Genomic DNA, 69957 nt, shown 5'->3' with positions numbered 1-69957 from the left:
CCTGGAGGTGCCTGGAAGAGGGTGGGGAGCTCTCTGGTTCATTGATCCCATCTCTCCAAGGCACAGGAGGCGCCTCGGCACCGTCAGCGTGGCCGGTTGTTATTGTCGCCGCTGCTTTCTGTGCTCTCCTGCCTCTTTCTCCCTGACTGGTTTGGTGGCCCTGTCATTACCAGGTTTCTCCAGCTGCCTGTCAGGGTCCTACTGGCCTCAGCGTTGCCTCAGGCTCCTGGATAACAAATAAGGCACAGAAGAGTCCTTGGGCTTCCACGGCCTTAATTAGCTGGTGTCGTTTTAGGGATGTGTGTCCTGCTGGAGACACAGACAGCTCAGGAGGCATCTTTAAATGCATCCAATTAGAGGGGGCTTCAGAGACAAGCAGGCAGCTCCTGAGCACAGGGGCTGCTGTAAGGCCTCTTGTCCTCACTGGAGGCTGGAGGTGAGTTGTTCTCCCCCTGGCAAACACCAGTCTCTCCTCGGTGGGACCTGTCACTGCTGTGGCCCTGGTGGCATTCACAGTGTCCTGCCTGGTTTTTCTCCAAGAAACCTGCCAGCCAATCCTGTCATACTCAAAGCTTGGGTGGATGTTGGCATAAAATCAGTCAGTGTTTCCTCCGGTTTTCAGCAGCCCTGGATCTCCAAAGGAGCTGCTGCCCGGTGTCTTTGGACACAGCACAACTCCCCTGTCCCTTCCCCACTGTCAGGTTCTGCTGTGTGTGACAGGCTGATGTGCCAATTCTCAGCATGACCACAGTCAAGGAGTTGGACTTGATGAAGGATGTCCTGAGTTGGTCCCTCCCAACTCAGGATATTCTATGATTCTTCAACAATCTGTGGCTGAGGTGCAGCCCAAGGAGATCCTTTATTCCTAAGGATGGCTCCTTAGGAAGTCTAAGGAGGCACATTCATGGACACATGAATTCCTCTGCAGGCCGTGACTGAGGGGTGCCTCCACAAGCACCCCCTCACCACTCCAACGAGCTTGTGCCCAATGGGATCCATAGGGAGAAGCCACCCTGAGGTGCCACTGAGAGGCAGTGGCTTGGTGACTTCACACAGAACCTCCACTGGCATGGAAGTGACCTGAGTTACCTTGAAATCAAATGAGAGGCAAATGGAGTGAGGATGTGAATCACAGAACCACACAAAGGTTTGGGTGGGAAAGGACCTTTAAAGCCCACCCAGTTCCACCCCTCCCTGCAAGGGGCAGGGTCACCTTCCGCTAGACCAGACTCCTTCTAGCACTCTCCAACCTGGCCTTGAGCACTTCCAGGGATGGGGCAGCCACAGCTTCTCTGGGCACCCTGTGCCAGGGCTTCACCATCCTTATTGCAAAAAACTTATTTATATCCTACCTAAATCCCCCCTCTTTCAGTTTAAAACCATCACCCTTCATCCTAACACATCAGGCCCTGCTAAAAGGCTCATCTTTGTACCATGAGTGTTATAGGATGCTTTCTGGGATGTGTTTGTTCTTTAACATCTGCACGCAGCTGTTTGCAAAGCCCTCATGGGGAACTCTGCATTCCAATCAACCATGAACATCTCCAGCCAAACACGAACACGCTCAGACTGCCAGAGTCTTCCTGTACAAGGTGAGCTCATCCCTTCTCCCTGCCCACATCCTGGCTGTGACAGGTCACCTCTGGCACCTGCCTTTCCCCCAGGGAGGTCCCTCGGCGTCCCCATCCTCCCCTCCTGCCCCAAGCCTCGCTGCTGCTCAGGTAGCAGCACCCACCACCATCCCTTCAGCCTCCACCTCAGCTCCCTCAGCCTCTTCAGCAGCAGGCAGCTGGGTCAATTCCCTCACCAGGGCTCAAAAATTATTAAATCGATTAAAATCTTATGGAAGCAGGTCCCCATCCCAGCCCCAGTCCCGGATGTGGTGCTGAGGAGTCTGGGCTCTGCTGTGGCCGGGCTCAGTGGCAGAGGCTGCCCAGCTCTGGCCTCTCAAAGAGTTAACGCCGAGCAGCACCATTAATATTCTCACTGATAACCCCAAATACCAGCCCTGCACGGCTGTCGCTTTCATTAGCGCCGGGAAAATGAGCCCTTCAAAATAGGACAGGCGGCTGGGGGGGGGGCGTGGGGAGGAGGGCTCTGGGGCCAAACATGCGATTTTCCGTGCGATTGACGGATATTAAACCGCCTTCCAGTGACGTCAGGGGTCGCTTGGCTGATGGCGAAGGATTCCCCAGCCCCCTCGGCCCCGAGCCCCCCCGGCCGTCCCCGGGTGGGTGCCCCCCGCCCCGGTGCCCCGCACCGGGTGCCGCGCTGGCCGTGGCCCCGAGCGCCGCGTTCGGGAGGTGTGCGGGCGGCTGTCACATCGCATCAGCTCCCGGCCCCGGCGCGGTGACTCGATTAAGGTCCTTTGCCGCAGAACCGGTTAAAGAGTCAGCGATTCACTCAACCGGCTGGGCAGAGCCAGGGGTGGCCGGGCACCGCCGGGCACGGGGACCTCCCGGGGATGGGGCAGGGCGGGGAGATGAGGGCTGGGGATTTTTCCTTTTCCGATGTGGAAGGGGAGCGAGAACCCCGCTCGGTGTGTGGGAAAGTTCGTCTTCCACGTAACCTGTCGAGGAGGTGCAGTGCCCGCGGCACCTCAGACCTCCTAAATTTTGCTTTACCACGTGTATTCCCAACAAATCTGAGCCCTAGGGGCACTGGGAAAGGACGGCTCAGGCAGGGGCTGGATCCATTCTGCTCTCCACCGCAGCCTTCAAGGGGATCCCGGGGAAGTTGCCAGAGCATGGATTGGTTGTCTCCCAGTGTTTTGGCTGCAGTTGTCCAGCTCCTTTGGGATGCTGCTGTGGCCAGGGAAAGGGATCTGATGAGATGGGGAAACTGAGGCAGGGGCCAGGTGCTTGAGCACACATGCTGATGGATGGATGGGGTTTAGGGCTGGGGTTGTGCTGCTGTTGGCATCACAGGGAGCCACAGAAGGAGCTGCAGCAATGGGAAGCACAGCCTGTGGCTGGGCAGAGGCAGCTGGGGCAGTCTGGGAGGACCACACCAATTTGTGGCACCGTGTCCCCAACCAGGTCCCACGGTCCGTAGTGAGAAACAAGTCTTGCAAGATGCAGAGTGTGTGCCAAAGCCCCTCAAAGAATCAGAACCGTTCAGAAGGGACCTCAAAGCCCATCTCATTCCACCCCCTGCCATGGGCAGGGACACCTTCCCCTATCCCAGGCTGCTCCAAACCCCGTCCAACCTGGCCTTGGACAATTCCAGGGATCCAGAGGCAGCCACAACTTCATCCTTCTCTTCCTAAAAGAAGGCCCTGAAGCAGCTTATGTTCAAGCCAGGCACTAACTGGGAAATGAAGATCCACTTTGACCCATGCCCAGAGAGGGTGATGACCAAGACAAACCTTCCCCTTGGCCCAGAGGCATCTCTGAGAGTACCAGGACCCAGTCACGATTCAAGGTTTCTGGTCTACACAGTCCTGGGGGACACTGCCATGGGTGCTTGTGCAGGGACTGTAGCAGAGCTCCATCCCGTTTGGTATGGACCTCGTGGTCCTGGGGCTGTCCAGGCACAGAGCTGCCCCCCTGCCAGGCCCCAGCCTGCTCCTGATGGGCAGAAGGGTGCCCTGGAGATGGGTGCCCCACTTTGTGCCCTGCACGTGCCAGGGTGACAGCACATTCCTCGGCCCATGGTGCTCCCCCTGCACGGCACCAGCTGCATCCCCACAGAGCCCCAGCACTCCTGGGACTGGAAGGGCCTCTGGAGATGTTCTGGTCCAACCCCCTGCTCACAGCCTGCCCCCTCCCTGACCTTTGGGGTGCCCTGTTCGGCTTGTCTTCTGATCTGCCCAGGCTGTCCCCAGAGGTCTCCTGGCACCCAGGCATGGGATCTAGCATGGGACAACCCCGGCAGCATCCTGTGAAGAGGGACCGGGATGTCCTCGCCCGGCTACAGCACAGCTGGGGGTCACTGGTGGAGAAGAGGCACTAACACCAAAGTCAGCAGCAGGGTGGCACAGCTGAGAGAAGAGGGGCTGCATCTCTCTCCCCACCTCTGCTGCTTTCAGGCCGATGTCCCTGGTGCTGGGAGGGACCAAACCTGGGGCCGAGGGAGCCAAATCCCAGTGTGTCACACACGTGTGGCCGGGGAGGCTGTGCCGGGCTCAGCCCTCGCCGCGGAGCAGGCGGCAGCCTGTGTGACAAGCCAGACCAGCATGGTGGATGGCAGTAATTATCGTGCCGCCCACAGCTGAAGGGGAGCATATGGTAAGGAAAAGGAAACTAACTTGTATTTTTCCGCACCCCCGGGCTCAGCCTTTCTGGGGCTGTCACAGTCGATTTGTGCTGCCTGAGCTGTTTCGCCCCGGCCGCCTCTGCATCCGGCAGCTCCCTCGCAGGCAGCGGCGGGGCTGGTGCTCGGCGCCCGCTGCTCCCGCAGCCCCCCGTGCCGGGGACGCGGCCGGCGGCTCCGCGGGGTGCGACAGCCACGGCCCCGCTCCCTGTCCCTGCTGGGACACGGCAGTGCCGGGGCGGCGGCGGGAGCTGGATGGGCCAGGGGTGCTGCCATGGATGCGTTTGGAGCCACAGGGTTGAAGGGGCACCTTGGGATGCAGAAGCCCTGAGGAACCCTGGACAGAGCCGGACACGCACCCCGGCAGGGGGCTGGATTTGGGGAGGTCTCTGCAGCAGCCCTGGGTGATCCATCAGCTCTGAGCTGTCTCTGCTTTCCAAACACACCAGGCTTTCCTGAAGATGGGTTATTCCCCACAGGAGCTCCAAGGCAGCCCCTAAAAGCCACCACAAGTCCTACACAGAGCCCTCCCTGAGCCACTGCGTGTGCCACAGGCAGCCATTTGTAGGGTCCTGCAATGGTTTGGGTTGGAAAGGACCTCAAAGATCATCCAGTCCCACCCCCTGCCATGGGCAGGGACACCTTCCCCTATCCCAGGCTGCTCCAAGCCCCATCCAACCTGGCCTGGGACACTTCCAGGGATCCAGGGGCAGCCACAGCTTCTCTGGGCACCCTGTGCCAGGGCCTCCCCACCCTCACAGGGATGAATTTTTCCCTACTACCCAATCTAACCCTGCTCTCAGAGTGTCTCCATTGCACTGACACCCTGGCACGATGTGGTCTCTCAGGTGGCCTCTCAGGTGGCCCCAAGGTGGCCAGGATCTAGCTGAGAGGGAAAGCTGCTGCCTCACTCCATACTCTCTCCTGGTCTGTCCAAATCCTCTTGCCAAAAGCAAGCCAGGAAGAGGTAGATGCAGCGGGCAGCTGTCCCTGTTGGAAGCACGGTGTTTTCTACACCAGTTCATGGCCAGTGGGGATTTCTTGGGTATGGGAAGAAGTGGGATCTCTCCATGGAGCTGCCAAGAGGCGTTGGGGTGTGCGAATCCTGCTGATATTGGCATTGTCATGACAAGGAGGGTCCGATGCTGGAACTGAGCTCGTTCAAGGGTCATGATCCCCTCCATGGCACAGCGCTGTGTAGGCACCACCTGGGCATCCTTGCCAGCATCACCACAGACTGGTTCATCTCCCAGTTGGGCATGGATTCACCCCTGGAAGGTAAACTTCCAGTTTTCATTGAGAAAGGGGACGTGGGAGTTTCCAGATCCTTTCCAGACCTGCTGCCAAGGGGCTCCTGGAAGAGGCTGGACCAGGACACTGTTTCTATGCAATGGGATATAGAATCGGTTTTCTCACTATTGCTGGTGTCTCACTGGTACAGGGTAACATCTCAGGGGTCGGATTTGGGTACAGAATCTCTGAAAACAGCACTGAGCCTTGTGGGAGGTGGGGACCAGGATCTGGCTGGTTTGAGACCTCAGAACTCTTCAGGATGAAACACCAAATCAGGTCACCCAGGCACCCTGCTTGACCCAAAGAGGGAGGATTTTGCAGGGGAGTCTCCACCCAGGTGGTTGCTGGTCACAGGATGCAACACCAGCACCCCCAGCATCTGGGGGAGGTTATTTCTTTACGAATAAACTCAATGAGCAGGAGAGCTCGGCCCCTCACAGAGCCCTCAGCAAACACCAATAGAAAGAGGGGACATGAGGAGAAGAGGGCTGCACCCCTGTGCCCTGGAGCTGCCCTTCCCACAGCCAGGGTCACCTTCCTGGGCTGGTTTCCAGCCCCTGGCAGCCACACAGCCTGGAGAGCAGGACTGAGGACAGCAGCCACCGATGGAGCTCCTTCCCCTGCTCCAGGAGGTGCCTGTCTCCATCCAGCTCCATCCTGGGCAAACCGGCTGCAGTGCCTGGATGCCAGAGGAGGGTGGCACGGGCAGAGGCTGCTGGTTTTTAGCACACGGCCCGGAGAGCCGCTGACCCCCGGGCACGGCGCGGGGCCCATCTGTCGCGCCAGCCTCTGGCCCAGGGACAGCTTGCACGCCATGGTCCTGAGCATTGCTCAACGCCGGGGCCGCGGCCCTCGGGCACGGCCAGCTCTGGATGCTCCCTCCACAGCCGGTGCCCCCAGCCCCTCCAGCAGTGCTGGGCCCCCCCATCTGACCAACATCCCAGGGATACAGATGGAGAAGTAAAAGGGGGCTGTGCAGCCCCTTGGCTCATCGATCACCCGGGGTGGAGGGATTATGATGTGCACAGAGAATGGGAGCATCAATTAGTTTCTCTCTAATGGCAGGGGGAGGATGGGGGCTCTTGAGGGGGTGGGGAGCATCCTGAAATGCAGAGCTGAATTCCCAGGCTCGAGGAGCCAAAGGATGCGGCCGGGGTGCAGGGAACTCTTTCTACGTTCCCTCCTCGTGCTGGATCCCTTGAGTTTGCCTGTAGGACCCCAAAAGTGTAACCCCCCACCCTTGGACTCCCCACCTACTCCAAGAGGCCTTTTTTGGGGAAAATTTGGTTTGAGGGGAAAAAACACCAAACCCGAGCTTAACTCCTCCAGCCAGGGCTGAGTGAACGGGAGTGGTGGGGTGGGCTAGGAAGGAGAAGACCCCCGGGAAGCTGCGGCTCGGTGCCTCCTCCCCCTGCGGGTCTCTGACCTCCCGTTTGCCTGTCAAGAGCGAGCTCCGCCACCGAAACACCCCCTGTCAAATTAGTGAGTCAGAAGACGTAAGAGAGACCACCGCTGCTAATTTGTACATTAACTGGTTCTGACAGAAATATTTCACAAGTGAAAAAACAGAAAATGTGCCTCAAGACAATGTGCAACTTCCGTACCAGCAAACTTCTGCTTAACTGTGCGGTGCCCGAGGAGGGGGGACCCCCCGCCCCGCCGCGCCCCGCCGGGAGCAGCGGGATGGGTTTAGCCCCGGGAGATGCTCCTGGAAGGCTGGATCAGGCCCTGAGCCGTGGGAGTGGGGCGGGCGGCCGCAGATTCCCCAAAATGGGGGGGGGATGAGGGGGGTGAGGCGGGGAGGGCAAGGGATCCTGGCACCGTTCCCCATCGGGAAAAGGGAAAGGGACTGACAGGGTGGAAGGAGCTTGGTGAGAGCCCCCTCCTCGCCCCACGATAGAGGGGTGCTGCCCCTCCACAGCACCCCTCTATCACCCACCCTGCTTCCAGCAGCTGCCGACATCGGGGTCTGCTGCTTTTTGCCCCCAGCCCAGGATACGACCTGCTGGGGCTGTCCCCGTTGTCACCATGTGGGACTAGCGTGGGTCACAAGCTATGGCCACTCTGTCGGGAAAATCCAGGGGTGCAGGCAGCTGCCAGCTGTCCCCACGGGAGAGCAGCAGGGTGCAAACCCTCCCCGGGACCCACGGGAACCCTGAGCCACCGCAGCACCGCCAGCTCCTTGTCGCCACAAGCGGCCCTGACCAAAGCCGGTGGCCAAAGCCGGTGGCCGAGTCCCTCTGCCGAGCCCCCGGGCAGCAGAACCCCATGGAGAGGAAGCAAGAACGAGGCGGCTGCCGGGGCTGCCTTGTGGCCCCTCACGGTGGCCTCACGCCCTGGCCGGGCCCGTCCCCCCCGCGCGGGGCTGGCACCGGTGCGTGTCGGGGCGCGGGTGGGAGCAGGTCCTCGGGCCAGCAGCATCGAGCACATGATCTGTTGTGGCAGGTTCCCTGCAGCCTGGAGCCAGCCCCGAGCGAGCGCTGGTGATGGCTTTAATTGCTTTCAGATTCGATAGCCCAGCCCGTGACAGCCCGGGCGGCGCGGCCCCAGCTGTGCTGGCCCGGACCCTGCGCGGCCCCGCGCCCGCTGCCCTCGGATGGAGAGCCCGGGAGGAGGAGGAGAGGAGCCGTCCTGGGATGGGATCTTCATCCCGGCAAAGTCTTCTCCTTCCTCATGTGTGTCTGGGTGACCCCCTGAGCCTGGTCCCTGGGGAGACCCAGCCGAGGGACAGCGTGGCAGCCCAGGATGCCATGGCAGCCCTGCTGTGAAGCCACCCGACCATGTGCCACCGTGACCCCCAGGTGAGCACCCCAGAGCAGCTCCACCCCCACCCTCAGGGTGCAGCTCTGCCCCATTCGGAGGTGGTGGGGGGGATGTTGGAGGGCTCTGCTCCCCCATCAGAGCTGGGGACGTGGGAGGTGGAGGGTCCGGGATGCCGCTGGGGCACAGGCTGGTCCTCTCCGTTGGCTGCTTGTGCCCTCCCAACCTGCAGGGCCCTGTCGGGGGACGGGGGACTGCTCTCTAGGTAGTCTGGGCCTGACCCAGATCTTGGGGGGTTTCTCCCCCATCCGAAGGGGGAAGAAACTGACCCTAAGCATCAGGCTCCCACCCCAGTGGGTGGTGGCTGTGGGGGGTCAGCTGGGGATCTCCGGGGTGGGAGGATAAAGGGCTGCTCACCACCTACAGCGGCACCCGTGGGCTGGCCCTGACCCACTGGTGCCTGTGCCTACATCCTCCTCCTCTTTCCCGCTGGTGCCATGGTCCGAGGTACCTCCCCCGGCTCCAGCCCAGCCCAGGTGGGTGCAGGCAGTTGCAGGATCCCTGTTTCCCTGCCTGGCACTGGAGTGTGCGCGAGAGAAGCAGGATGAGCCCCCTGGCACCCAGAGCTCACCCACGCACGCACGGCCCGCAGCAAGGCGGGGGGTGCCAGCCCGAGCCTCCCTCCTGGCACACGGTGGCAGTGATGACCGTGCCATGTGTCCTTCCTGAGTGCGACCAGCCGGGAGCCCCGGCCCCAGCGGCGCCCGCTCCCTCCGGGGGTGCTGGGGTGGGGATGGGGCTGCCTGCAAGGAACCCCCGCCCGTGTGCCTGCAGGCTGGGCAGCAGCAGCAGCGGCTGGTGCCGGTGAAGGTGAAGGCTCCTCCGTGGCTCGTCAGCTCCTGGCAGAGCGCGGGACGCAGCGGAGGATGAGGAGGGGGCCGCTCGCATCCCGATCCATTATTGCGGGCAGCGCCGGCGGGCGCCCGGGGCAGGGGCTGCATTATTGACGAAGGGGAAGGCAGGCCGGGGCGCAGGCAGGGACCCTCCTGCAGGGCTCAGCCCCGGGCAAAGCACTTCGCCTGCGCCGCAGAGCCGCAGAGCTGCCAGGCCTGGCCCGGGGCAGCGGCCGCAGCCGCCGCAGCCACCCACCGCAGCCTGGTCCTGCGGCCGCAGAGCATCCCCCGTGCCCGGGCCGGCTCAGGGCACCCATCGGGACCCCCAGGGAGGGTGATAGAGGTGGGCAACAACACCCTTGCGATGCTCACGCTGGCACTGGTGCTGCAGCTCTGCCCCCCTCAACCCAGCGCAGCGCTGGTGCTGCTCTTTTTTAAGCTTCACTCTGTCTCCAGGCGGAGATTTGTGGCGTAAAATGCACAATATGTTCTATCTGCCCTGTGGGAGCCATAAAATATTCACCAGCAGCTCCCATTATAGTCAGAGTGAATCACAGAGAGCGCTCGAGCCCTCGCTCCCTGACATGCCCCTTCCCCGAGCAGCCCCGGCGCAGCCGCGGGGTCCCGGCGGTGCCAGGGCCTGAGGAGCGGCCAGAGTCCGGCCGGATCCCACGGCAAGGAGCCACATTCCCACCTCTGCCCCCGGGAGATACTTCCCCGGGCTCAGCAGGTCAAGGGGTGGTGACCGTGCTGATGAGACGGCGACTGCCTTAGAGAATCCCGGACTGGTTTGGGATGGAAAGGGCATTAAAGTCCATCCCGTTCCACCCCCTGCCGTGGGCAGGGACACCTCCCACTGTCCCAGGCTGCTCCAAGCCCCGTCCAACCTGGCCTTGGACAATTCCAGGGGTCCAGGGGCAGCCACAGCTTCTCTGGACACCTGTGCCAGGACCCTTCATGTTCACCTTCCCGAGCACCCTCCAGCGTGCCCAGGGAGGAGCAGCACCGGCCCTGCGGGTGGAGGGGACCAGCGGGACGGCAGCAGCAGTGGGGTGGGCTCACATGGCCCTGGCAGCCTGCCCTGCTCACGCCGTCCCACCAGATGAGCTGGGGTGCGGACATCCCTGGGGTGACTTGTGCTGTAATTTTTGCAGCCACAGCCCCTTGGGTGAGGTGTCACAGCCGTGCCAGTGCAGTGGGACAGCCCTGCCTGCTCCCTGCCCCAGCTGTCACACCTGTGCCTCTGCTCTTCATGCGGCTCGGTACAAGAGCGCTCCTCCTCCATCTCCCCTCCCCAGTGTCCTGCTGTCCATCCTTCCCTTCCATCCGTCCTTCCCTTGACCCACTGCTCCCTCTGCCCATCCCCATCTCCCCATTTAGACCTCAGGCTTAAGACTGACAGAGCCAAGGGATGACAAATTTCCTGACGAAGCAACACCCTCCTCCAGAGCTGATGTGTCAAACACAATTCTATCTTTTGCCACACAATTATTTGTAATTATAAAGCAGTTAATGTTGCCTCAGCCCTCGGGAATTGGGCACAATTAGGGTTGGATTTCACCTCCACCCCTTCCACGGCTACACTGCAGCTCTCAGCCCGGTCCGTGATGCTGGGGGTGTTCTGAGGGCTCCCAAAGTGTCCAGACAGGATCATTGTCCTCCACTGATATCCACGTGCCTGCTCCTGCGAGATGGTGTCCCCTCCACCCACCAGCCCACGCGAGTGTCCCCGGCTGCACCGGGCACTGCCGTGCCAAGCTCCTGGCACAGGAGGATTTGCTCCCAGTGCGTCGTCAGGCACGGGGCTCACCAGGACGTGGCTCCAGAGAGCCGTGGCCGTGGGAAGGCGGGACACGATCACCACTCGGGCCGGTCATCACGACAAGATCCACCACCAGGTCACTGAGATGTCCCAGCGTGTCCTTGGCACTGAGCAGCGCAGAGCGGGACGGGGGGACCCGTGGTGGCCCCACAACCCACCGGGATCGCCAGGAGGCGGCAGCGAGGGGCTGCACGGCCGCGAGGGTTAAACCCGGCTCCTCTCCCCGAACAGACCGAGGCAGAGGAAGGAGCCTGGCAGTGCCCTCCCCGCCAAAATTAACTCTCCATCTGTTTCTCCCCGGCTGAGGCTGATGGCTTGTGACAGGGCCTCCTGAATGCAAAGATGTTTCGCCCGGAAAAATCTATTACAAGTTGCTGTAAGAAAGACCGAAATCCCCTCCTTCTGTCTCTCCCTACTGGTCTCAAGGTGCCCACCCCGGGCGAGAGCGGGCTGGCAGCCGGCCGCCTCCGCTCAGCCGGAAAGTTCTCCCTGCGCCAGGCGGCCTCGCCGCCGGACAAAGGGCACGGCAGGGAGCAGGGGTGCTGCCCTGGGTGCTGCGGCAACCAGAGCTGCTCCTGCATCCCCAGCCCGGGCACGGTGCCGGGGATGCAGCGGGCACGGCCATGGCGCTGCCCGGCATGGAGCGGGTGGGGAAACTGAGGCAGGAGGAGCGGGAGCGCATCCAGGCGGATGGTGGGTGCCCTCTCCCGGCCACGGCACAGCCCTGCTCGGCCCTGCGAGAGAACACCGCGCATTTTATGGGAATTTCTGGACTTGGCTTCTGTTTGGCTTTATTTCCGCTCCTTTCTGTGCCCCCGTGCCCCGAAGTGCAGCTAAACAACAACTTCGAATTCCCCTTTTTTTTGGTGCTCAGCTCTCCCCCCCAGCACACCACCGACTGTCACTGCTCCACGGAAATGCCTTCAAGACCCATTGCTTTGACCCCCAAACCTGCCCCCTCATCCCTTTCGTCTCTTCCACAGCAAAACCAGGCAGCTTCAGTAAAAAACAAAACTTTATTTGGTCCGTCAGAACCTGAGTTTGAAAACCACCCATGGATAATTCGTATCATACAGGGATTACTGATCTGATTTACAATTGATAAAATATCCTATGATTCTGAAGAGCTGGACAGTATTTACAGGGTTAAAAATATTCACAGCTCAGAAAGACAGAAAGAGAGAGGAGAAAAAAAAAAGTGAAGGACAAATCATCCCAAGGAGGAAGGAGCTGGAAAGAGAGAAAACGGAACAACAAACAAAAATACGGACAGAGCTTGGCTCAGCAGCCCTGGCTGGGGGGGCTGGGAGGGTGCCAGGGCAGCCCACCCCCCTGCCACCCCTCAATCCCTGGGGGACACAGAGGGACAGGCTGGGCAGAGCCCCCCACACCCCCTGCCCAGCCCAGCCGCTGGTGCAGGGTTTGGGGTGCAGGATTTGGGGTTCTAGACCCCCCAGCACAGTCCCTGCCAGAACAGGGTCCAGTATTGCCCATCACCCCCCCTCAGCTGAAGGTCCACACAGCTCAGGAAGGAGAGGGCACACAGGGGGACCCCCAAAACACACACACACACACACACACATACGTCGAGTCGGAGAGCCACGATGCCCTGAAAACGTGGGGTGCAGCTCCCCCCAGGATCAGCCCCCACCTCGGAGCACCCACGGGGCCAGCAACACCCCGAGGTGCAGCCCTCACCTTGTGCTCACTGCCTCCTGCAGCACTCGGGCTCTGGAGGAGGGGGCTCTCCCCTTCCCCCCAAAACCCGCCCTCCCCAGCACACGGACTCGTGGTAACTCCAGGGAACTGCTCCCCGAGCCCGGGTCTGTACCTGCTGCCCCCCCTTCCTCCATGGGGCACGGGGGGGCCCACAGGGCAGTGCCCGGGGGGCTGAGCCCAGCTCGGGCCATGGCTTCTCTGCAGGCACTGCTCCCCCCGGCCGCCTTTGCATAGTGACACTTGTGTGACAGGGTGAGCGGGCCCGGGGCCGCAGCCCCCGCGAGCAGCACCCCAAGGCCTCGCTCCCCACCTGGAGCCGAGGAGGAGGTGCTGAAACCTCCGAGTTTCACCCCAATTACAGCGAAAACCCCTCAGCAGCAGCTTTCTGCAACAACCCTGTGCCCTCTCCCCCGCTCCAGCCCTGGCACCTGGGATGGGTGGGGTAGGTGGGGGTCCCCGGCATGGGTGGCACCATGGCAGCATGACCCTAGCACCCTCCGGCCTGACCTCAGCGCCACGCAGGTCCTGGCAGCAGACAAAGGGGGCAACGAGACAGCGGGAAGGGCCCGGGGACAGACGGAGGGTCACACAGACGGACAGACATCAGAGGTATATTCTTCTTTTTGCAGCGCCAGCACCCTGGCGCTGCGGGAAGGGGCAGAGTCCTGAGCGTGGTGCCTGGGAAGGGCCTTGACAGCAACCTCCAGCCCCTCCCTCTCCCACAGCCCCTGGGGCGGGCAGAGGGCACCGGGCCCAGCACAGGTACGGGGCAGGTGGGATCCTGAGATGGCCCCGTGCCCCCAGCCGCTCCTCGTAAAGTGCGTGGGGGCAGCAGTGCCAGGGCGGGGGGCAGCGGGCAGGGCTGGTGCTGGCCCTGAGAACTCGCCCCGGCCCCGTGGTGTGGGGCAAAGTGCTGGGGGTGCCAGTCCGGCTCTGCCCCACGGCTCAGCGCTGGCGGCTCGGGGGGCACCCCGGGCCAGAGGCTCGGTGACAGGAACGGGCAGCAGGGTGGGGAGGGGAAGGCGCTTCGTCATAGGGGCCGGGGGCCGTGCAGCCCGGCGACCTCGGGCGTGAGCAGCGGGTTGTGGGTGCCCTTCGTCAGCATCCAGTCATTGAGGAAGGCCTGGGTGGCTTTGCGGTGTGCCAGGCGGTGCGTGATGGAGAAGCCAGCATTACCCTCCAGCTGGGACAGGATCACCAACACCTGCCTGTGGAGGGAGCCACGGGCTCAGGGCAGCAGCCTCCAGCCCGGCAATCCCTGACCTCTGCCCCACAATCCCATCTCTGCCCCAGGAATCCCACCAGTGCCCCAGCAATCCCATCTCTACCCTGACAATCCCACCTCTGTCCTGACAATCCCACCTCTGTCCTGACAATCCCCCCTCTGTCCTGGCAATCCCATCTCTACCCTGACAATCCCACCTCTGTCCTGACAATCCCACCTCTGCCCTGGCAATCCCACCTCTGCCTCGACAATCCCACCTCTGCCTCGACAATCCCACCCTGTCCATGCCCCCCTGCCAGCCCCTCTGCCTCACTCCCAGCCTCCTGCCAGCCCCGTGGCAGCCCCCAGAACCCACCCCTGCCTACCCCGGACCTGTGCAGGGGTGGGACGCTGTCCTGCGTCTTGAGGCTGCCGCGTGTGGACACCACGTTGAAGCTGTCGGTGCAGTCGCACTGCACGTGCAGGTAGGACTTGGGGTGCCGGTTCTCCACCACCACGATGAGCCCCGCCCAGCCGTGGGTCAGGTAGTAGCAGGTCATCCCCTCACGGCCCTGGGGCAGACAGCAGGGAAAGGGATGAAGCCTCTGGGCACCCCCGGCCCCAAATCAAAAGCCCTGCACTGGCATCTTCCACTCTAGCCAAGGGCTGCCCATCTGCTGGGGTGCCCCACGCTGCCCCAGGGAGCAAAGGGGGTGGGGATCCAGGGGTGGCAGCCAGAGCCTGACCGAGGACACCACAGGCCCAGGCTCCCTCTGGCAGCATCATCCCCCTCCCCACTGCAGCCCCTGCCCTGTGCCCCCCACCCACCTCATGGCGCTCGCCCTTGTTCTCGGTCAGCAGGATGATGGCATCTGCCAGTGTTGTGGGCTGTGCCTCCACCTGCTCCACCATCACCAGGCGGGAGCTGTAGATGGCCAGGATGTAGCTGGAATAATCAGTGGCTGGTCGGCTGCTGGTGGGACTGGAAGCTGCAGAGACACCCGGAGGAAGGGGGATCAGGGAGACTGTCACCAAGCCCACAGTGACAGTCCCCGGGAGCACGGTGCTCCTGAGCTGATGCATGTGCAACATGCAACCTCCACCCTCAGGAAGATCCCCATGATGAGGACCAAGGGCTTTGGCACCTCTCCCTCCCCCAGGGCCCCTCCATCCCCTCACCCTGGGCAGCAGGGCCGGCCAGGGCAGCGCTCCAGTGGTTGAAGGCACAGCACACGACGGCGTATTCGCCCGGCTCCAGCATCACGTCGCAGTTGACGAACTTCTTGACGGCTCGTTTGCTGTGGGCCATCAGCCGGCCCAGGCTCAGCTTGTTCCCACTGGTGAAGGTGGCCCGGAAAACCATGATGCACAGGTCCAGCAAGTGGCTGTCCACTGTGTCCGACCTCCTGGGTCAGGAAGGAAGGGTCACACGTCACCCAGGACACAGGCAGCAGATCCAGGGAAGAGCTATCCCACTGCCCCAGATATCCAGCCCCGGGAGCAGCCCTGGATTCAGGGGTTGGTTTCCAGCTAAACATGAGCAGTTCCCAAGATCTGGAGAGATGGTGATGGCGGCCCATCTCTGAGCTCTGTGACCCTGGGGGATGCCATGTGGTGAGAGACCAATGTATTTGGATTTCTTCTTGGCCCACAGAATCACAGAGCTGTGGAATCATTAATGCTGGGAAAGTCCTCTAAGATCATCGAGTCCAACCGTTCCCCCAGCACTGCCAAGTCACCACTAAACCATGTCCCCACATCCATAAAGCTTTCAAATCCTTCCACGGATGGGGGCTCCACCACTGCCCTGGGCAGCTGTGCCAGTGCCTGACCACCCTTCCAGTGAAAAAATTTTCCCAATATCCAACCTAATCCTCCCATGGTGCAACTTGAGGCCGTTTCCCCTTGTCCTGCCTGAAAGCAGAGCCTGACCCCACCCCCGGCTGCCCCCTCCTGTCAGGGACTTGTGCAGAGCCACAAGGTCCCCCCTGAGCCTCCTTTTCTCCAGGCTGAGCCCCCCCAGTTTCGCTGCCCTGCCCAGCTCACCTGCTGCCCTCCTGGAAGAGGGCAAACTCCAGGGCTGCGCGCTCCAACACCGTCAGCGACGTCACCGTCACCGGCCCGTTGGCCTTGTTGGGGAACATGCCCTGCACACGCACCTCGTGCCAGTCCGAATGGAGCTTGCAGATATCCACAGAGTCAAAATACCTGTGGGGAAGCTGGGCTCAGTCCCAATGGGGCACGCTGGATGCTGCAGGACACCCACATTCCCTAGGGATGACCGGTCCCACCTCCCCCATTGTGACCCTGTGTCCCGTTTTCTGTCCCTGCCCTGTTCTCCACCCCACAGCTCTGCCTCTGGCAGTGCCATACTTGATGAAGTCGCTGTACTCCATCCAGAAGACGCCCTCACTGCTGCCATGGGGCATCAGGTCGTGGCGCAGGGGGAGCGGCCAGTGCGGCCACTCGTCCGACCAGCTGCCGTTCCAGGAGAAGCGGCCCCAGGGGTTCCGGAGACGCAGTAACCTGGGGGAAAGGGAGAAGTGTCAGAGACCCAGGAGGGAGGGGAGACCCAGGCAGCCCCCCACAAAGGACACCCCATCACTCCTGCCTTCCCAGAACTAATGTGTGACCCCAGATGTCCCTGTCCTGCAGCTCTGGACCTGCTGCTGCTCCCTTTGCCCTTCCCTGCCCAAAGGGGCTCAGCTGGGTGCTGTGGGGAAAGGCTCAGCAGGGCAGAGGCTGCTGAGAGTGACATGGCTGAAAATACAGCATCCTACAGCAGCTCAGCTGTCAGGGTGGCACCAATTTCTATCCCCCCTCCATCCAAAGGTGAACGGGATGCTCTGAGTACCTCACTGAAGTGAGAGAGCAACTCCATCCTGTGTGTCTTGTAAACCAGGTGAAACATTCTACCCCTGGACATGGAGCCAGCAGCAGGCAAGGACAGCTTCTATGACAACAGCATTTATGTGACACTCTAGGATGGTGTCATCCTTGCTGGCCATGAGGAGGGGACACCAGAGTCCCCAGGGTCCTGTCCACCATGCCCTCAGTTGTCCGTCCCCAGGGTTTCTGCTGGGACTGCTGGCAGGAGCAGCTGCTGTGCCACGGCAGACTCCAGCCCGAGCTCACCTGAAGCCCTGCACATCCCGCACGTCCAGGATGGAGTAGGCGTGCCGGGGCCGGAGCCCCATGCTCTCGTAGGCCACATCATCCACCTTCATGTTGCCTCCGCCACAGGATGCGCCCATGAGGAACCTGCACAGGGACAGCAAACCCTCGGGGTCCTGCCAGGCCTGGCATGGGGGGAAGCTCGTCCCTGCCACTCAAGGCATGGGACAGCTTTCCCCCAGGAGGCTGCTGGATGCTCCCTCTCTGCAACAACACAGTTGGGATCAACACCACTCCCCAGGCAGTGGCCAACCCCTCTGGCCAGAGCTCCCTCTCCTTGCCCACGGGCACGCCAAGCCCAGGCTCCAAGGAGAGCTGCTCTGCACTGGGGAGCTTTGCCCAAACCTCCCCCAATTTCTGCCAGGCCCTAGGGTCTTGCCCACTTCTGCTGGCTGGCAGAAAGCCACAGAGAAGGCAGGTGGTCTATCAGCTAGACAAGTTGGCAGGGGTGAGGACACTATTTGGGGCAGGAGGCCTGCACCAGTCAGGGGGACACCATGTGCTGGGAGCTATCCATCCATGTGGCCCCATACCCCAGCCTTCAGCCAACCCAGCTGCCCTCCTGGCAGAGTGATGAGCAGGGGGTCTCTGCTTTGGCTGTGCCCCCTCTAGACTGGCACTAGCAAAGATGTCACATATGGGTGGGGGACATGTGCAGGGTCAAGCATTCACACAACAAAAAAGCTCAAAGCAAAGCAAGTGGGCTCAGTGCCACTTCCTAACTCCTGCAAGACAGCAGCAACGTGCAGGGAAGTTCACCAGGCTCTTAATTTTGTATGAGAATTACTCACAGGAGAAATAATGTCTTAGAGCTTCGAGTGGGAGCTCCACCAATGCTCCAGATGAGTGGCAAGGGTGGAGGACTCCGCCCCAGCTAATGCAGTAACCCCTCTCCTGAGCCTCCAAAGACAAGAATGCTCCCCCTCACCCCCCTCTCCAGTGTCCCTGCTCCTGCCTCGTCTTACCCAGCCTCCTTAGAACTCAGCATTTTGGCCCAGATGAGGTCAGTGTCAATGGGCTCCTCGCGAGGGTTAGTGGAGCTGACCTGCAGCATCAGGCTCTCGCAGGGGGCCCCCGTGAGCGTGGCCAGGCCTTCGATGGCACGCCCGGCCTGGAGGGCGAAGTACGAACCGTGCAGCTTGGCCAGCGCCTTCTCGATGAGGGCCACCCACAGCTGCTTCCTCTGGGCCTGCAGAGAGAGGGAGGGACACATCACCACCCTGGGCAGCAGGTGGGAAAGCCCCTCACACCCACCTCTGCCAGCCTTCCTGGGGCTGGAGAGGCAGGAGTAGCAAGGCCATGCCAGGGGTTTGTCACCTTGGTCATGGGTGATTCATTCGCTCTCTGCTCAGTTTTGTTTGCACAGTTTAATTCCCCTTGGGAAAAAGTCCTGGAAGAGGCCTGGATGCTGACAGAGCTGCACCCTGGGGTGCCCAGGAGTTGGGCTGGCAGGGTGGGCGCCCAGCCTGAGCCCCTTCTGTCCACTTCAACCTGGACCAAGGCTTCCAGAGCTCCAGGAGTGTTTGGACAATGCTCTCAGGCACAGGGTGGGATTGCTGGGGTGTCCTGTGCAGGGCCAGGAGCTGGACTCATGATCCTTGTGGGTCCCTTCCCAGTGAGGACATTCTAGGATTCTGTGATGTGGAGCACATCTGGAACAGCTGCCTTTAACTCACACACCTCTGCAAACCCAAACCAACACCCCTCTGGCAGAGGAGGTTGCCCAGAGCGCACACAGACATGGGACTGACTGGATGTCACCCAGGGAACACAGACACTGCTTCAAGGACAAGCTCCAAAAACTTGGACCAGCAAAGTCCTCTACTCCAGCACAGGGAACAACTACAAGGCCTAATTACAAGATGCAAGTTTTTTCCCAGCAAATGGGGTTTGGTATCCGGTGCTTGGAGAGCAGCAGGGAAAATCACTGGTACATTGTGACTGTTGTGACTCACAGGTGGCAGCCAAGAGCTGGCAGAGGAAAGGAGGGCAGTGAAGATTTCCTTCTGATGGATAAAGAGAGCTTATAAGTGCTTTTTGCTGGTTTTTGGGTCCTTCACTCAACAAAATCCATGTTGTTTATTTCTGCCTGAGCCACAGCCAGGGAGCTCAGATAGGAGCCTGATTTTCTTTTATTTTTAAAACTCTGTTTTTCCTTTTTTATCCCCCACATCCAGCTCCCACAGCTGAATACTCTGCAGAAAAATCTCATCACGATTCAGATGCCCCTGGAAACAGAGGCAAAGCAAGTCCAGCTCATGTGAAAACCTTCAATCTTAAAAAAACCCCAAAAGCAGACTTGAAATTCATGAAAGATGGATGAAAAAGGTAAAAACCAAGACAGGTAAATCTTATGCTGAAATAAAGAAATGCATCCATATCCTCTGTCTACGGAGAGGCAGAATGTAGACACAAACTCCTTCTTCTTCCCTTCTCCAAAGTTTGAGTCCTGTCCTGACATGGCTGTGTGTCAAAATGCAGAGGACTGCATTTGCAGAACGAAATCCAAGCCAGCAGTCCCAGTGCCTGTCTCCTCCTGACAGTGGTACTTTGTTTTCTTTGGCAGATTTTGCCGCCTGAGTTTCAATAGAGACGTTCTCAGTCTCCTTCATGGACATGATCCCAGCAAGTGCCCCTGGGCCTGGCAGGCAGGGCAGGGCAGGGCACAGCAACGTCCTGGAGGGGCTGAGGGAGCTCCACTGATCCGAGCAGATGCCACCCCAGTGTGCTCAGAGCAACTGGGCACCGGCTCGGAACAGGCTGCTCCGTGTGCCATCCCCTCCCTCTCCACAGTCCCTCCGTGGCAAAGCCAAGCTGCCAGACCTCCCCTCAGAGGAAGGAAACAGCTTTCCCTCAGTCCCTTGCAGTGCAAAGCACAGGTTAAAATGTTTTCCTTTTATGAGAAGAGTAAGGGTGGTTTTCCCTGCAAGTGAAGTGGCTGTGGTGCAACTGTAAATGAAACTTCTTCACTGCAAGCCTGGAAAATGCCAAAAGGGGCCTAAGTAGATGGGTATTATGGCCTCAAAGAGTTCAGCTGTCTTGAGGACACAGCAAAGAGCAGTGTCCTCAGCTGCAAACAGGGTGCAGCCAGTGCTGGATCTTGCATTTGTGTCACAGCATCCACCAGCAGCTTCAGGCTTGGGGCAGAGCAGCTGGGAAGCATCCGGTGGGAAGGACCTGGGAGTGCTGCTGGGCAGCAGCCCAACATGAGCCAGATGTGCCCAGGTGGGCAAGAAGGTCAATGGCACCTGGCACGACAAGAAGGACATTGAGGGGCTGGAGCGTGTCCAGGGAAGGGAACAGAGCTGGGGAAGGGGCTGGAGCCCCAGGAGCGGCTGAGGGAGCTGGGAAAGGGGCTCAGGCTGGAGCAAAGGAGGCTCAGGGGGGACCTTGTGGCTCTGCACAAGTCCCTGACAGGAGGGGGCAGCCGGGGGGGTCGGGCTCTGCTGCCAGGGAACAGGGACAGGAGGAGAGGGAACGGCCTCAGGCTGGGCCAGGGGAGGTTTAGGTTGGATATTGAGGAAAATTCCTTCATGGGAAGGGTGGTCAGGCACTGGAATGGGCTGCCCAGGGCAGTGGTGGAGTCACCATCCCTGGAAATGTTCAAAAAACGAGTCAACGTGGTGCTTTGTGGCATGGATTAGTGGGCATGGGGGCATTTGATCAGTGGTTGGACTTGATGATCTTTGGGGCCTTTTCCAGCCTTAATGACTCTATGACTCTAAATGCAGCATGAAGTAGGGGCCTCACATGAACCCCAGCAGTACCTCTTCCCTCTGTCTCTCCTGGGAGAGCCTGGGGTGAGCCTCCCTGACCCCTGGAGCACTGCCCACCCTATTCCCCCCCTTGGCACCGACCTGGGAGAAGAGCAGGTACCCGCACTCATCGCAGGGCAGCATGTCATCCACCAGCACCGTGGTCCACGTGCCGTCCTTGCACAGCCGCACCTGGTAGGCACCCTCAGGGCACAGGGTCCTGGTGATCATCACCCTCTCCACCAGCTCCGGCCGCTCGGCCAGCACGGCCAGGGCACTCAGGAACCTGCCGGGCAGGCGGGGCGGCCTCAGCGGGGCACGGGCAGGCAGCACGAGCTGCCCGGCCACGCAGCGCTGGGAGGGGGTGAGGCAGAGCATGGGCTACAGCCTGGGGGCACAAATGGGTTTGAGTAGGGCTGAGGGGGCCGAGCTGGAGCTGGAGGAAGAGGGGGGGGAAAGAGGGAAGGGGAGGGAAGGTGTCAGCCCGGCTCACTCGCCCTTACCAGCAGTTTCCCAGCAGTCCCTGCAGGATGTCCGAGGGCCGGGGTGTGCGGAACACTGACCACTTCACTGACCGGTCCTTGAAGATGCTGCAGTTGATCTCATGGGGCCGCAGCCACTGCTTCACCCGCTGCTGCACGCTGTCACCTTCCGGGAACCCCACGGACTTGGGCCCAGGGGGGAAACTGTCGTCTACAAAATTGACTTTGTTCTGTGAGAGCAAAAGGTAAGGAGAGCATCACTTGGAGCTACTTGGGACTGGAGGGCCTGGAGAGCCTTCCAGTGTCTCCCTGAGAAAGAGCAGAGCCCCCGGCCCCCCTGCTTGGCCCAGGCAGTCCCTTGCCAGCCCTGCAGGGGGGCAGGACTGGGCTGGTGTCTGCTGGCAGCAGCAGAGATGCTTTCTGGGCTTCGGGTCCAGCATTCAGCCTTGCCTCGGGCTCACCTCTCCGGGCTGTGACTCCAATCTGCCTTTTTCTGTTTCACAGGAGCCTCCCCGGGCAGGGACCGTCTCACACTTTGTGCTGGTGCTAAAAGCTGGGCTGTGGGGGGCCTTGGCTGCCTCCAAAAGCAGCAAAGCCTGCAAACAGCAAGGCTGCGAGGAGCCACCTGGCACACAAACACTCCTCAACCCGAGCCTTGTCCCTGCCCCGGAGGGGACACGCTGGGCTTGGCAGCCCTGTGCCACCTCCCAGGCACATCCATGGGGAATGGGAGGGGCAGCTTTTGCAATTGCATTCAGCCACACCACAAGCAGGCAAGCAATTCCAGAGTGAGGGTATCCCACATCCCAGCCCTCCTGCAATAGCTGCTGCGTAATAAATAAATAAATAGGATGGGTGGAAGGGCAGGTAATCCCACAGGCAATAACCACACGGATGGAAGCACAGAACTTCACCAAGTGGAGAAGTGGTGGCTTTTTCAGTCTAACACGGGGTGAAATGAGAACAGGTGTTTCTTTGTTATTGTTAATTAAATGAAATTAAATTCTTTCAGCAAAAGCTGGCTCTGATTTAAATTAGCTTTGTGCACACCGAACTAGTAGTTGACCTCCTCTTTTGTGGCAATCCTACGTGAATGCTTCCTTTGTGGTACCTCAATTAGCACCTCCAGCTCCTCTTTTGCAGGAGGGTGTTTTGCAGCTAATAGCTGTCCTGCTCTCTCAGGGGAGCGTCTGCCCCGTGCAGCTGAGGAGCAGCCACCGTTCCAGCAGCTCAGTCATGTCCTGGCTGGGGACTGGGATGTGACCCATCCTGGGCTCTGCAGGAACCTGCTGTGCAGGGCCATGAGGACATGAGGGATGGCATTCTCCCCCTCTGCTCTGTCCTTGTGAGACCCCAGCTCTGGAGGACTCAGCACAAGAAAGATGTGGATCTTTTAGAACATGTCCAGAGGAGGCCATGGAGATCCAGCTCCCAGGGCTGGAGCCCCTCTGCTCTGGAGCCAGGCTGGGAGAGCTGGGGGTGCTCACCTGGAGAGGAGAAGGCTCCAGGGAGAGCTCAGAGCCCCTTCCAGGGCCTAAAGGGGCTTATAAATAAAAGGCAAAGCAATTTTTCACATGGACAAATAGTGATGGGACAAGGGGAAAGTTTTAAACAGGAGAAATTTGGACTGGATATTGGGGGAAAATTCTTCCCTGTGAGGGTGGGGAGGCCCGGGCCCAGGCTGCCCAGGGAAGCTGTGGCTGCCCCATCTGTGGAAGTGTTCCAGGCCAGGCTGGATGGGGTTTGAAATAATCTGGTCTGGTGGAAGGTGAGGTGGGTTGGCTGGGTTGGAATGAGATGAGCTTTAAGGTCCCCTCCAACCCAAACCATTCTGATTCCATGATTGCAGTGGAAGAAGTCAGCTCTGCACTGCTCCCTGACAGAAGAGAAAGGGTAAAGCTAAAATAGGGACCACACACTGAGTTGTAAAAGGCATCCCTGGAATAGCAGAGAAAGGAAAACCCACAGCAGGAGCTCGAGCAGAAATGCTGGCAGGGAGCAGCAAGAGGGGCTGCTCCACATGATGTGGGGCAGGGGAACAACAGACGGAGGAGAACTTGGCCAGCCTGACTCCTCCAGGGGAAGGCTGAACAGCCTGGGAAACACTCGAACAGCAGGGAGCTTGGAGGCTGCCTCACACGGCAGCCTGAACAGGAGCACTGGGAGGGACACCGGGAGCGGAGCGAGCACAGGGGCGGGAGCAGCACTGTCCCTGCACTGCTGCCAGGCCTAACCTCACACCTGAACAGTGTTGGAGCACAGCCGAGGTTCGGCTGTAGGGGGATTTTTGGGGAGATGGCCCATGCTGATCTAACAGCCCTTTATGGGTGGGTTAAGGAGCACAACAGGCTCAGCCAAAGCTCTGATCGAGCACTGTGGCACGGGGCAGGGCAGGCTCCCCTTCCTGGCAGTGCCACACTGCTAATTCAGCCTGGCCATCGTCATGATTCATCCTTCAGGCCTGATTCCTGATGTAACAGATGTTCCCTGCCTACAAAAGAGGCTATTCACTTGCCTAAAAGACGGGGATAAGCAGAATCTGGGTCTCTGCTATAAAGACACCCACGCCTGTTAGGAAGGACACGCAGTAATTTAAAAAAACGCAACCCCAAAACAGGATCATTCTCAGAGCTTCCCCTCCGAGCCAAACATCTCTGTTCCCTGGACTGTGCACTGGAGGCACAGAAATGGACACGCTCCTCAGACTGGGCAGGAAAAGCCTTGTCTGTACGTCAAAATGGGACTGCAACTCCCTTTCCATCTGGTCCAGAAGAGCTGGAGGCTTCCCCCAAAAGGAGGCCAGAGAAAGCAGCATTCACAGGAGCTTTTAATGCCATACAGGGAATAAAAATGAGGCCATCAGAGTGGTGTTTGAGGCTGAAACCCAACTGACTGAACCAGATACTTCACAGTGGGAAGGTGGGTGCTGGCACATATTCCTGAGACCTTCAACTAGAACCAGGCTACAGCTCCAGCTCAGCTGGCCTGCCCAGAACAGGAGGGGCCATTTGTGCTGCACTTCTTCATTTTGCAACACCCAAACCAAGAACGCCAAGGCCCAGCTCATGGTTCTGAAACACCTGAAGTTGCTGGCAGTGGCAGCAGTTCCTCTGCCTGCACTCTCATCCTGAGCCTCTGCTTGTTGCCTCCACAGACAGCAGTGCCACCAGCAAACCTGGACACACTCTCCCCGCCTTTCCCACCACTAGACATTGGAAGGAGATGGACTGACCACCTACAGATGTTCCCTTCATCCCAGAAGTTCTCTCTCCTTGATTTAAAACACCACTGGGTTTCAGAGTTAACAGCTTTAGCACTAGGTTTTAGACTTCATCACCCTTGCACCAGCAGTGGGCTGTATGTCTTCACCCTGGAGATTATTCTGCACCAAAACACGACATTTCAGTGTTAACAACCAGCATCCAGCTGCTGCAAGGGATCCTTGGAACACAAGGCATGGGAGGTGCTGCCCCAGAGCTATGGGGGAGGCAGAAAGGGAAGCCGGGAACAAGCAAGCACTCACCTCCCGGCAGAAGGTCACGATGTTTTCCCACAGGGCTTTGGCTTCGCCCTCATCCGTTTGCCTCCTCTTCTCCACGTGCATGCTCTCCCTCCTCTTGAGGGGCTTGAGGCCCTTGCGCTGGGCCACGTACTGCTGGGGCGTGTGGCAGGCGCCGCAGTGCTTGGCCTTCACCTCGTTCAGCAGGGTGCAGGCGGGACAGGCCCACTGGCCTGGCCTCTCCTGCCCGCTGGGCAGCGGGGCCGGGAAGAGCCGGGCCACCTTGCGTGCGGATGGGGCCTTGGTGCCGCAGGAGCAGCCGGCCCTGTCGCAGGCACCGCAGTCGGGGCAGCGCGGGGCCGGCTCGCCCGGCGCCCCGTGCTCCTGGAAGCCGTGCAGCTTGGAGGAGCCGCACACCTTGCACTTCTGGGCCTGCGTGGGGTTCTTGAGGGTGCACTTGGAACAGGACCAGGTGGTGAAGTCAGGGCTGGAGGGGCTGCACGGGGTGAACCGCACTGAGTCCCCCACCAGGTTGATGGTGTCGCTGCCTTTTTGGGTGCTGCAAACCTCGCACTTGCCGGCCCCGGCGGAGTTGAGCAGGGAGCAGGAGCTGCACTTCCAGTGGGACGGACTCACCTCCATCTCCTCCTCCAGCACGCTCAGCCGTTTGTTGGACAGCAGGTCAGGGAAGCGCGTGGCAGGGGCGGCCCTGGCCTGGCCTTGGGGAGAGCCCTTCTGCCCCGCGGCGCCTGCAGCCGCAGGCTGGGAGCCTTCGGGGCCCGGCATCTGCAGCTGTGGGGGCACCTCCCGCCGGCTTCGGGGCACAGGGTTGTTCTGGAGCCCTGGGGAGAAGGGGCTGAAGGCTGGTATCTTCTGGGCCTCTTGTTCCATAGCCACCGGGCCCTGGGTGGCCACGGCATCACCATCAGAGATCTCTGCAGAGACTAAAGGCTGCGGGGTGGAGGGGGCCATGTGGAATCCAGCCGGGGTGATGACTTCAGGGACGACCAGCGCCTCTGGTGGGATCTTGGGCAGGGAGAGCTTGCGTGGGCCACCACAGGCGGAGCAGGAGTTGGCCACGGGCGTGTTGTGCAGGGTGCAGCGCTGGCAAGCCCAGCCGCTCTCCAGCTCCGCTTCATCGGGGCTCTTCCCCTCCGAGTCCTCGCTGCTGCTTTCCGCTTTGGCAGCCTCCTCCTTGGACGTGCCCTTGGGCTCCACCAGCACGGCAGGCTTGGGCAAGATGCCGTTGATGACGGGCAAAGGGGAGCCACTGGGTCCCGGCTCCGGGGTGAAGCCACACACCTCACAGGTTTCCTTGCCCAGAAAGTTCCTGAAGGTGCAGCGGGCACAGGCCCACTTCTGTTCCTCCACGCTGAGCCGCAGGATGTGGTTGAGGTCGGGCTTCTGCCGGGGGGCCTCGCAGATGGAGCACTGGCGCTGGCCCACGGGGTTCAGGAAGGTGCAGCGGGTGCAGGACCACTCGCGGACGGCAGCCATGGAGCCGGGAGAGTGGGAGTGGCTGCAAGAGAGAAGACACAGCGTGAGGCCAAGGCCACCCGGTACGCAGGGGTACCACGTGTTTCCTGGGCTGGCATGGTCAGGACCTTGCTTCCAGGAAGGGCACAGCCATCAATCCAGTCACTGGGCTCCAGGCACTTGCTCCTCTGGCACTGATAAATTGTCCAAGTGCATGGCAATGCATTGGCTCCCATCTAAAATGCTCCAGGAAGGGCAAAAGAAGCAGCCCCAGCACCCACTGACCCCATTCTTACAGTGGGGTTATGCCCTGGTGAGCAAACACACCACCTCTGTGCCCAACCCTGGCAACTCTGTGTGTCTGCAGCTTATTTGGAGCTCTCTGGAGGAGCTGACACCCTGCTCTGCCTTCTTGCTGTTCCAGCATCAATTCTTTCCTCCTTCTTTACTCCACCCCACCATCTCTGTCTCACTTCCTGTTCCTGTCTCCCTCCTCTCCTTTCAGCTCCACACCACTTATCCACACTGGGATAACTCTGTTATCCCAGGCCAGACACCACCAAGCCAAGGAAGGCAGGTTTTGGTGTGCAGAGGTGTTTCTGTCTGGCTGTAGATTTTGGGGCCAGAAGCCTGGCCCAGCCAGCCTGGGAGCAGTAGCTCCGTGGTGCACCAGTGCCAGGACAGCTCACCAGCAGCTTCCCAGCTCAGCAAAGGGGGGGTACCATGTCCCAGCTCCAGCTGCTTCCCCACTTATCTGTGAAGCAGAGAGGCCATGATGCCCTTCTGGCTGCACCAGCCCTTGGTTTCAATCTCCAATGCTGCCTGGGAATGCCTGAAACCCTGATGGGAGAATGGGTCCAACACGTGCCAGAATCACCTCGTCCCAGGGCAGGAGGTCACAATTACGTTTTCTAGGCAGGTTCAATTTCCAGAAAGTGCAGCAGCAGCAGCAGCTCCACAGCCCATGGTTGCAGGGAGCAGCCTTCCCCCAGTGTAGCCCTCCTGGTGCTTTCAGGATGCCATGTGTGCACTCACACTGAGAACAAATCCCAGCCCTGCATGGTGCCCTTTGTCCCCTGGTCAGGGTCATTTCCTGCAGCTTGGAACAAAGGTGGGGCTAAAGCAGAGTTTTCTGCTTCCTCCTCCTTCACACAAGGACAAACCAGCTCTCCCTCAGGTAAACATGCACCAGGAGCCCGGAGCCCTCTCTCCATGCACTCCTGCTCCCAGATAAGATAGCCAAGTCTTAAACCCAATCTTGAACCCAAGCTCCAGGTCAGCTGCGCCTCTCACCAGCAGAGCAGGCCCCTTCCAAGCCCTTCTACCCTGCTCTGCTTGCCTGAGACCACAGACAGGGTTAACTGTGCAGAAGAAGCCTCCAAGTCCATGCCATGCCCTCAGCTCTTCCCAAGAACAGCAAAGTCAGACCTCCAGAGACCACGAGCAGCCTAAGTCATGGGAGCTGCACCTCAGTGGGCTCACCACTGGCTGCCTCTCCAGTGTCCCTTCAACAACCAAGTTCAGCCACCACACCGGCTGGGACAAAGGGAAGGAGGGTGTTTAATCCCATAAAGGGCAGGCACAGACAGCTCCGAGACGCCGGTGCAGCCTGTGGAAGGAACCGGGTCCTGGCTGGTCTCCAGAATCCCAAGCAGCAGCACCTGCACACGCAGCTTCCCAAGGCTCTGAGCAGACTGCAATGCAGCAGCGGGGTCTGGAGGGGCAGAGGATGCAGCCAGAACCCCCCTGGGGAGGAGAGAAGTGACCCTCCCTTTGGCTGGTACATGAGAAACTCTCCTGGGAACACTCCAGCAGCAGCAGCAATCCCACCACATTTCCACAGCATGCTCCACAGCCACTGGAAGAGCAGCTCCACCTTACAGAGATCAGATGTTACCTTCAACTCCCTTTTTAAATCAAACACTTCTCTAAATAAAGCCTGAAATCAAGAAATCCATTTTATTGCAAGAGAGAGCTTGAAAATTCATTCTGGTTCATATACAGTGCCTGCATCGTTTGAACTCTGCAAGGTGTTTATTTACTGGAGTTATTCCCAGCTAAGAGAAATATAAACATTGATTTTTCTGCCTCAAGTCCTACAGCTGGGAGCCACTGTGCATCCCTCTCCCCTGCAGCAGCACCATGCCCACAACATCTGAAAGGGAGATCACTCCTCGAGCAGAGGAGGAGAAGGAGCTGCTGCCCGGCTCTGGCAGCAAATGGGGCCATGAAGGGCACCGCGATCCTGTCACATCCATTTGTCTTACTGGGTGAGGTTCATCAAACCACAGGCATCAGCAAAAGGCAGGGGAAGGCTGTCAGCAGCCCATGCCATCCAGCTCCATCCTCCTGCAGCGTTCCATGCTGTTGTTACTCAGTGCACACCGTGCAGGAGAGCACTGGCTCCAAAAAATCCACCCCGAAGTGCAGATGCCGCAGTGCTTGCTGTAGATGGGGACATCCAGCCACCAACCTTCCCGCTGCACATCCCTCACACCCCCATGGTCCTACCCAGCGGGAAAAGGCTTCTAGCAATGCCACCACAGGACTGTGGAAGGAATCACCCTGTCCCTTCCCATAGAGAAGAGAAACGCAGGGCAACCTAACAGACAGAAGTACCACACGAGGCGACATTGGGATGTGCCGCATCACCAGACCTGCTCGATGTGGCATCAGCAACAAGCTGCAGGCTCAGGGAAGGCAGCACCGTTTCACTTGGCTGGGTGGGAGATCCAGGCTCCAGGCAGCTGGAAGGGAGGTGGAAGCCAGGACACTGCAGTGTGCTGGAATGGCCCTGGGAAGCTGTGACATCCTCTGGTCACACTGTCTCCCTCCTGGTCCCATCTTCTCGCCCCATGCCACAGGAGTTGGCCCCTAACACTGTCCAAGTGCTGCTAGAATTTCCACCTACTTGACCTTCTCGGGAAAACCAAAAAGCCTTCCAGAAGGGCCATCAGCTCCTCCCTCAAAGGTCCTGCAGTGGCTGGGCCACCAGTGTGACAAGCTTTGACAGGAGACTTCTCTGCGTGCTGTTGCACACTGTTTTCCCTGGAAGCGAGTGGGAGATGCTCAGAAACGGGAGAGGACATGGGACCCGAACCTTCAGCTGTACCCCACAGTGCTGGGTTCCCAGCCACCAATCCCCCAGCCTTGGTGACTGGCAGGACACCAGCCTGCCTTCCCCACACCCCTGCCTAGGACTGATGGACAATTCCAGTCCCTGCCTGGAATGGAATTAAATTTAGATGCAAAGATCCCACAGGGCACTAGGCTGGAACCTGCCTTTACATGGTCCAAGCCACACCAGAACATGGTGGGCTGTGGCAGCAGCCTCTGCCCCACAGCAACAACTTCCTCCCAAAACAGAACCAGCTGAAGGAGAAATCCATCCTCAGCCTGTCCAAGCTCCACACTTCTCCTTAAACAGCCTGGCTGGCTCCTTTCCCAGCAGGCAACAAAGCTGCGTGAGGAAACAGGGTTATCTCCAGCACCTATTCACCAGGCCCATCTGCTGTGTGTTAACACAGTCACTCTCCAGCCCCAGCAAACACAACTGAGATAAACATTTCCTGCCACCTTCCCTCGGTAGAGGAGCTTCTCCGAAACCAGGGACCTGGCAGCCACCCACCCACGGAAGGGCTTTCCTGGGGGACACTTCACAGGGAGCACGGTGACGCAGGTGCTCCGCTCCGCAGCCTGGCAGCAGGGAGCTGCTGGAGGCTCTTTTGGGGGTTGCACACAACAAGGGCAGCTCGGGGTGCAAGGAAAGGGTAACAGAGTACAACCCCACACCTCCAGCAGCATGGAAGGGGCTGGATCCGCATGGCTGTGCTTCCCACCACAGCAGCTCTCCCCAACCAAGGAGGAGACATCAGCTGGCAGAAGGCACCACCGCGTTGGCAGGAGTGCCCCTACCTTGGCAATCGCAGCAGCGTAATTATCATGCTTAAAAAATAATATAGAAGGTACTCAAACAAGTAGGCAGCTTTCAGCACATTGATCAGGTCCCAGGGAACCTCACTGCTCCAGGGATTAAGAAGTTTCCAGCTGGTCACCTTCCAAAACCACTTCAGGACAGTGATATCCCCGGGCTCTGCTGAGTGATGAGCTTGCTGAGCCCTGCGTGTCCAGCTGCTGCAGAGCCCTGGCTCCTACACAGCCATCGAACTGGCCAGGGGTGGCCACCACCTTTGGGCACCATCTGGGACTCAAGATTTCTCTGAAGCAGGGTAAAACAGGAAGGAACAAGGCAGGGTAGGAAATTGGGAAGTGCCTGTAACCAGCAGTTTGTGTCTTTCCCACTGGCAGGGAGCTGGTGGTGTGCCAGGGCTGTGTGATGTGCAGCTGAGCTCCAAGGCAGGAGATGGCACCCAGCCCTGGGCAGAAGCACCCTGGACTGCCAGAGAATGGCTTGAGGTGACCTGGGCACCCAAGTGAGAGATCCCAGGGCTCTGCTGCAGAGCCCACACTGGCAACAGGATTAGAGGAGCTTGTGTCAATCACACACAGCAACACAATCAGGCTGTTTCTCTAAATAAAACTCCTCCAGAGCAGCTAAAACCTTAAAACTCACGGCTTCGTTTCTCTCCCGCAGTAAATAAACAAATAAATAAAAATCAATTGTTCTAGTCGGCAACACAAACCCCGAGCTCGCTGACACACAATGCATCCCAGCAAAATGCTCACTGACAGATACAAGAAAAAGCACTAGAATTTTGTGGAAGACAAGAAAAATTACCAAAAAACTCTAAACAAACCCTGCCTCAATGTCTGTGAGCTGTGAATCCCTTCCCCTCAACCCCATGCTTTCTATTTAATATTTCCCATTTAATTTTCTTTCAGTAGCACTGCGGATCCTGACCTAAGAGAGGACTGCTGAGCCTTCTCCTACACGGACCTACCACATCTCCAGAGCCAGCAGGAGCAGAAGGCACCTGTGCCCACCAGGAAGGGCTGCAGGAGGTCAGGAACCACTCGGAATCCCTCTGGCAGTGCACTGTTAGGAGCACACGTGGGTTGGGAGCATGAAGCCCGGGCGAGGAGATGCTGTTGGCTGAGCTGACTCACTCTTGCAGAGCCAGGCAAGGGCTGGGAGGCTGGACCTGGAAGGTTGCAGCAGATATACTGGCAGAGCAACACAGAAACACTGGGAGCTGGGACTTTCCACTTGGTACAAGTTTCTGTAGGAGCATCAGTGGAGACAAACAGTCTCTGATTCACCCTTCTGAACCCCCGAGGCTATAAAGTAAAGTGTCACCAGCTCTGTGCTAGCATCATCCAAACAGGGCAGGTTGCATAAGTACTCCCAAATCCTGCCTCCAAAGTGAAACAAGAAAATAAAACAGGTTTTAATATCAGGGACCTTCACCCCATCCTTCCAGGACCCTTCCAACTCAGGGTATTCTGTCCTGGAGAGACACAGAGAAAAATAAAGCACCAGAAGGGACCTGTCTCTTTGCCCTTTTCTCCCAGATCTGCTGAGCAAGGGCAGAGACAGCAAAGAGACCCTCCCCTAACTCAGCCACGCTCTCCTGGAACACCACATCAAAGTGACCAAGTCAGGCAGTGCCAGGTGGTGCCACTGCAATGGCACCAACATTCCCAAAAACCAGGGGCTGCACCTCTCCATGGGTGTGCAAAAGCAGCACTCCACTCCCACAAGAGCGAGCGTGGAGGATCCCAGGATAACTCCGGTCAGAAGAGACCTCACAGGGGGTCTCCAGACCAAACTCCTGCTTCAAGCTGAATCTCTTAAAGAGATTACAGCAGCTTTAGACAGTCTGGTCTTGAAGACCTCCAAGCATGGAGACTACACAACCTCTCTGGGCAGCGACCTCACCTGACTGACTCTCCTTGGGCTGAAATGCTTCTCCTTATATCCAGTCTTAGTCTCCTGTTTCATCCTGTGTTGCTTCCTGCCCTCCCACCATGTGCTGCTGTGAAGAGCCTGGCTCTGACCTCTGCATGATGTGTCTGTAGGTATTGGTAGAGCTCCTTCAATGCTTTCTCTCCAGCTGCAACTAATCATGGAATAGTTTGAGTTGGAAAGGACCTTAAAGTCCATCCAGTTCTACCCCCTGCCATGGGCAGGGACACCTTCCACTGGCCCAGGCTGCTCAAAGCCCCAATGTCCAGCCTGGCCTTGGACACTGCCAGGGATCCAGGGGCAGCCACAGCTGCTCTGGGCACCCTGTGCCAGGGCCTGCCCACCCTCCCAGGGAACAATTCCTTCCCAATCTCCCATCCAGCCCTGCCCTCTGGCACTGGGAAGCCATTCCCCCTTATCCTGTCCCTCCAGCCCTTGTCCCCAGTCCCTCTGCAGCTCTCCTGGAGCCCCTTTAGGCCCTGCAAGGGGCTCTGAGGTGTTCCTGGAGCCTTCTCTTCTCCAGGTGAGCACCCCCAGCTCTCCCAGCCTGACTCCAGAGCAGAGGGGCCCCAGCCCTAGGTGATCAACTCAGTGGGCTCCTCTGGACTCACCCCAGCAAGGCAACATCTTTCTTGTGTTGAATTCTTGACTGAGCCCAGCTCCCACACCCTCTCCTTGCAGGACTCACACTCCAGCCCCCTGACCATCTCAGAGCCCCAACACCAAAAACAGATGCAAAAAGGTCACCACTTTCTTCATGCAACCTCTGACACCAGGTATCTCCTTCAGCCAGGACCAGAGCTGGGGCCTTGCTCTGAGCTCCCTTTGTTCCTTCAGTTGGTGGAAGGGAACCACAACAACTACAACTACACAAATCCCTCCTTTTGTTGAAGCCCTTGAGGAAATAAAGACTTCTTGATCCTGAAATATTAATTTTTGAGCGCTCTGGAGCTTTATCATGTATTTATATCTGCTCTCACTCTTTAGTGTCAATCCAGGACAATCTGTCAAGGAGTTATCAGAAACACAGCTTAGGTTGGGGATGGAAAATCGGCCAAGGGACCAGCCTGGTCCCCTTCCATGACAAATTCTCCTGTGGCCAGGACATCCCTTCTTTCTGGAGGTTCCCTTCTCCCAGCCCAGTATCAGCACTCCTGACCATTCACTGGGGCAGGACAATCACATTTATGCAGAAAATGACCATTTTCTAGAAGTAATAACCTGCAATGAATTGAAACAGGACAACTCTATTTGTCCTGTTTAATAATAAAGCAATGGGGGCAGGCGAAAATCCCTCATCAGAGCAGGAGGGAAAAAAAAAGGTCTACTTCTGCAGCAGGAAACCATGCGAGGTTTCAAGCACTTGAATGGGGCCATTAAAGACCCAGCAACACCACACAACCCTCCCTAGAAGGTGCCAAGAGGCTCAGACAGACATGAGGAGTTTCCCAAGCTGATGACGCACTCCAGTTCCTGGGAATTTCTTGGTCCCATTGCACCAAACCTCCAGAGGGTTCTTGCACAGTTTCTATTTAGTTTCTTCTTTTCCCACACTGGATACAGCTCCAGCAGCTCAGATGTAGAGAAGAGGCTGGGAGTTTTAATGAGAAGTTCCCAGGGGAAAGCTGAACTCTGCTAATGAGAGGTCTGAGAGAAAAAACACTGGCCCAGCTGTACAGAGTGCACTCAGCACAGGAGTTTTCTGGCAGCCAGCAAAGCCACAGAACACGTCTCAAACTGCAGCTGTCCCTGCAATTTACTCTCTTGTCACCTCCCCAAAAACAGGGATTTCCTGTCAGATGTCAAGGGTGAGAGGGGATATCTTGCTGGAGGACAGGCAAGAAAAGACTTCAGAGAATCACAGAATGTCCTGAGCTGAAAGGGATCCACAAGGATCTGTCCAACTCCTGAGCCTGCACAGGACACTCCAAAACCCCACCCTGTGCACCCCTGAGAGCGTTGGGCAATTCCAAGGCAATGCTCTGTAAATACAAGTGCTTGCAAGGGGTGCTAGTGGGACAGAGAACACACTCCTCTATGCTCCCACCAGCCATGAAGAGACACCAAGGAATGTGTTCAGAGTGTGGTGGGAAACAGGAGGAGGGCAGAAGCTCAGCTGGGACAGGAGCACCCTGAAAGCTCCTGCGACACACACCAAAGTCTGGCTCTGATGGAGAAGGGAAGTTGAGGAGACTGTCATTGCTTGCAGTCTTCTCCCTGGCTCAAATGCCTGGGTTTTGTTCAGGAAAAGGGAGGGAAGGGGCAGAGTCTTTGAAGGGATCTGCCCACGTGAAGTTCCTGGAGTTGCTGCAGGAATGCAAAGTGACACACACCTGGAAGGAGCGTGCCTCATGCTGGCTGCCCTCCGAGCCTGGGGACACACAGGGAGCCTTACCCTAAACTGATGGACAGGAGACAAAAGACTTTCATCATTCTTCACCAAAGCAGAATCAGAATCTGGAAGGCTTGTCTTGTGAGAAAAACAGGCTGTGCATGATTAGCCTTTAATACACCTTAATTGCTGCAGTGTTGTAAGAAATGAGCTCTCAGAAGAAAACCAGTTTGGCTGGCAGAGCACAGGCACGCTGGGACAAGACCATTCCCAAAGGCTCCTTGGCTAATGACCAGGTTTCCCATATGTCTGCCAGGGCAACAATAACAATCCCTGGGGATACAAAAGGAGGAGACAGACTGAGTATTTCAAGGAGGTCAGCAAAGTCCAGGTTCTAGCTTTGCTCAGAAGTTTTGCAAGCTCTGGATTCACGAACTTTTGATGAGGCCTCTCACCCTAAAGCAGCACCTCCTGCACCTGTCCAAGGTTATCGAGATGCAGGGCCCAGATGAGATAGCCAACAGCAATGTGACTTCTTCAAAACCCAGGATGGAGGCACTCTGTAGCTCAGGATCATCATGGGACAGGCTTTGGAGCAGCAAGGCTGGCAGGAGAACAGCCCAGGAAGGTCCCTCTGGAGCCTCAGCCCTGGAGACAGCCACCAGCACAGCCTCAGCTCCTCCCAAGCTGCACTATTTCTCATTAAGATCAATTCCAGCCTGTTGTTATAATTAATAACCTCATCTTGCCTCCCTGCATACAAGCAGGGGAAATTTCTGCAGTTGCAATCACACTTTACTTCAAAGAATCCAATTTAGCACAGCGCTACTGCTGCCATCATTCCTCTTACTCAATGACTTTATTTACCTTTTCTGTACCTAATTTCCCCAGTCCTTTGTGTGCCTGGGGAAATTAAAAGCAAAAAATACCGAGCTCCATTTGCACCCAAATATTACAGCAGGGGGAGGAAATTTGTGTCCTTAACTCGGGCCAGCGCTGTACCGTGGCCATTAACACATTGATTTGGCTCGAGGAGGTGATGAACTGAACAGCCTTGCTTTGACTACACAACACTGACTTTGACCAAAATCTACATATATTGGATATTTGAACCCTCTCAAGAGCAAATACAGAAAGGAGGTACAGCAGTTTTACAGGGGTTTGTCACAGTGGTGTGAAATCGGTGTAACTTGGGTGTAGAAAGCACAAAGGACCTCTGGTTCTGCCAAAACATCAGTGAGTGCTTCAGCGTGCCTGCAGCTCCCAAAAAAGCTGCTTTTTCAGAGGAAAAAAGCCCACAGTCCTCCAGCAAATGCAACACAAGAATTCAAGAATTTTATGGGTTTTTGTCAATAAAAGGCCTGAATTCTAAAAGACTGATGGCCCCAAGTTCTGTTGCATGCTTGTAGCTTCAGCTTCTTGCACACTTGGGGCAAGAAAACACTTTGAGAAATGCAGTTTTGCACTTTAGAAAGCCTGGTAAAAATTGGATCAGCTACCCTGTATGGTTTTTATAATTACACTCCGTCTGTGGTCCGAGCAGAAAGTTTCCCACATAAAATAAAGTTGTCCAGCAAAATTCATGAGCACCTGAAACAGAGGAAGCACTGAACATGTGAGCAGGCCACATCACACAGGGATGGGAACACAGATCTCCAAGCCTCCCCTGACATCAGGACAGCTTAAGATGTACAGAAATCAGGGAATATCAAGAACAGCAGGGAGAGGATTTACGAGCAATGCACCAGCTCGAGGACTAGCAAGAAGCTGGGGAGGAACAGCTGGGAAGATGATGCTCTTTAATACTACTGCTACACTAATTCATTTCAAATCATGGCAGGTTTTAATTTAAAAACCCAACAGAATCTGGAGTAGGAAAAGTGGTAGGGATGGCCAGAAGATCTCAAAATGGAAGGATTTCAGATGAAAGGCGAGAGGGAATGGAATAGAGGACTTCTCTTTGGATGTCTCATGTCTGGAGAGCGAGGCATGGGACAGGTTTGAGGAGCTGCAGGTGATGCTCTGAGAGCAGCTCCACACTTCCACCTCACTCTCACAGGCAGCATCACCAGCTCAGCTCCAAAACACCACCCTGTACCTTCAGAGAGTCAATTAAATCCCTTCTTCCCAGCATGAGAAGGAAATTCAAAGCCACTCTCTGTCTTTGAGGCCTGTGCTGCTGGGGGATGCTACACAAGTGTGGAGGTGGCTGCCTGCCCCTCATGTGGCCCCGCAGGGGTTCTGGGAACTATCGTGGCACAGGCCCAGCCACAGGGAAGGAGGTGGGAGGACACTGCCAAGCCCCTCTCTCCTTTTGTCCCGCCAGCTCCCAGCCCTACATCAGGCAGGCTGCTATTTGCTTCAGGAACAACCATCTTTTGCCCTAAATTCTCCCTGATTAAATAAATCAAGGCATAGCTCCAAGGTGCAATTAAGACAAAAACCAACAGTAATAAGAGCTTGGTACCATTTGGGATGGAGGGAGAGAGCAAGACTTGTGTTTCCATGAGGTCTGAGACTAAGGAGAGCGGGGCTGCAGCCTGGCAGGGGGAAGCAGAGCCCTCAGCCTCCTCTTCCTCCCCTCCTACAGCTTTAACTTGGCCACCATCCCAGCTCCCAGCAGAGCTGCTGCCAGGAGCTCTTCCTGCAAACGAGGAAAGCTCTCAAGCCAAGCCCTGCAGTGGCACTGTCCCACGCCAGAGCAGGCAGAGCCCTTCCCGTGGCTGCCAGCAACGCTGGGGCACCTCGGGCAGGACCATCCTGGAGAGCTGGAAGGCAGCAGGGCACTGTGCTCCATGGCCAGCAGCTGTCAGGCTCCTCAGGATGATTAACAGGCCTTAATGAAGAGCTAAGCCAGTCCTGGACCTCAGGAAAGCAGCTCATGCTTAATATCTCAGCCAACAAGCTTTGCACTGATCTGCAGAGAGAAAGAAAGACCACCAGGGGACAGAGAAAGAGAGGAACTCTGGCAGCTCCTGGCATCCCTGGAGTTCAGTGTGTGGTCAGGGCACAGGAATGAAACCACTGCAGCTACACTACAAACATCCTCTGGCAGCAAGGGAAAGGCAAGGACAGAGGTTCTCCTCAGAGCCACTGCCACCAACAGCATCCCCTGCTGCCTCTCCACATGCCTGGGCATGTCACATCTCCTTTGGTGACAGAAGGTCAGAAGGCAGAGGGCAAACCTGAACACCCCCTCTCCTACATCAGGAAGCCTGGCCAAAGAACACCGATCCCAGCAGATTTTGGTGCACAGAGCAGAGTCCCAGCTGAACTGGGTACTGCAGCTTGTACACACACACACACTCTCCACTGAGCCCTTGGCTCCCCACACAACTTCCCACTCCCTGCTAGGTGCTGCAAAAGGCACACCAAGGCCTGGTGCAGCTGCTGTGCTGGAGCCATGGACCTCCCACTGTGCTGACCTGGGCTGGAGAGGGGCTACCAGGGACAGCAGGGGCTCTGGACAGCAGCAAAGCCCACCAGCCTCCCAGATGGCTCCCACCTTTCCTGCTCCTGGAGCATCCACACCTTCTCCAGCTCTGTTCCCCTTCCCAGGTCATGTCAGGTCAAGCAGCTGAATGCAAGAGCACACAAAATTTGTTGCTGCACCAGGCAAGCTTTGGGGAGCCTGTTGCCAGCTGCAGCAGGCTCTGCTCCCCTTGCAGGCTTGGGGGGGAGGAAGAGCAAGGAGGGGGAGAAGCGGCCTCAGGTGCTGTTCGGACTCAGGGCAAAGGAACCAGCATCTCCCCCACGCAGCAGGAGGAAGAAGCAATTTATTGTGACAAACGGTGAAAGCCTGCAGCGGGGTTGGCCCTTCCTGTCAAAGCTGGTGAACCACACCAAGAGAGGGGAGGGCCTGGCAGTCAAGTGGGATATGCATCACTCCTGGGGGGGAAAACCATCAGCAGCTCAGGAGAACCAGGCTGCAAGAGATCCCTGCCTGCCCACCTGGGATGCTGGCAAGCACCGTGTGAGCCAGCCAGCCACCACTGCTGGTCCCCCACTCCTGGGGCTGCTAACTGCCACCTCTCAGTGTCCCCTGCTCCAGAGGGGTCATGCCTCAGCCCTTCAGCCTCAAAAAGGGGTTAAAGGTTTGGGCAGAAGTGGCTGGGATGGGACACAGGGTTCGGGAGCATCCGGCAATGTAGCACAAGTGGGATGCTCATATCTGCAGCTTGAGCTCATAAGTGAAGTTCTTGTTGGCTGTGGAGAGTTCACACTCCCAAATGACAGGAAATAAAATTTTTAACTTTTAAGGGACCTGAAACAAGGAAAATCTGAGATGCCAGTTGTCTGGATTAGCCAGGTGAGAACAGGTAGAAGCCCCTCTGGAAGCAAAGGAATTCCAGGGTCCATTTGGTCTGTAGCGAATACAGAGAGATGGCTGTGTCCTCCTCAGCTTGCAACACCTGCCTGGCTGCCACATTCCCTTTTCCCACAAAGTATCTGGTGGGGTTCCAGACAGAACTGGGACTGATTTTCCCACTGCAACCTAAGAAACACCATCAGCACCCAAAAAGAATACGGCTTCACACCTGTACAGGCTTCCTGTACGCACCTGTGCAGCTCTGTGCCTGCAGCAAATAGTGGTGTTTTGGAGAGCCTTGGATTCTCCTTCCATGGGGACTAGACTGACAGACCACTAGGTCTAAGACAAATCCAGAAATGAAATGTGAATCTCTCAAGCCCTGGCAATGTACCTTCACCCTCCTCCAAACTCCTCTTACTGCACAGCAGAATGATTTCCAAACCTTTGGGTCAATCCCGAGCCACTCCTTCCAAGCTGCAACAGCCACATGTGGGAGCACACACTTCCCTGCAGCCCAGAATAGAAAGCAGCTGGAGTTGCATCTGAACACTGCAATGGGAACATGAAAGACTCCCAGACACTCCTCTTTTTCCACTGAGCCCATTATGGGCTCTTCTCCCCTCTCTCACGTCACATACAGCTCCTTCAGCTGCCGATTTTCCACAGGTGCTGAACTTCCAGATGCTCCTGGAGGCTTTTCCATTTTTAAATTTATTCTATTTAAATAACAGGGGCATATGGTTTATTACAGCTATTAAAGGGTGTGTGCATGGATGGGGGGGGAATCTGATGCTGAGATCCAGAAGGCCCCCAGGACCTCTGAGCACCCAGGCATCGGTTCCTGGCCCCAGAGGAGCAGAGCCAGCTCTGCCTGCAAACATCACCCGAGGGCTGTGAATGAGTTTCCAGCTCACCTACATCACATCAGGTCCTTCAGTGCTCATGGGGAGGTTTATACCAGCCCAGGAGAGATTCGGGACAGCTGCCACCCCCTGAACAGGCCAAATCTCCAGGACAAGACCAGCTCCAGGATCCAACCAGGAGCTTATAAGGGCTTCCATCACCCCGGTTCCACTAACAACAGCTCCATGCATGAGTTGGGTTAGCACAGCTGAAAAAAGATCCCACAACACACCAGCCCAGCTTCTCTTGGGAGAGAAAAGGATCCCAAGGGAAACCTGCTGATGTGTTCCTCATCCCAGCTGCCATGGTACCACAGGAGGAGCTCACAGATCTGGGCAAGGAGAACCTTGGAATAAGTTTTGATCAACTCTCTGCAGGTTCCATTTGCAAAGGGCTTGAGAGCAGCACAAGTTGCTCTTTGAAGGAAGCCCAGGGATGTAGGAGGCAGGATGTAGGGAGGGAGGCCCTTCAGCTGAGAAAGTGGGAAGGAGGGAAAGTACTGACATCCACAGTTATGTCTCACAATACAGCCTTACCCTGCTCTCAGCAGGGAGGGGAGGAGGCAAGGAAAGGAGCAAGAAGTTGAACTCATTAAGCTTCTCTCTCATCTCAGGAGCTGGGACAGCTTCAGCAAGGAGGGTGGACTCGTGGGACCAAAGGACACTTGTTTCCATCCATTTAGCTCCCCACACCTGAGGTATGTTTGAACAGTCACTTCAAAAGCAACCCCCGAGGAAATCAGGCTGGATGAAGAGGAACCTCTACTTGTTGTTTTCATTTCTCTGTCTTTAAGCCACTTACGGAATTTCTTTTTAAGTGAGGGTCTGTGGTCTGCCTCAAAGAGCCTGCACTCCCCAGAGCCCAGAGCGGGGTGAGGTGGCCATCTGGAGCCAGCACTACAGGGACTTGTGGCCTTGTGCTTCTCTACAAAAAAAGAAACCCTGCTCCAAACCACCAGAATCTCTCTGTTTTCTAACACACTGCTGCAGCAGGTACCTCTCCCCTTTGCACCTCGGTTTTCTCACTGGTACATCACACAAAAAGCAAGTGGTGTTGACATCAGGCAGAGCTATCCTTGTGCCTTTCAACACTTGCCCAGTGTTTGAAGAATCCAGCATGGAAAATGCCTTTGAAGCTTCACATCCAGCCAAGAAGAGGCCAAGACAAAGGCGTGGTCTATACTTTATCCTGGTCACATAATCATGGAACCACAGAACGGGCTGGAAGGGACCTCAAAGTCCATCTCATTCCATGGGACACCTTCCACTATCCTAGGTTGTTCCAAGCCCCATCCAGCCTGTTCTGGGAGACTTCCAGGGATCCAGGGGCAGCCACAGCTTCTCAGGGCAACCTGTGCCAGGGGCTCACCACTCTCACAGGGAACAATTTCTTCCTTACACCAGGGTGGTCAAGCTCAAACATGATGGAAGGGGGCTACAAACACACCCAAGGCCACAGAACGGGCAGCTGGAAAAGGTTTGCTGGGACAAACAGCTCCTGGTGTGGGATTGTGCAGACAGATCCCTTGCATGGACTAAATGGCAAAAGTTTTGCCTTTCACACACCGCTCAAGAGCTGTTTTCCATCACTCCTCCTACCACAGCCCACAGAGGATACACACATTCTACACCAGGTAACAAAAGCACCTGCATGTGCAGGGTAGTTTGGAGGGACAGGTCCATTTGCTCAGATGAAGACCACCTTGTACTGTCTTTAAGAACAGGGAACAACTTTAGGGTCACACACCTCAGCAACAGCATTTGGAACTTGTGCTGGCAGCCCTCCTATTCCATGTTTGGGGCTGTTTCACACCACTTGCCAACACAGCTGGTGTTTGAACTGAAGGCTGGTGTGGGAGAGTTTTCCTGTTTCCCAGGACTAGAGAGATGTGGGACTAAGGCTATGGGCCCACAGCTGGAAAGAGCCAGGAAAACCTGATGGGACTGTAAACTCAGGACTCACACACATCCCCTTACTCCCACTGCAACTTCCCGCACATGGGGAGGCTGCAGGAGCAGATTTACTGGTGGCTGCCAAGCCAAATTGCTGCTCAGCTGAAGATTTATGCTGCAATTTGTAGTGCTGTTAAAATAGAATTGGAAGAGTGGTGGGGGAAGAGGAAGAGAGAATGAAAGAGAGGGGAGGGGAAATGGATCAGGAGCAACACCACAGCTCCAAAGCTGTCTGCTCCATCTCTCACATCTCCATTGAACCAAACACTCTGCATTTCCAGCTGCTGTGCTCCAGCCTTCAGACCCTGCAATGCCAATGCCTGGGTTCGCTTCGCAGCGGGGCACACGCAGGGTACAGTTAATAGAAATCCATCCATCTCCACAGCACCTGAACTGTCAGGCTCAATAAATACAGCTGGCAGAGAATGGCACAAAAGGGACAGGGCATCTGCAGGCTGGTGGCTGCTCACATGACTTCCACACTGCAGCCACCAAGGACAGGAGAAGGGACACCCCCATGCCAAATGTCACCCACTGCCTTCTCATTCTGGCACTGGTTAAACACCATTCCTACCTGCTGAGCTAAATTATGCCCTGCACCTCCAGGAACTTGCCAGCTCTGCACACCAGATCTGGTGGAAAAGGGCTGTCAAGTCATGGATCGATATCCCTGCATGTGCACAGAGCCATGGGACTCCCCCACCAAGGCCCTCACTGCCCCCTCCTCTGAGGAGAAGCCAAGGAAAGGTCAGAGTGCCCTGCAGCTCCCAGGGAACCCTGGCTCTGCTCTGCACCACTGGGTGCTGACGCACAGTCTCCAAAAAATCAAAAGCAAAACCTCTTTAGTGAACTTCAGCAGAACAGCTTTCCTTTGACATCAGGGTAACTCCCCATGCCCTGAGCCAGCCCTCTGTCCTGTACTGCCAAAGCCATGGAGGAATTTCAGAATGACAGCCAAGGAAACTTTGCCCTTTCAGCCCCTGGGCATCCCCGCAGAAAGAGCCAGGCCAGGCTCATTCCTCATTCCAGAAACCACCCTAGGCCTGGGGGTTTCAGTTTACTGAGAAGTCAAACTATGGATCCAAACTGACCCCCCAGGCACTGGGGAGCTCTCAAGCCCTGAAGGACCTCCTTGAGGTGCCCCAGCCAGCAACTGAGTGCAGTTCCTTCTTGCAAGGGATGGGAAAGGATGAGATCCTGTGCACGAGTCCCACCAACAGCAATGGATCTGTTTGTGTGTGTGCTCCTGACCTATAAAGGTCACTTCTCCTTCTCATGTGCCTGAACTTTAGAGGGGACAACTAGCCACAGCTCCCTAGAGGCTCAGTGGGATAAAACACACTGACCTTCCTGTGGCTTGGCTGGGAATGCTTCATCATGCACAGCCTACTTGGCATTTTCATTTCCTGGCACTGGCGGCTTTTAGGACAGTCCTGTGCCAACCTTCAGTGCCAGTGTGCAGGTGAAATAGCTCTGGTTGTGCAGAGTTGATCCTGGCCTGTATCCTCTGGCACAGCATCCTGTGTAGGCAGTGACAGGGGCTCCCTCAGCACGTTGTGATACCCCAGCTTAAAACCCTTCTGTGCACCTCCAGCCCCATCAAGCACCAAGTCAGTGGTGCCTCAAGGCCACCCCGGGCAGTTGCCAGTCACAGATCACCCTCCAGGATCCCATCAGCAAATACCAGGCTCCAGGAGGGCACAGGAGCACTGCAGCACACTAGAAGCCCACCATGGTCCCAATGCCCCAGCAAACACAGGTTCAACACACGAATCCATGCTTGGCCTCAGATTCAGTTTGGTGTCACTGTGCCCTTTCAAAACGGGGGCTGTTTGGGTTCTCCAGCCTCTTGGACACAGAGGGGAGGATTTGGTGAGTTATATGGAAGGGCCAGGAACAGAGCAGAACAGTGCTGTGCTGGGGCAGACTGAGCCATACGACCACCCAGCATCCCAACCTGCTCCTTCTGCTCATGCCCCAAGCTCTAGAGCTATTGCCACCTTAACTGAGCCAGCAACACATCTGGCTGACTCCCGGAGACGGCAGACAGGCTGGAATTAGCAGGGAAACCCCTCCAAGTTATACTGTACCCTGGAGGCCTCCAGGCTGGGTAATTCAGACCGTAGCACTGCTTACTGCCTTGTAAAGATGACACACACTTAAGTGTTTTGACAGCTGGAATCTCGAGGATGCTCCTGGCTGGAGCACGTGCCATTAACCCTCGTGAGTCCATGTGCCAGAGGGAAGCATCCTACCAGCACAGCAACCCCAGAGAGGCCAGGCTTGGGCTGCTCCAACAGCTCAGTGTCCCTTCCCTGCAGCACAACACTGAGTTTTCTACCATGGAGAGCAGCTCCTGCTGTGGTTTAAAGCTCCTGAACCTCATCAAGTCACACACACGCTCAGAGACAGCCCTGGGTAAGCTCAGCACATGTACTCCTCAAGGACACCCTGAAGGGCATCACTGCCAATCTGCACGGGACAGAGGAGGAAGGAGCACACGTGCCCTGGAGACTGAAATGCTGCACCAGACACAGGGGCCCTGTCAGCTGCTGTGCCCTCCCCATCATACTGCCACCAAGAGCAGCCCCTGAGCAAGCCAGGGCTGCAGTGCCCACACCAGTGTGCCCAGAAGACATATTTGCTGTAGGAAAACATAACCCAGGGAAAACAGATCACTGGGTGAAGCTCTGCTGGAGATTCTCTAGGGTGTGTGTAAAGTGCTCAGTGCCAGTCACTGCACATGCCACAGGGGCTGCTGGGGAAGACAGCAGCAACACCACTGATCAGTTCATTCTGTGCCATGGGCTGCAGCCTGAAGCTCCTGCAAAACCAAAGTCTTTCCACATTTCAGAAGCACCAAGTGTTTCCATGTTTGTCCCTCCCCACAGATGGACACAACAGCTGTGGGTAAGGCAGCAGGAGAAGCCTCAGCTCCCGGGCAGGGAAGGTACAGTTGGTGGCATGGGTCTGATGGAATGTCCCAGTGCTGCATGGGGCACGTGCCAGCCAACACCAGGGCTCTGAATGAAAGGTGCCCTCCCCTTGCTGTACCAAGGAAGCAAGGGAAAAAAATACTGGTATGTATACACACACACACATCTGTCCATCTACCTACCTACAGCTTCACTTTTCCAAGGTAGGGAGATTAAAATCAGGTTTTAAGGAAGACAAAATATCCTGCTTGTGTCTGCCTTGTCCCCACTCCACAACTGGGGAATGTTGCTGAAGGCCAAGGAGCATGGACACCATCCTCTCCCACCAAATGTCATCAAGAGCCAGCCTCCCAAAATCCCCTTTTGCCGTAACCAACCTGCCACGCTCCAAATGCCAGAGCCCAGCTCTGTGTAACCACAAGCCCCAGTGTGCGATGCACAGGGAGCACTGGAACAGCAGGGCTGGAACCTGAGTGTCTGCAGAGCCAGCTGAGCTCTGCACTGCTCTGGGCAAGGGCAGGCGAGGCCCCTCCAGCTCCCTGCAAGCTGCTGACTTGGCAGCCTCCAAGCACCTGCAGCCCAAACTCTCCTCACCCCCCACACCGCTCCGGCTCTCCTGCTGCCAGTCCTGCCGCCATCCAGAAGGGCTCCAGGCTGCCTTCACACTCCACTTCCAGCTTCCTTCTGCTTTGGATGTCCTGCTGCAGCCTCAGAAATGCCATCCGTAACGCAGGAGCAGCTTCCTTCTCTTCGGATCAGTTCTCCACACCTCCTCACGGTGACCTGGAGCACCAGCCCCTCGCAGGGACTCGGTGATGCCCGGGCGTGCTGTGAGCTACACTGGCTGGCAAGGGGTGCTGGCTGAGATCCTGGTGCTTTGCCAGGCAGAGCGGGAATGCTGGCAGGGTGAGAAACATGGGAAGGTGCCCAAGTCACAGAAAAGCCCAGGGCAGTTTGTTTGAAGAAGAGTGGCTGAAAAGGCACGGCCACCTGGATGGGTTGTGGGTCCCTGGGCAGGAACAGAGAGATGCAGCACAGCTTGGCAAATGCAAACAGCACCCAAGCAGGGCTCCCCTTTCCTCTCTGTGCCCTTCTGTTGGCAGCAGCCCCGTGCAGAGGGTTGTTTCATCCCAGGGAACAAAGGCCTGCAGAGGGTTCATTCAGCACAGCCTCCCTTCCACACACAGCACCAGGCTCCGGCCGCGCTGGGATCAAGGAGGCCTTTTAGGGACATGGGGCCAGGGATCACGGGGGAAGAGGCTGCAGGGAGGTGGGTGCAGCTCTGAGCATACCCCCCCCCCACCTCACCGTTTCTGACTCATGTTAAGTCAGAGATGCCAGCCCAGAGCCACCGGTGTCAAACTGGATTAAGTTACTGGTTGGAGAAATCCAGCACGTGCCTTTCACAACAACCAGTAGCTGGTAATCTGAGAGGGAATCAATGGGCTCTGCAGTGATCCCAGGGAACACTGGCTGCAGAGAGGGAAGGGAGCTCCCTGCCCACCCAGAGAGCAGGAGGATATCCCTGCCTTCACCCCTCCTCTCACAAGCCCACAGCCTGAGGTCAGTGCAGGCCCATCTGCCTCCAGGACAGACGCTGCACACTGTTAGGGGGATGTGTTTGCGGCTTCCATCCTGATCCCGAGAGAAGAAATAACCCTCCAAACACACATTTTCCTGCATTTCCTCGATCCTCACAGCAGCTCCGCCAGCTTCCCGAGCTTCCCACTGTCGTCACATCCATCCATCAGCTCCTGCCAGAGGACTGAGACCATTTCACAACTCCAAGCTACGTGTGTGACACCTCTCAGGGGAACAAGCGATTTGCCATGAGACATGAGACCACGTTCCTCCCTAGGCAGCCAAAGAAAGCCAAAGGAGCAATGCAGAAGGGTTACTCTAAAAAAAATATATCCCTGCTCTGGCTCCTCTTACTGTTCCCTGCTCTTAAAACATGTAACAAACTCAAAAAATTCACCACCTACCAATTCCTCTCCCTCCCCACCCCCAACACACCTGGAAAAACACCGAGTCCCAAAGGGCTCTCCCAGGCCCTCCACCCACACATTCCCACAGCACTGATTACCAGAGACCAGCTTCCTTCACAGCACAACTGCATCTCCAGGGTGTCTTCCTGAAAGAGATGAAGACTGGATCTATGCACAGCCAAAGCTGGATGCTAAACTCCTTCATGCAATGCAGCATCCAAAGCAAAACTCCCCAACACCTGCACTTGGAGAAGGACCTGAACCCATGTTCCTGGAGCAAAAGCGCTCAGCTCCTGCCGACAGGAGCATCCCCAAACCAGGTAAAGGTGCTGTTTTTTCCCTTCTCCAGGCTGGCACTGTTGAATGGACAGCTCTGCTGTGCTCTCCATGCTGTGACAGCAACATTGAGGCAAGAGGGTCAGGCATTTCTGCTCAGATTTGGCCAAGTCTGCTGCATAAGACGAGGATATGCTCCAGCTGCCTCTGCCCTGGATTTGACCTCCTTTGAGGCAGGATGGCTCTTGTGGGACATGGAAATGAGGAAGGTTGGAGGGCACACAGGGAGCAAAGGGAGGTTTTGTTTGGGGATCTGTGGAGAACTCCGGTCTCCGCTGCTCTGCACCACCCTCCAAGTTATCCATGGCTCCAGAGCTATAAATAGCCCCAATTTAAACAACTAATAGGCTTTGTGACCGCTGGAGCAGCCAGCCTGGAGAGCGGATGGGCAGGGCTGGGAGCCTCAGGCAGATGAAAGAGCATTCCATGCTGCCAACTCCTTGGCACTGCAACACCTCCTTGAGCAAGACACTGCTCCAGACACTGCAGGCTCTGGTGAGAAGTGGTGAGCAAACAGCTCCAAGTTTGATTCCCATCAAACAAGTATGCACAACAACCTGCAGCATCTTTACTCAACCAAATCCCAGCTGAACTCCACAGCAGCTTCCAGAGGGAGCACAACCCACACAGGGATGCATCCACCTCACTGAATGAAGCACCTGGGGAACGCAAGCTCCACTCCTGTGTGATGAGCAGGCCTGTCCTGAATGTGAGAGTTGATGGTGCCCTCGTGGTTTGGAAGAGTGGCTTCTTTTTCCCTCCTCATCCCTCCTCTGTGGATACACAGAGCACGTGTTGGTGACCCTCAGCTGCTCCACAGCCACACCACAGCCATGTCTCTGTTCTCTGCATGGAGGCTTAGGAAGGGAGATGGACCAGCTGGACCCCAGAGATCCCTTCCAACCTCAACCGGTCAGTGATTCATGAAAGGTGCAAAATAAACTCTCTGAGCACATCCAAATCCATGCAGGTTGCTGATAAGACCCAGGGATCTGTGCCTGCCCCATCCCAGGTCTGTTGGGGCACCTGTACCTGCTGAGGCTGCCAGACCTCCCAAGGCCAGTGCCCGACCTGAGATCTGATGACAGGAAACAGAAGCAGGTGATCCCCAGGTGATTCCCTGCAGTCACCTGATGCTTTACCAGGAGCTTTTCTTCCCAGAATCTCATTTCTCTGGGCCCTGGTTTCCCCAACAAGAAACACACAGAATCATTTAGTTGGGAAAAGCCCTCCAAGTAGATTGAGTCCAACTGTTCCCCCAGCACTGCCAAGACCACCAGTGACCCATGTCCCCACATGCCACATCCACATGCTTTTTGAATGCTTCCAGTGATGGTGACTCCACCACTGCCCTGGGCAGCCTGTTCCAATGCCTGACCATCTTTTCTGTGAGGAAATTTTTCCCCAATATCCAACCTGAACCTCCCCTGGCACAACTGGAGGCCCTTTCCCCCTGTCCTGTTCCTTGTTCCCTGGGAGCTGACCCTGACCCTCAGCCAGCTGTACCATCCTGTCAGGGAGCTGTAGAGAGCAAGCAGGTCCCCTCTGAACCTCCTTTTCTGCAGACTGAACACTGTCCTGGTGTCCTCCAGACACTTCAGCTTGTGCTGCACTCAGAGCTGAAGTGCCACAGCACAGAAGGGTGGGAAGGAGCAGCACAGAGCCACATTCTCTCTCCACACAGCTCCCTGCCACACTTCCATAAGCCAGAGTCCCGTCACTAAAATCTCCACCAGCCTCAAAACAACTCAGAGCCCCCAGAAAAGGCCTGTGTGATGCTGCCCAGCAGTTGTGACTTGCTGCTGTTCATGTATTTAAATCAAGGGCTCACAAACACCCAGGACACTCAGGCTTGCCTGGAGTTTCTCCCCAGAAGTAAGTGGTGCTTCTGAGGAGCAGGGGGTGACACAGCAAGTGCCCTCCCACCACCTGCCAGCAACAAAAGCAGGTCCCCTCACTTCCCTCTAAAAGCAGGGAGATTTACATATTTTTAGCATACCCTAATAATAAAATAAAAGAACAATAAAAGAGTGTGTTCCTCCCTCCACCGTCATTGAAACCCAGAAGTATTTCATTCTGCAAAGGCTTTTACAGAAAAATACAAAGCCTTTGGGGAATGCTGTGGGAAAGCCCAGAAAATGAGTATCCTCTGGAAGAGGAAGGAGTTCAGAGAGCTTCAGCCAAAGCCAGTAGTGGGCAGAGACACTTAGATCAGCTGCACAGACCTTGCAACCCTTTCTCCAGAAAGCCCCTCCTAAACAGAGTGAAATCCAGAAGTTCTCAGTACTCAACAGGAGCCTGTTCATAAATCCTGGGAGCGAGGAGTAGGTGAACAGGAACATTCCCTTAAATCTCACCAGGAAACAGTTCAGGAAACAGAGCCCCAATTCCCTCCTAACCCCTTACAATGTGGAAGGATACACCCTGGAGAGGTGCCACCACCACTTCCAGCAGCAGCAGGAGAAACCACCACGATCCCACAGTTCCCAAACCGTTCCACTGTGGCAGCCACAGCAATGGAGCCGTGTCCTGCTGCCAGCACCAGGCTTGTGGCACTGCCCCTTCCTGCTCCCAGCTCCAGGAAGGGTTTGGCATGTCGGGAAGCTTGGCCATGATGGATCCCCAAGCTCAGCTGAATGCTCCCACCCAACAACAGCCCAGGCCAAGCACTATCAAGCACATGAGCAAGATGGAGCCCAAGGGGACTTGTAGCTGAGCCAGAATTTGTCTGGCTGCACGCAGGTATCAGGGCTGAATTTAAACCCAGCATCTTTGCCCTAAGCAGAGGTTTCTGCAGTCAGATCCCTGTAACATGCACCTAACACCTGGTACCTCCCATCTTACAGCAGCTGCGTCCTCCTGGCATGCTGGGAAAGGGACGGGCTCCTGGTTAAAGGCTGACACACAGAAAAAGACTGTGCAGCCCTGTCCAGAAAAGACCAGGGACTCAAATCTGGTTGTCACAAGTCTGCTGCTTCTACCACTAAGGCCCTTTTTCTACTCCCTCCTGTCTCCCTGTCTTCAGCAGACAGGGAATTCCACACCATCAGCCTCACCCAGGCAACAGGAGACAGTGAAGCCGCCTCCCAGCTTCTAAAATCTTGAAAGCCAAACAGCACTGATTTCTCCCCATATTCCCGCCCCCCACCACGAGGGGTGACTCCCCCAACTCCCCCATCAAGTACAGACCAAAGTCACTCGCTAAGTATTTGTGTCCCTGTTTTCCTGCCAAGGAAGGTTTGTGTTCATCCCTGAGACTGGAGCAGCTTGGCTCTGTGCTGCTCCACAGCAGCCAAAGCATTATCAGCTTTGAAGGCAGCTGCAGGCAGGGACAGAAAATCAGCAGGAAAAGCAAAGTCTATCCCAGAACTGCTGCCTGGCCTCAAATTGGCTCCCCAATACTCCACTTCCTTCCTACACTCCACGACTCCGGGGACGAGGACATGCACAGGCAGGATACCTACCCTGACTTGTTCTATTGACTTACTTAATTTTTTAAAAGAATATATTTATCTGTTCCTCTCTGAAAACCAATCATCCACTGCTCCTTGGCCCTGCTATTCCCTGGGAGTGGCGGCCCTTTGATGCCTGGCAGCCTGGCTGATCTCAGCAGGTCTTTTGAACCCACTTCCATAATCACTGCCTGGAGCGAGTTCTTCCCACGCAACTCGCTGCTCAGTGAATCACGGCCGGTGATTTTCCTGTCTCCAGGAACCACGCAACACTGAGTCGGGATGAGTTCTGCTCTCCCTTTAGCAGGGGAAATAAGGAATTATCACAAAAGCCACTCCTGTCCCCACAGGACACCGGTGTTATCTGCGCCAAGACCGGCAGTTCCTGTTCTTGCCCCGACATCCGCTCCACCACCAAGGCTGGTTCTTCAGGAAATTTATTTCCACATGTCAAGATATCACTTAATTCCTCAAGCTCCTCCAAGCTACAGACTTGGAGCCGTGAGCAGCCCCAGCTGCCACACACGAGGCTGCAGTGACACCGCCTTTTTTAGTGCCCAGGGCCAGGTGTGCACTGGAAGTTCCTAAATTTCAGTTCTGGCTGTGCATGGCCATACCAGGGAGCTCATCTGTGAGCTGAAACACCTTCCCCAACCCCTCAAGGCAGCAGAGGGAAAACCAGCAGTCCAGAAGGGCTAATCCTACAGGAAGGACCCAGCTCTGTTTGCAGGATCTGTCTAAACTAGAGGGGACAAACCCCACAGCACAGATCACCGACCAGAGCCATGCACCAGCCACACAGGTTGGCACACACAGCAACAGAATTTGGGAACTGCACAAAATATCTTTTTTAAAGGTACTCAAGTCTATGCTAGAGAGTAAAGACAACAACTTCTTGGTTTCACACTGTTCCCAGCTCAACAAGGAGACCCAAGACAGGGCCAGAAGGGAGCAAAGCCTGACATAGCTGGGAGGCTCTCAGAATCATGCACAGAGCTTGGGAAGCACATCCCAGGCCTTGCAGCAGCAGGAAGGCAGGAAAACGAGGACTGCACCACAGATACTGCACCATCATCACAGCAAACACCTCCAGGGGAAAGCCAGGACAGCTCAGGGACACTCAGAGCAAGCAGCTATTCCTAAATGACCAGCAGTTCCAAACAGACTCAAGCAGGTATGGACACCCATCCAGGCTGGAGTCCACACAAAGCAGGCATTAGGCAACGGCTCAAACGTTATCAGCACAAAACACGGCAGCCTCTGTAGCCAAGCCCCCAGGCAGAGGGGTTTTAGATGCTTTTTGACAAATCTCTCAAGCTGTCAGAGGATGAATGCAGGATGCCAGCCCTCCAACAAGACAAACTCCTCACTGCAAGTGGCTGATGTGGAAGGGGCAGAGGTAACAGCTCAGGGACACATCTGAGGTGCTGATTTCATCGAGGTGGGAAAGGAATTGAGGGCTGGAAACACTAATCTGTTTAAGAGTAATTCTGTTTTGGTGTGTTTCATTCTTGTGGATCTGTTATTCAAAAGCATTTCACTGCTTTTGCATGAAAACAGCTTCTCTGGCTCTTCTGAGTCCAGAAACTCCAGCAACTTATTGCCACCCAACCTGGAGACACAATCCTCCACCTGTGACACTACAGCGGGGTTGGGAGGCCAGAAAGAAGAGGAGCCACGAGAACATGGCAAACAAGGAACTGAGATCCCATTCCCAGGCAGCCACCTTGACAATTTAGGTGAGTGAGGAAGAGCTGGGATAAGTCCTGCAGTCCATTCTGCAGGAAACATCAGCCACCCTGTGTAAAGCCAGGGTTTGGCATCGCTCAGATCAGTGGGAATTTGGCTCTGGCTTCCCAAGGAACTGAGCCTCTGAATGAAGGGACCCAACACTCAGTAGGATGCAAAGCAACTCGTGTCCCAAAGGCAGCACCCGGACTGAAGCTGAGAGGTGAGCAGGCGAGCGGGTGAGCAGGCTCCTTCCCCTCCTCCTTACCTTCGCAGCCGCTGCTGTAAGTGCTGGTGCTGCCGCGTTATAAGGGCACTTTCCCACACGGGGCCACCGGGACTGCTCCTATACCAGCCCACGGCCGGGTGCCCCGGGTAGGGCGAGCTACTGAAGCCATGGTCCGACTCCGTCTCTGCGGCCAGCGATGAGGCAGAGCTCCCCATGGTTCCCCCCTACCCAGGCCACGCTGAGATTTAGCCTAGGTTAGGTCCAAGCCAGTGGCATGGGCAGCTCGGGTGGAACAGGCGAGGCGCTGCGGCATGGGCTGCTGCAAAGATCCCAGCACGCTGGAGAAAGGAAGGTCGGTTCTGATCAGAGTTGGAAAAAAAAACAACAAACAAACACAGAGAAAGGGGAAAAAAAGGAAAGAAAAAGAGAGAAAGATAAGGTACGATTTCAGCAACAACCCTCCAGTTTTAAAGCCTATCAATGCATGCTCTGATCAGGGTCCCCATCCCAGAGCTCACTGGGATGGGAAGGGCTGTGTCACTGAATCCAGCTTTTGCTGCTGGAGATGGGGAGTGTGGGGGCTCTAGAAGAAGCTCCCCCCAAGGTGAGCACCAGGAGTTCCCAGGCACAGGGAAGCACCAGCTGATGGAGGGAAGCACAGCAGAGCCCAGCACAAAGCCCTTCACACACAGGAAAGAAGCAGAAAACGGGACAAGCAGGCCCACCTGGAGCCCAAACCAGCAGCCCTTGGGGACCACACACACCAGCTTAGTCTGGACTCTGACTGGCACACCAGTTTTAGTTACCTCTGCTACAAGGACTGGATGGCTTGTGTGCTTACATGTAAAATAAAATATCCCTCTTTTCCTGTTTCCTTCTAACACCCCAGTAAGGCTGGAAATGGACAGACTGGGGATCTGCACAAGTATTTTCTATGACTATTTATTTTCAGCTCAAGCCAAGTTTCAGCTGATCCTGAGCATGCCCTTACCCACAGAAGCAGGTCTGGGGCTTTGCTCATCCGTTTCTTCCTCTCTCTCTCCTACTTTTTGGAATTTATTCCTCAAGCATCCCCACAATTAAACTCCAGAAACATTTCATGTCCTCTGGTATTCAAAGAAGTTTAAACACACATGTCTCTCCTTCAAGAGAAAAGGCAGGACAATCTGGATGCATGTCAGGAGCAATGGATCAAGGTAACATTTAACAGAGCAAAAAAGAAGAAGCAAGGAAGATGGAAAAATTAGCACAGCTGAGCTTATTCAACTACCCACCAGGATTGAAGGAGATGAATGAACCACAGAAAGACCTTTGCGAAGAAACCACTTTTGCCATAAAAAGGCTGAGATGAGGAGTTCTAAAATACAGTTTTTCAATCCCAGGATTGATCTAAGGGATCAAGAAAGGCCTTGATAGATAATAGACTCTCAAAAGCAGCAGCTCAAGGAGCAGGTGCAATTTTGCTACAAGCTCAATACCAGAATGTGCCTGCATTAGGTCATTAACTGGAGAACGTTAACTGCTCTGTCACAGTCTCTGCAGCCTACAAAGCCTGGACTAACCAAATAAATCTGAAAAAAGCCCAAGAACACAGTCTTCCCTACCTCCTCCTTGCTGTAATTGGTCTGCCTCACTGCTGTACATCAGCCCCACACCCCCATTATCCAACAGCAAGGTTTCACTGATTTCCCAGATCCAACCAAAGTGGATCCCTGGCGCTTCCCCTCTCATTTCCTGCTATTCAAGCAGTTAATTTGTAACAAATCTGATTTTCTGGCTAAACGAAAGCCACGAGATGTGAGGGGAAGAGCACTTCCCAGTATCATCATCTCAGTCTATCTGGAGACATCAGTCATCCCACACCTGTGCTGTCTCTGGCTCTTCCACCCCATCCCAGGGGCCCTATGTGCTCCAGCAGCAAAGGCACAGGGGATGCAACTCTGACATCTACTAAAAGAACAAACTGTCTCTTACCTCAAAACTCGGGTTCTATCATGATAAAGTAGATAAATAAAGGCAAGATGGGTAGAACAGCCTCTCACTGCAGGCTGAGCCAAACAGAGGAAGGATGCCCAGGCGTCAGCAGCCTTTTTCCCCCTCGAGTTGGCTTAAACTGCTACATAAAGCACTTCCACAGCCTGGTTCAAGACCACTTCCTCAAGCTGGTAAAGCAGAACCCTTTGCTTCCTCCTCCTGCCCATGGGAACGCCAGTTTTAGCTCATCCCAAGAGGAGACAGACATGCCTGCTGCCCGCATCGCTGCCGGCTCCCAACGTGGTGCTGCTCTCCTGGCCCGTCTCCTCCGCCAGCTCCACACCAGGGAGCCAAACAGGCAGCTCCACTCCACAGGGAAGGGAAAGGCTGGGAGCCCTGCTTTAAAACCTGCAGTAAAACCCCACGGTGGGTGGAGTTGGGAGAGGAAGGGAGCTATAAATAGGTGGAGGATAACCTAGCTAAGTCGGAGTGATCTCCGAGACTGTCTGGTCTAACTGGGCTGCTTGGCTGTGAGTGCTGCGTGAAATCGGATTTCTCCAGGCAAAGCAGTAAATCCTTCTCCTCAGGGTCACCCTCATGCCAGGTGAGAGCAGCCAATGAATGCTTTTGAAGGGGGAGCGTTGACCAAAGGTGGGGAGAGGGAGAACCAGTTTGAGAACAGGAGTGGCGGCAGCCCCATGCAAAGCACGTAGGTGCTCACCATGCTGAGCCCCAAAACGCCTTTGGCCAACACTAAGCAAATGAGGAGCCTCCAAGAAGTCAAGGTGAGAATGGCAACTACACCCCAGCAAGGGAAGGGGGCAATTAAAGAAGAAGAAAGCCTCTCTGGAAGCACTCGTCCTTACTGTTGAGGAATTTCTGCCACTGGGCAGGGAGATGCCCCAAGAGATGACCTGCAGGCACCTGGCTGAACAGGGGAGCCTTCAATCACTAAAAGGGAGCTGCCAAGAGTTCCTCTGTCTTGGCAGGAGGGAGCAGGATTTTTCCTCTAATTAAAAAAGCACTGCTTCCACCTATCTAATCTGGAGAGGAAGCAACAATGTGAACAGATTGAAGTGTCTTGAGAAGGGTGGATCTCACTCATGGAAATTACCAGTTAAGCACCTTAGCAAGATGCTGAGTTTGGATTTCGGTTTTCTGCCCCTCGCAGCTGCAATAATTACCAGGTTTGAACTGATGCTGTATAACTGCTCCCAAAACATTGCTTCCAAAATAAATCCGGGTTTGATCTCACCACCCCCAAGCCCCTCACAGCCACTTGCCCTGATCTGTGGTACGTGATGCAGACCCTTCCTCAAATTCCCCACCCTGAGCAGCAGGCATGTACAGCGTGTGCAGGACAGAAAAGCTGTCCCATGGAGCCCTCCTGCTGCCAGGACAGCAAAGCAGCTGCCTGGATGCTTCCAGATAACCTTATTCCTCCACATCAGTGAGCAGTGCTGACCCTTCAGGCCCCAGCTCTCATGTCACAGTGGAGCAGGCAGGAAGGGTGGGATCTACCCAACCCCCCCTTCCTTCCCTCCAGTTTCAAAGTAGGTTTTGGCTCTGAAGAGAGCAAAAAAAGGAAAGAAAAAAAAAAAAAAAGGGAACTAGCCCACGTGTTTCAATGCATCTAGGAAGTTGCAGGATCAACTTTTCCTAGCATCAGCCCCAAGCTCTTCCCTTGGCACGCAGCAGGAAGAAGAGACAGAGGTCCCTTGAGCTGCTGCAGTCACTGAGGAAACAGTGAGGCAAACTCACCCCAGCTGGTCCCACGTGCCCCTCCTTGTGATGGGATACCCCCACACTCCTTTTCCTAGTAATTTATTGATCCATGTGGCACGAGCCAGCTTTGCTCCTGCTTGAATTTTCCAGCCTCTCTTGGTTCTCAGCCTTGCAAACTCAGGGACAAAACTTTGCCACTTCATTAATTCCTCCACTCCCCAACCTATAAATCAAGTCAATTCTGAGCTACTCCCTTGCTCCAGGGAAGATCCAGGAATGAAAATACCATCAGATGTACTGAACTCCAGGCAGCTCTGGTCTGATGTGTGGGCCAGCAGCTGGCCCAGGAGAAGGCACGCCATGTACCTGAGGGAAATACATCCCTCAAAGCTGTGCCCAGAGGAAGCTGCAGGAGACTTTCTTCTACGATTGAAGCAGAAGTACCAGCCCTTCTCCTCCCTCTGCTGTGGGAGCTCCTCTGCCTGTGGGCTGACTAAGATCCACAGAATGTCCTGACTTGGAAGGGACCCATAAGGATCATGAGTCCAACTCCTGGCCCTGCACAGGACTCCTCAACAATCCCAACCCATGTCTGAGAGAGTTGTCCAAACACTCCTGGCTTGAGGCCATGACCATTCCACAGGGAGCCAGATGTGCTGGGACCTGGTACCACCCTCACCAGCCAAGGAGGAGCTCTCTGCCTTCAGTCCCATGTAACCTGCTGCTGGCAGGGAGAAACCAGGACTCCTGAAGAGCTCTCATCGTCCAGTGCCCACACCCAGCCCTGGAGGAGCAACCTCCTCTCTGGGGACTGCAGGATGCAACTCACACCCTTCAACTCCAAGGAGCTCAGAGGCAGCTGGAGAAGCTGGGGCTGAGTGGGGACATCGAGCTGGAGACAACCACTTCAGAACTTCAGACATCCTGAAGGGCCCCTCACCAATCCTGCCTCCATGCACAGCAGATCTCCCCTGAAGGAGGCACATGCTCAGGGGGGCCAGGGTAAGCAGGGGATGGTGTGTGGGGCTGGGAAGGTACACAGCACGAGACATGGCAGCCTAAGAAGGTTATAAAGTCACTGAGCAGGTTAGGCATGGCATAGCTAAGGATGCAGAGTGGAGTGTCTGATGGTGTCAGGCCAGCCAAGGAAGGGAAAGGAGCTGAAGCATTTGTGTGATGCAGCCAGCCCCAGCTCCAGGCAGGGCGGCAGGACCTGAGGATGCACAAAACCAAGCACCAGCACCAAGAAGAGCATGGCTGGAATTCAGCAGGCTGAGATGACCCTGGGAAAAGAAGTAACCCCAAGAGAGGAAGGGCAAAATCCCCTCTTTTTCCACAAGGCAGCAGGGGAAGAGCAGACAAGCAACAAGACACCCACATCAGGCAGACACAGCACTGAAATCCAAGCTGCAAACGCCGACACAACGAGAGCTCCACAGCTCAAGAGCAGCAAGAGCAAGAGAGCTGGAACACTCTGTGCTGAGCAGGTATCGTGCACACAGCTGGGGACAAGACAAAGTTTTGCTGCTCCTTCTCCCTGCCCTCACCTGCCAAGCCAGCCCAAATGCTGCAGTCTTGTCAGCAAGTTCCAATTCCTTGCAAAGCTTCTGGCAGGGAGGGGTGGGAAGGCACCTCCAAGGACAGACTGAGGCAGAGGTGTAACAGGAGGGATGGGACAGTGGTTGGCACATTCAGCTGGGATGGAGGAGGCTTTTTCAGCCCTCGTGCTCCACCACAGAGCTCCCCGTGGTTCTGTGACTCAGAAACCTCTGCCTTACCTGCCAGGGCCAAGGAGTCTTCAGGTGTGACAGGCAGTGTGCAAGCACTGCAGATGGGAGGACACACAAAAGGGAGAAGGGGGAAACTCACCCACCCAAATGTTTTTTCTGGGGCAGAGGGCTGAGGGAAGAGAGTCAGATATTCTGGCCTTGGAGAAAATTGAGGGGACAGGAAGCTATATGTGAACTGTTTTCCAGATCCTGGTGAGAAATAAGGCTGATACACCACTTGCAGAGATATCATTAGCTGAAGTGAACTGTCTGGAAGCAGATTTCCAGATGGGCTCTTAATGAGGTAACAAGATAATTGAACCTGGAGTCCTAGACCAGGACAGAACAGGATCTCACGCTCCATGCTACAAAGTCCAGAACAGCAGCACATGTCTCTGGCCTCAGACACCAACATGCAAAGGCAAGCTTGAGGGTCTTTACCTTCTTTCAGCTGCCTTGAAACTGGTTCTGGCCCAACTTTAGCCCAGAAGAAACTCACACGCAGCAGCTGAGTTGGGCTAAGCTGCATTTAATGCCCAACACTGACTCTTCAGAAGTATGCAGGCAGAGGAAGAGGTGTCCAAAGCCTGAAGTGATAGATTGACAGGAAAAGTAGATGTATTGCAGAGCCAGCTTAGCCACAGAGCAACTACCATCAAAGTCTGAACAAAGTTTCCTCTTCTCCCTTGCACTGGACACTGTAAACCAGTGACAGATAATCCAGGGAGCTACTGGAAATCTATCCCAGTCACTTTGAGAGAGGGGATTACACAGATCTGAAAGGGCAATCAACATCTTAATCATAAGCTGCAGGGAGAAAAAGAGGAGAAGCAGGAAGGTTTTTTCAAAATAAGGGTTAAGTTCAAACCTCATCTCCATTGACAACTGCGAAGCAGTTTCTGAACAAGCATGAAAATGGCAACCAGGGCACTGCTGCAGAAGGGTCTGAGTGCACACACGTTTAAGAAAACCCACACAATGAAATCCCTGCAACCCCAGTGCTCTATTATGTCAATTAACTCTGCTCCAGTGAAGTGCAACGAGCCGCGTGCGTCCCGCAACTCCCGGCCAATTGTGGGTGACTCCGGAGCGTCACCACGGCGTGGGTGGGCTGGCAGGGCCCTCCCAGCACCAGCAGCGAGGAAATGCCACAGAGAGACTCACAGGAGAAGGAACAAAACAACACAAGCCACAGCATCCAATCTCGGGAAGCTTTACCAGCAGATCTCATTTCCAGATCTTTTCCTCCCCGTGTTCATAATCCTTGCAGCAGAGTTCTGTCATCCTACTCAGCTCACAGGCTGCCCCAGCTACAAAAGATGTCAGGCTGAAAAATCACCTCGACAGACTGCCTGCTGAGACCAGTTGCATTATAAAAACAGGAAGCTCTTGCCTGCCTGCTCCCAATATGCTATGGATTTAATGGGAAGGAGCATACGCAGGGATGCTTTGCAGTAAGAGCACACACATGGGACTCTTGCCAGGAAAAATGCATCTTGAGTAACACATGTGCTCTTAGTTTCCTCTTTTTTCAGAAAGGTTTAACTACACTCTGAGCTACCCAGCAGCAATAAACCACTTTTTTCCCCTCTTTCTCACTTATAGCAGAGTGTTGCTTGGTAAACAGCAGATCTTCCTGTCTGAGGCTGTGCCAGCCTGTGCTGAACAGAACTGTTGTTATTGCACATTCACAGCTAGAGATAAACATGAATAAGAGCCACGAGTAAGAGCCAGGCACTGGTTCTTCAGTACACTGCTTTATCAGGTTCCCCTTGATTCAAATGTTTCTGACATCCCTCCCTCCTGAAGGGGCAAGATGGCACAAGTAGCAAGGACAAACATTAAAAAAGAAGACAGAAATGACAGCAGCACAAAAAGTGCTCTTCTGTACTCGCCAATATTCACAAACTGTGCAGCTCACAGCTCCACCTGCACACGAAACACTCAAAAGCACAACAAGGAAACAAACGGGCCCAGCCAACCCAACCTGCCCAAATGGGAAAACAAAGCAGCCTTCAGCACATTTCTCAGGACAAATCTCCACCCAGGGCCACAACTGCTGCAGGACATAAAGGTTACAGAGAACCAGGGAAGGAAAAAAATGTGCAAGTCATCATCTCATCTGCAAGCTGACACTCTGCAATGACACAGGCACAACAAACCAACCCAGGAAAAGTGAACACTGGAAGTGTGAGGAGGGTTTCTAACCTTTCCAAGAGCAGATCTCTGGACCAGCTGCTCCAGAAGCACTGAGGAAAAAAGCACAGCAAGAATTCCAACAATTAGTTCCTGGACAAGTTCATGACCTGCAAGAGATGACTGCCCATCTTCAGCAGCACGGAACTGGACCTGGTGACCCATGAAGTTCCTTCCCCCCCCCAATCACTCAGCTCCTCAAATTCATAGAGGCCCAGACATAGCACAAACACGAGGTCATTCCCAAAAGGACAGCAGGGATTGTATCCTCAGATCATGCTAAGCTGACAGATAAGCAGATGAAGAGCTGGCCACTGCAGAAGGGAGGGCAAGAGAATTGCAGCAAGAAATAGTCTCACAGCCAGTGAAAACTCAGGGCACAAACTTGGAAAGCAAAGTCTGAGGGGCAGGAGGTGGAGATGTCCCCTGAGCACACTGTCCCCAGACACTCCAGCCACAGCTTTAATGCTAACACAGATTAGACAGACAGTAAATATATAATTTGCCCAAGCCACATCCAATCACATCCCTTCCTAGAGACAGCTCCAGTCCTCACTGCAGTGCCCTACCCAAGCCACACAAGCAGCAGCACCTGGGTGTCTCCTTCTGCCATTTTCATGCAATTTGGCCTTCCCTGGCTTTCATCAGGCACCACGTCCCAATTTCCAACCAACTGGCCTAGATTTAAGCCAACACATCTCTGGCTCTGCCTCAGGCAAGCGCAGAGGTGGGAGAAGCCTGACAGACAACGGTGTCATTTGGCATTTCCATCACAAACAACCAAGGGATAAAAGCACAAGAATTGCTGAGAGCTGCACAAGAGGCTCCTGCCTTCCCCAGGAGCACAGGGAACCAGGGGAGAACAGGGAAGTGGGACAGACTCGGGGGGGGAGAGAGAAGTTCTTCTTCTACAATCACAGAATCACAGTGGTTTGGGTTGGAAGGAACCTTAAAGCCCAGCTCCTTCCACCCCCTGCCACCTTCCACTGTCCCAGGTTGCTCCAAGTCCCATCCAACCTGGCCTTGAACACTTCCAGGGATGAGGCATCCACAGCTTCTCAGAGCAACAGGGAAGCACAGTTCAGCACAATCATTTAATGCAAAAGCACTGCATTACCACTTACCCCTCTCCACCTCCAGGTGACCCCTGAAAAACACATGAATCCTTCTGCACACTGATGTGGCAGCCCTGCCAGTGCTTCTGTTTGGAGGCTACACTGTATTGAAATGATAGGTGTGGAGTAACACCTGGTACAATGAAGTGATACAAACAAAACAGTGCCTGACACCGCCACAACCCTCCCCTCTCCTCACCAGAGTGGTTTTACTGGCTCACTGTCTCCATCACAACCAGCTCCTCTACAGCTACACCAGTACAGCTGGAATTGTAGGATGTGTTCAATTACACACACCTTAAGCAATATTTTCTGGGAACAGTCATTTGAACAAACACAATGGTCATATGAGGAAAAGGCTGTACTCTGAGAGGGCTGAAACACAATGCAGATGGTTTGAGTAATGGTAGAGCAAAGGCAGCCAGGCCACCTGTGGTACCTCCAGCATGGGGAGGGAGCTGGGCTTTAACCAAGGGCTGCTGGCTGCATCCTGAACCAAAAGGGCAGATGGAGAGGAGATCATGTTACTGGAGTCACTCCCAAATGCCTTGCAAGACACATCCAGCTGCCTGAGCCTTGTGTGGTGCTGCAGACCCCCAGCCTCCCCTCCAGCAGGATCTGCTCACTAAGACATGGCAAGGTCAGGCAACAGGAACAAGGGCAGTAGCTTTTGGAAGACGTTCCAAGGCTGCATCAAAACAGATCCAAGAGCAGGAATGCCAGCTCATCCCTCTCACCCCTGAGAACAAGCCATGGTGCAGATCTGACCAACACCTGCCTGGTGACAGTCACCACTCAAACACCACAGTGCTCATGGCCCGGCCTCACTGACCAAAGCTCTAAGAGGTTCCTGCAGACCTTCTGCTGTGGCTGGACATGAACATCACACAGAGACTCCAGCTAGTCCATAAACATCCAGGCAGACCAGATGGGCCAACATACAGCAAGCACTAGTGTCCATCTGATTAATCCAAAGCCCCAACCTGGATGAGGCCACGTCAACCTGGAACATTTGAATCCAAGGACAACACCATCACACACTGCAAGCGTATCCTGAAGGTCCAAGCTCAGACTGGCTTCCCACCACCTCGTTCTGCCTCCACAGCTCAGGCACGTGAGGCACAACACAGTCACCTCTCTGTCCCAGTGGGCTGGGAACTGCCACGGCTCTGTGGTTACTGCAGGCAAAGCTATGCAGAGTTCCTTAATTTATTGCCCTGCCCTTGCACTGCCTCAAACACACCCTGGGACAGTCATGCAGTTTCCACTACTTAAGATTGCGAGGTGCTGGAAGACCCCACAATTTCTCTTCCACTCTCACAGTTTCTTCTTCACCATAAGAAAACCAGAGGACATCAGTATCCCCACGCATTTGAGCACACAGCCTTCACACAGACGGCATGGAAACACTCAAAGAAGGAATTCAAACAAGGAAGAAAGACAAGAACGAGAGGCATGAGAGACACGAAGCGAGGTAACTGTGCTCACAAACCAGAGGAGAGAAGGTCTCCTTCCTTCCAGCCCCTCCCAGCCCAGCCCAGAGCCAGCTGAGTCAGAAAAGCCTCTCACCCAACACAATTCCTGCTTGGCAGGTCCAGTGCCAGTTGGTGTAGAGTCAGCCTGGTGTCCCTGGACCCGAGCGGCCGCTACTGGCACCCACTGAGTGGCCTGGCTGGAGGAGCATGCTAGAAGGTCCCTGCACCAAGCACTGGGAGCACACCAAGCCAGGAAGGAGAGGCTGCCGTCCCAAGCTGCTGGACAGAGAGTGAAAAAAGGCACATAAGAATAAATGACTGCTGAGACTCCAGGCCCATCAGCATGGCACCAGCAGAGATAACCAACCTCACATTTTTGGTCCCTCAATCAGCATCCCCTTGAACTCCAGTTCGCGGAGGGCTCTGCACTTCCTATGACATCCAGCTGGGGCTTGGTCCCCCCTGGAGACAGCTTTTGGGTCAGCTCAGACTCTTCACTCGTGCTCTCAGAACCCTTGGCAGTGCCTTTATGGTTCCGTGCCCACCACAGGCCTCACTCCCTGCCGGCGGCCGCTGCTCAGCATCCTGGTGCGAGCTGTCATCGGAGCAGGGAACGCCACACCTCGGGAGCACAGCGGGATGGAGCACAGCAGGATCGTGTGGAGAAGGACTCTGGACAGCTCTCAACAATTAGCAACAGGCCAGGATGTCCCGAGGGGCCGGATGGGAACGCAGTGATGTCTGGCGGGGCACGCTGCCTGAATGTTCAAATACAGAAACAGATGTTAATTACTCTGCATAGCCAGGACACCATTAGCAGTTACATCTCCTGGAGATTCTGAAGTACAAATTCCTCTGATTATGCCAAACGTGCCCATCCCACCCCCAGAAGCCATGACGTTTGAGTAGTTGCCTCGGCAAACCTCCCTCCTCCGAGATACTTCCCCTTCCTCCTTCATATTCTCTACTCTCAAAACAATCTGTTCTAAGGAAATTCCTGCTTTGGGAAACTGCTGCCTCCTTTGGGATGGGCTTTTAGCAGATGGAGGCAACATGAACCCTTGTCCATAAGTGTCTGGCTCTCCAGCACATTCTTACTTCCTCTATTTTAGGTTGGGGAGGGAGCACAAAAATAAGGATTCAGCTGGCACCATGTGATCACTGAGTCTCTTTAGGAGCATGGCAGAGCAAGAGACTCCATTCTGCCCCCTCACCTTGCTCATCATCCCCACAGCCACACCATCAGATGCAGCATGGTACCCTTGGGGTAGGTGATGGTGAACTCACAAAGAGCTTTTCTCTTCCAGCACTCCCCAGCACTGACAATTCCAGGCTGCAGGGAAAAGACGCCCTGTGGTGAACACCTGGACAGGTGCTGCTAATGGAACCAGAGCAGCAAAGGGAGGGTGTATGGAATGGGTAAGGGACACCACTGGGGGACCAGTAATGAGTAGATAAGGATTCAGGAACCCTTCAGGTTCAAAAGGACCACCCTGATCCTTTTAGACCAAGGATCTGTGCAACTACACAGGGAATTCCAGGCCCACAGCACCTCCAAGGCACTCACTGAGCTGCTCCCGCACTGGAAAGGCAGGAGATTCAGGAGAGCCAACGAGGGAGTGAGACCAACACCAGCAGACAGAGCACCCCCCAAGTGCCACATCACATCATTTTCCTTGCAGGAGATGTGTTCACATGCCATGGGATAGGAAGGGAAAGCACTCAGCATCCAGCAGCTCAGCAAAATCTGCTGGGCTGGGCTGGAATTCCAAGGACTTCCCCGAGCTCTGCCTGCCGGCCAGAGTCTGCAAGAAGGAGACTGACAAGGGCGAGCTGGAGAGCAAGACCTTGACCACATCAGTGCTGCAGCCTCTGTGGATTGTAGAGCTGCCACAGGAGAGCACAGAGCTCAGCACACACAGACCCTGGTGCTGTGCTTCCACTTCCACGGACCAGCACAAACACAGGGGATCTGCTGCCCAGCAAAGTTGTCCGTGAGTAACTTTCTCTGCAAACCTTTTCGTCACAGGAGCAGAAGGACACAAGTTGGGAAGCTGCCTGTGATACCCTCAGTAAACTGAAATCACCTGGGCTGAGACTGGGAACAAGATGCTGAAGGGGAAACGTTGGTGTCACAGGAAGCACCACATCAGAAATGCAGCTGGGCAGCATCACTGGAGGGGACAACAGCTTTTTGTAAGGTCTTGGTCTCTATTTCACCAAATTGAGAATGCATTGATAACCCTGAGGTTTGGCAAGGGCTGGGGCAGGACACCAGCTCAGTGCCCTGACACGGTGTCACTGTCACCGTCCCTGATGCTGAGCCTGCTCAGGCCCACAGTACTCCCTACAAAAGGGGCTGCACTGCAGGAACAGAAAAGCTCTTTCTTTTTTTATGAACACTCATTAGAGTTTACACTGCTGGCAAAGTGTGGAGGCACGCATTTCTGGAGGAACAGAGATATGGTTCCAACACTGGTTTTAATGTGCAAGCCTAAAGACTCGGCTTCAGTTTTTAGAAATCAAACTTGATCATCTCAAGCTGGCAAAAATAGCCCCATGTTCCCTTGAGTTATTTTCTTTTCAAATAGGCAGGGTACAGCACAATAGGAAATATCAGCAGTTATGTATTCAACCTCCAGAAACCCAACGGGCCAATTCCAGCAACCCATGGCAGTTTTCCAATCCTCCCTGATCTATTTGCTGGAGTTAGCCTGAAAAGCAGGCTGCCCCCGAGCCATTCAGCAAACTCCACGTCCCGCTAATTACATCAATATAAATGTATTATCTTGGCTGTCAAACACGGGCTGCCTGAACAGGACAAGGCTCTGCCATGGAAATGCAGGAAAACAATTGCTCTTTCTGCTGGTGACACATTTCTTTGGATCCTATTTCCTTGCCAGGGCTCCCCCTTCTCCCTTCTGCCCGGGCACCAGGGTACCAGCGTTTTTTTCTTCCAGAGCGAGAGGAAATGGCACACAAAAACCCTCCTCATCTTTTAAGCAACAGAACACCAACGAATTTTTGGGAACACCACTGGCATTTCCTATCAGCCAACCCGAGAGCCGTCAGCACACGGGGAAGGGAGCTGTGAGGGCAAGAGTTAAATGTCTCTTGTGAGCAGGCAGCAGCTCTTCTGCCTCTCTTGGCTTCCTCAGCTGCCATTGCTAAATGCAAGGCAAGTGTCAACACTCCAAACAGCAAATGTGACAGAAATTCGGAGCAGCCAGCTCCTGCTCCTCCCTGCCCAGCTCGGTGACTGTGGCCTGGAGAGGAGGGAGTCTCTCAGGAAGGCTCCAACAGCAACCAGCAAGGCTGAGACAAACACAGGCAGATCCAGAGGCTTCCAGGGAGCAGGGAGGGAGCTCGCTTCGCTCCAGAGAGTGGGATTATGACGGAAAATGAGGAGGAAGCCACTGACTCACCTGTCCCACCCGCGTAAGCAGCTTTCCCACTGAAAGCTGCACTGTGACCTTGCTCAAAGCCCCAGGTTCCAGCAAACTGGGGGCTCACAAGGTTCCCCCCAGCTCTGGGCACTGGGAGAGAGCCATGGTGGCAGGACACTGGGCTGACACACACTTTCCAAATCCACCTCCTCTGACCGCAGGCAGCCACAGGCCCTCACTCCAGCTTCCCTTTGCTTCATAAAAACCCTCACTTGGAGAACTGCCACAGGGTCTGGTCCTTCCCAGACCCCTCTGCTCATAGCAAGGGTCAGAACGAAACCAGAAACAACCAAGCCTGGATTCAGATGAAGCAGGAAGATGGGAGGAAAAAAGCATTTCTCCACCTGGGAGCAGATGATGTTCCTGCCAGCAGGGATCAGCACGACCATGGACACACAGCACAGGCTGAGTCTCTCTCTAGATCTCACGTGCCAGCAGTGCAAACTTGGAAAGCTCCCACAAAACCTCTGGGACAGAGGAGAGCAGCATGTTTTCCATGAGTTAAAGCCAACTGCACTCAGCTGGCTGAGAGAAGACCAGGCCCGTGGCCACTTCCCTCTGCAAAGCCAGCGGAATTCCGAGTAAAGATAAAGGGAGCCCAGAGCAAAGATAAGGGGGAGCAAGCCAGGAGAGTGGGGGGTAATCAGTGCATCTGCCAAGGGCATGCAGGCTCCTCCATGGGGTCACCCAGCCCTTCCACCACCACGAGACAGCTCTGAGTCTGGGCATGACGCCTGACCTTTTTTACGTGCAACTTTAGCACTTTTGAGTTGTTTTCCAAGATTTATTCCGATTCAGGAGACACCGTGCCTGGCCCACGCCTCCAGTTCCCTTATGCACCAAGTCATCAGGCTGGAGGAGGCTGCTCTCCCTCCTGCCAAAGCAACCGGGCTCAGCAAACCCAGCCAGTCACATCAAACCTTCAAAGGCCTCTCCAGCCATTCAACCCCTCCCGGGGAAGGGAGCAATGTTGGGTCTTGCCTTCTGCCTTCAACTGCTAAAGCCTTGGACACGAACAGAAGCTGATGCAACTTGAAACGAGTTAATATCCCCACATACATAAAATCAGGGTAATTTGAATCATGCCTCGGACATGTTATGTTCAGCCAGAGCTCAGCCCTGCTCTGGTTCACTCAGGGGCACAAGCCAGACTGCTCAGCAGGATCTCAAAAAATGGCCAGACAAAAGCCACCAGCAGAATCTCAGTGTCACAGGCAGCCAGTCTGTCACAGCAGGTCTGCTCCAGTTTAGGGAAGAGCACACAAGTCTCTCCGAGTCCCGATGAAAACGCACAAAGCGTGGCAAGATCCCTGCATTCAGAGCCGCAAAGCGCCACACTCTGGGATCTGCACCCCTCACCTCCACCTTGGCTCCCTCCAAACACATCTCCTGGTCTCCATCAGCTCCTGACCGACCCACAGCAGTGCAGCACTGTCCTGCACCAGTACCCCAGGCCACGTGCAGTGAGCAATTCCCAGATAACCTTCTGTCCGACCATGAGAACCCACCCAGCCGCATCCCGGGCCTGCAGGCCTACAGAGCGCCAAGCTTCAGTGAGATTCCCAGCTGAAAAAACGCTTGGAGGAAACAGTATGACATTTCGAACACAACGTTCACATTATCCCATCTCCTCTAGCAGGCCCACGGATGATCGCCCGAAACAGTCGCTTTCTGGTGCCTGGGGGGATGTACCCCAGGAGCAGAGAGAGCTCAGCAAATGGAGAGGCTGGCAAGTACAGAGCTTTTTCCATCCTCTAAGACTCCTGCATCCAGGACCCGGAGGCTGAGATGCTTCAACTGCAGCTGAGCTGACATGCAGCAAAATCCAGGGGTCTTGATGAGACACTGGGACGCCAACAGCCTTAGGATGTTCAAGACCCAAGGATAAGAGCCAGCCAAGTGATTCTAAAGGGCAAACTCGCAGAGGCTTGAGAAACTCCGCACACAACCCTGCTCAGCCCCACCACGGGTGTCTAAGCTGGAGGTGAGAGTGCAGAGCTGAAGGACAGGCAGCCTGGGCTGCTGGGGGCTCTGCCGTGCTCCAGCCCGGAACCGGCACTCGGCGGTGCCAAAAGCGGGGCTCCCCTGCCCGCGGGAGGATTCGGGAGCTGCGATCTGCCCGCGCGGGGCGCAGGACGAAGGCGGCTCAGGCACTGCAGCCTAAGGCGGGCAATCACGAAGCCTCCCCGTCCCCCCCGACTGCTGCACGACCCTCAAGCCCATTAAAACCCCTCCGGGCTGTGCGGCCGGGCTGGGGTGCGAGCCGGGCCCCCGCAGCCCCCAGGTCCTCCCGAAGCCCGGGGCAAGGCACCCCGGCCGCCGTACAGCCGGGAGTCGGGACCCCGGCACCGCCCGCCGCCCCCGGGCCGCCCCGGCCTCCAGCCCCCGCTCGGGCCCGCCGGCAACAGGTGGTGCGGGGCGGCCCGGGGGCGGCCGGGCCCAACCGGCGCCTCCGGCCGGGAGAGCCCCAGGCGACCCCCGGCGCGGGCGGGAGCCGCGGCCCGCGGGGCTGCGGCGGGAGGCCCCGGGCGGGCGGCCCGTCCCCGCTCCCTCCCCCGCGCCCCCGCCGCCGCTCACCTGGGGGTGGAGGCGCCGCGCTGCCGCTGTTCCCCCGGGCGGAGCAGCTCGCACCCGCCCCGGCCGCCCCGCCGGCCCTTCCTCCCGCCCGCCCGAGCCCCGCGCCCGCCCTACGCCGCCGCCGTGCGCAGCGCCCCGTCCCGGCCGCGGGCGTGCGGCGCGGAGACAGCGCAGGGACCGTCGTGAATAGCGCGGCGGGACTACGAACCCCGAGGGGCGCCGCGCGCAGGAAGCGGAAGGCGGCGGCCGAGCGGGGCACCGGCAGCGGCGGTTCGGGGCAGGCCCGGCGGAGCCCCGGGCAGGGGCGGTGGTTCGGGACCGAGGGGCCGGCGGAGCTGCGAGCGCGCGGAGGGCGGGGGCCGGAGGGGCCGGTGAGGGACGGTGGGCGCTGTGCGGCGGGAGAGGACTACGACTCCCAGCGTGCCTTGCGGCCCGTGGGGAGAGCGCCGCCCCTCGGGCGGGGGTCGCAGCGCAGGCGGCGGTGCCCTCGGGGGCGGCGGGACCTCCCCGGGCTGAGGGTCCCGGAGGGTCCCGGGGAGTCCCGCTGTGTTCCAGGGATCCCGTGGCTCCCGTCGTCCGGCGGCGCGGTTTGGGAAAGGCGGGTGCGTGGCCCTGAGCCCTCACACGGAGGCTCCGTGCGCCCCGAGCGTCCCCGCCCGCTCCCCTGGAAGGCGCCGCCGTGAGGGGATGGAGGATCCGGGCGTTCCCTGCGAGGATTGGAGCCCGCGGCTGAGCCAACCTGAGCAGAAGCCACTCGTAATTACAGCTCTTAATGACCTGGCGGCACATGAAGCGAAGGTGGAGCCGGCAGGGACCTGCTCGGCGCTGCGGGCGATGTCCTGGGACGGCGGGAGCGGGGCCGGGCCGCGGCCCTCGGGCAGCTGCAGGGGGGGCCTGCACCCCCGCCCAGCCTCGGAGTCCAGACCCACGTCCCGACCCACCCAAGGCCGGACTCGCCAGGTTAAGAAGCGCCTTCAAGCCCTCCCACCCCACGGAGATGAGAGCTGAGAGCAGTTCGTGCAGGGCCGCACTCACCGGGCTGCTCCCTCCTGGAGCCACGAGTGAAAACGGGGAGGGGGTCCCAGATATGACCCAGCCCAGCTGGTCCAACACACGCTTATGGGAAATCAGTGGTCGTTGTTCCAGCAAAAGCAGCATCATTTTAAGCCACCGGTCTTGGAGGGGGATTACTGGCTGCTAAGTGAAACATGACAGTTGCTAAACCGGGAAAATGTTCTCTTTAAGCTGTTGGAGTGTCTCCAAAGGGCACCTCAGGCTTTCTGTGTGGGCAGTTGAGGGGTACTGAGATGGCAGA

The 69957-nt window shown here is 56.2% G+C and overlaps 1 protein-coding gene across 5 annotated transcripts; it reads right to left on the bottom strand.

Moving 5' to 3' along the window:
• Positions 1 to 12819: 12819 nt before the first annotated feature.
• On the bottom strand, positions 12820 to 68716 carry CAPN15 (calpain 15). Of its 5 annotated transcripts, none has more exons than XM_082291825.1 (16): positions 68643 to 68716; positions 62987 to 63377; positions 62714 to 62898; positions 60042 to 60082; positions 52405 to 52724; positions 24880 to 26374; positions 21378 to 21586; positions 20977 to 21160; positions 18085 to 18308; positions 17081 to 17206; positions 16319 to 16471; positions 15992 to 16153; positions 15125 to 15351; positions 14774 to 14934; positions 14339 to 14517; positions 12820 to 13949 (listed from the first exon to the last, which is right to left on the bottom strand). In XM_082291825.1, exons 5-16 carry the CDS (start codon positions 52578 to 52580, stop codon positions 13772 to 13774), a joined length of 3474 nt encoding a protein of 1157 aa, XP_082147951.1. In that variant the 5' UTR covers positions 52581 to 52724; positions 60042 to 60082; positions 62714 to 62898; positions 62987 to 63377; positions 68643 to 68716; the 3' UTR covers positions 12820 to 13771. The 5 variants fall into 5 exon arrangements, with proteins under 5 accessions (XP_082147951.1, XP_082147949.1, XP_082147950.1 ...); XM_082291823.1 differs by having other exon boundaries at positions 62714 to 62895; XM_082291824.1 differs by lacking the exon at positions 60042 to 60082 and having other exon boundaries at positions 62714 to 62895.
• Positions 68717 to 69957: the final 1241 nt, after the last annotated feature.

Source organism: Coloeus monedula, assembly GCF_965178545.1.
Source record: "Coloeus monedula genome assembly, chromosome: 16".
Classification (NCBI taxonomy): domain Eukaryota; kingdom Metazoa; phylum Chordata; class Aves; order Passeriformes; family Corvidae; genus Coloeus; species Coloeus monedula.
The sequence above is the reverse complement of the archived record's forward strand: the minus strand, read 5'-3'. Positions and strand labels throughout refer to the sequence as shown.

Bases quoted from the DNA above. Each gene is read 5' to 3' on its own strand.
- CAPN15 (XM_082291825.1), bottom strand. From the start codon at position 52,580: ATGGGGAGCTCTGCCTCATCGCTGGCCGCAGAGACGGAGTCGGACCAT. The intron at 21,587-24,879 runs GTGAGTGCTTGC...TTGCTCTCACAG, and splicing joins TCGTGACCTTCTGCCGGGAG to AACAAAGTCAATTTTGTAGA. The intron at 15,352-15,991 runs GTGAGCTGGGCA...TTCCTGACCCAG, and splicing joins CTCTTCCAGGAGGGCAGCAG to GAGGTCGGACACAGTGGACA.